Source organism: Apodemus sylvaticus, chromosome 1 (genome assembly GCF_947179515.1).
Source record: "Apodemus sylvaticus chromosome 1, mApoSyl1.1, whole genome shotgun sequence".
Lineage (NCBI taxonomy): Eukaryota > Metazoa > Chordata > Mammalia > Rodentia > Muridae > Apodemus > Apodemus sylvaticus.
The window spans coordinates 189,713,424-189,771,420 of NC_067472.1; the positions used below are offsets into that span (position 1 = coordinate 189,713,424).

The window sequence follows — 57,997 nt, forward strand, 5'->3', positions numbered from 1 at the left end:
CATGCATGAGTGGGTGTCATGTGTGTGCATGAATGTGTGTATGAGTATATATGGCATGTATATATGTGCATGTATGAACATGTGTGAGAGTGTTTACATGTGTGCACATGTGCATGTGTGTGTACGTGTGTGAGTGTATGTGTGCGAGAATGTGTATTTAATGTTTTATAGCAAGAAGATATTCACAAATTGCTTACATAATTAAAATTATATAAACCTTTCATTAAAATCACACGCTGGGAAGAGGAGAACCAGCAAGGCCAGTTTAAGCAGAGCCACCCTGTCCCTCGTCACACCCGCCTCGTCTACAATACGCCCTGCCTGCTCTTGAAATCTGTTCCTCATGTGTGGACCTCAAAACTCAAAGCTTGGGAAAACACAGGAGAGACACACTGTCATTCTTTCTTTCTCTGTGACTTCAGACAATTTCTCCCTCCCTCTGTTTCTGTCTCTCTTCAATTTTTTTGTTTATCTTTGTTGTTGTTGTTGATTGAGACAAGGTCTCACTATGTTACCTAGTGACCTAGTTAGGGCCTTGAACTCCTAGCAATCCTCAGCTTCAGTCTTCCAAAATTCTGAGATAGTTCGTATGCACAAACACGTATGCATTGTTTATCTAGTTAACTGGTTTTCTTTTGTGGAGCTGGGCATGAAACACCAAGTCTTACACAAGACAGGGGCTCTACCACTGAGCCACGCCCCAGCCCCTCACTGGGGGATTCTAGGCAGGGGCTCTACCACTGAGCCACGCCCCCAGCCCCTCTCTGGGGGATTCTAGGCAGGGGCTCTACCACTGAGCCACGCCCCAGCCCCTCACTGGGGGATTCTAGGCAGGGGCTCTACCACTGAGCCACGCCCCCAGCCCCTCACTGGGGGATTCTAGGCGGGGCTCTACCACTGAGCCACGCCCCCAGTCCCTCACTGGGGGATTCTAGGCGGGGCTCCACCCCTGAGCTACATCTTCAGCCTATATTCTAGGCAAGCACTCAGCCAGCTAAGCCACATCCTACCCTGAACATTTCTGACTCAGGAGCTTGGCACGCAAATCCCCCTCTCCCCCCCCACCCCCCCGCCGTGTGTTTCGGGGACAGGCAATGTGTGTGTTGTCTGGGAGATACAAGCAGAGAAAACGACCCAGCACAGCAGACTGGACCCAACAGTAGCTGTCCGTGCTCCTCTGCTGCAGAATTGGCACGCTGAGGCTCACGCTGGCGCCTGGAAGCCCATGTGATTCCACAGCGGAGACAGTGGGCACGCAGAGGTGAAGTCACCTGCCCGGTTCACCTAGGCAGTAAAAACAGGATGCAAACTGCCTGCCCAGCTTCCTCTTGATGCAATGCGAGCCTAGGACAGACACGGATTTCAGCATAAATGCAACCCCCGCCCTGCCCACTGGGAAGTTTAGCCTGCCATTCATCACGGCAATTAGGATTACAGTTCACTGACAACTGCATCTATCTTAATGATGGGGCCTATGTGGGTGGGGCCTAGGGAAAAATAACCTGCCTGTGAGGGCCAGGGAAATGTCCAAAACTACCAAAAACAAACCCCTTCCAAAGGGAATGGTTGGACAGAGAGACCGGGGAGGGGTGAAGGGCATGTCTGACCTTTGCGGAGGACCTGAGTGCGGGTCCCAGCTTCCACACTGGCTCACGGACACCTGTGACTCCATTTCCAGGGCGCTCTGACGCACATTCTCATACATGCACGTATACACAAAGTTACAATAAGTCTTTAAAAAATTAGCAGAAATGTTAGTCGTGGTGGCTCAGGCCTTTATTTCCAGCAACTCAGGAGGCAGAGGGAGGATAATCTGCCAGTTCCAGGCCAGCCTGATCTACAAAGGGTGTGGAGGACAGCCAGAGTTACACAGAGAAACCCCGTCTTAAATAAACAAACAAACATGCAAAGAATTCTTGGTTTTTTTTTGTTTCGTTTTGTTGGTATTTTGGGGTTTTTGGTTTAGTTGGTTTTTGGTTTTTGGTTTTTGGATTTTTTTTTGTTTGGTTGATTGGTTTGGTTTTTCGAGACAAGGTTTCTCTGTGTTGCCCTGGCTGTCATGGAACTCACTGTGTAGACCAGGCTGGCCTCGAACTCAGAAATCTGCCTGCCTCTGCCTCCCAAGTGCTGGGATTCGCCTCTGCTGCCACCGCCACCGCCACCGCCATCGCCACTGCCACCTGGCTCAAAGAATTCTTATATATCTCTCAGAACTTAAAAGTCTGAGCCAGAAGGGTCTTTATAGGAAGACTATCTAAAAATAAGCTATCATATGCCCTATATATATTCAGTTCCCTAATAATATATATTTTTTATTCTGAACAGTCTGAAAGTGATTGACACATTGCCCCTTTCGCCCGGAATACACTTCAGTGTGTCTCTTAAATGCACACAGTGCACACATAGAAACTCTTACCTGAACACGAATGAACGTGTGTCAGTTCTTGAGGGTTTTCCAGCATGCATTTCCTTATTTTACTTGTATGAATGTTCTGCATGCCTCGCGCATGCAGAGGTTGAGAGGACATCAGATCCCTGAACCTGGAGTAATGGCTGTTTGTGAGCCACCATGTGGGGGCTGGGATCGAACCTGTGTCCTCTCCGCAAGAGCAGCCAGGGCTCTTAAGCACTGAGCCATCTCTGCAGCCCCTCTGCTGGGATTTTTTTAATCTGAATTTTGTTTATGGTAATATTGTGTGTGTGATGCATATGAATTCAGGCCCCAGCCCCTTCCCACAACATTTTTTTGCAAGTGTTTCAGTCAGCTCTACTACGGATCATCCACCCTTCCTGAACAGCTGGGTCTTGTCGGCCGTGTCCCCGTGCTTACAGTCAGGATCTGCATGTCTTTTCTGCCCTGTGCAACCCACGTGGTGTCTGTCTGTCTGTCCCGTGGCTCTGCACGCCCTTGATTACTTGGTTCAGGTGGCTGTGGTCGTGTTTTTCCTCTGAAATCACTATTTCCATCTATGTTGTGTACAAGCATCTACAGACCATCTAAATGGAGCCCGTGGGTGCATCCTGTGCCTGCGGTGTGGGCATCAGTTAATGGTTTTCTACTGGACTGGTGGTTGTTCTGATGAGGGTTATTTCCATCATGGTTTTTTGGTTGGTTGGTTTGGTTTGGTTTTCGAGACAGGGTTTCTCTGTGTAGCCCTGGCTGTCCTGGAGCTCCTGATGTAGACCAGGCTGGCTTTGAACTCACAGAGATCTGCCTGTCTCTACCTCCTGAGTGCTGAGATTAAAGGTGTGGGCCAGCACTGCCTGGCCAGATATTTCCAAAAGCAACTTGGGAAGGAAAAGGTCTGTTTCAGTTTACTGCCCTCACAGAGGGATGTCAAATCAGGAACTCGAGTCAGGCCCCAAAGCAGAGGAACGCCACTCACTGGCTCACGCCTGTGGCTCGTGCATCTTCCTCATTACACAACCAGGACTCCCTGCCCAAGGGTGGCACTGCACACGGTGGCTTAAATCCTCCCACTCAGCCTGCAGGTCCACAGGCCAATCTGAGGGAGGTAATCCCTTAATTGATGCTCCCTTTTCCCTAGTGACTCTAGCTTGTGTCGGGATGACAAAACTTAGCACTGCATGTGTGTGTGTGTGTGTGTGTGTGTGTGTGTGTGTGTGTGTGTGTGGTCAGTGTAAATGCATGCACATGTTTGTGTTCATGTGGGTGTGGGCACATGAACGTGTACGTGAGTTATGGTAGCCAGGGCTCAACTTGAACTGCCTTCTTCAATCATCTCCCATTTTGTTTTGGTTTTGTGTGTGTGGGGGGGGATTGTTTTGGGTTTTTGTTGTTTGTTGTTGTTGTTGTTGTTTTTACTTTTGTTTTGAGACAGGGTTTTTCTGTATCGCCCTGGCTGTCCTGGAAGTTGCTCCATAGACCAGGCTGGCCTTGAACTCAGGGATCCTCCTGCCTCTGCCTCCCACTTTGAGACATGATCTCTCACTGAACATGGCTAGACCAGCCAGTAAGGTCAGGAAATCGACCTGTCCCTACCTCCCCTCTTACAGGGCACACCACAGTAAGCTTTTACCTGGGTCCTGGGGATCCAAACTTAAGCCTCATGCACCAACTAAACCATCTCCCAGCCCCTGCTCTTCCGGTTTTTGAGACACGCACCTTTGTCACCTGGGCCGGCCTTGGATTTTCAGTCTTTCTGCTCAGACTCTCAAGAGCTGAGTCTATCAGGTATTATGTCCATGCCTGCCTGGATATGTCATCTGTTTTCGTTAGTTGACTTTTGATCACGAGAAATAACTTCCTGCCAGGTGGTGGTGCACACCTTCAATCCCAGCACTCAGGAGGCAAAGGCAGGGAGATCTCTGAGGTCGAGGCCAGCATGGTCTACAGAGCCAGTTCCAGGACAGCCAGGGCCACACACACACACACACACACACACACACACAAACCCAAAATAAATAAGGAAGGGATTTTCTTTTTCATTTGTTGTAGGGTCTCATTGTAGCCCAGGCTAACCTCCAACTCACTATGAGGCCAAGGATGACCTGAAATGCCCTGATGTTTCTGCCTTCTCCTCCCAAGTGCATCACAGGTATGAAACAACTCACCCAGTTTAATGGTGTGCTGGGGTTCGAAGCCAAGCCTTCATGTGTCCTAAGGCGAGTGTCCTATTGAGTCACCTCCCTTGCCAATGTCTTTTCATCTCATCCATTCATCCACTTACTCATTTATAGACAGGGTCTTACTGAGTCCAAGTCGGCCTTGAATGCCTGATCCTCCTGCCCCCTCCTCACCGGTGTGCACCACCCCCAGTGCCCTAACCCTGAGAGGACATCGATGGAGAGAAACTTGAGGGAGGAGAGGTTTACTTGGCTTGTACATCCACACTACAGTCTATCATCAGGGGAAGCCCAGACAGGAGCCTGGAGGCAGGAGCTGAAGCAGAGACCGCCCAGGAGTCCTGCTGCCGTCTCCTGCTCTCTGTGGCTTTCCCAACTCTCCTGCTTATCAATCCCAGGCCCATCTGCCTGGGGATACCACTGCCACTGGACCCTCCGGTCTGAACCAGCAATCACGAAAACATCCCACAGACATGCTCACGGGCCAAGCCGATGGCGGCCGGGCCTGAGCTGAGAGTCCCTCTCCATCCATCTAGATTGACACGAACTGTGACGCCCTGATTATTTCCTTATTTATATCAGCGTTGGCGCCTATTTCCTTCCGTACAAACCCATGTCTTTCCCGATGGGTTCTTGCTAGTTTGGTGGATTATGGGTCTTTGCTAAAGTTTTTTATTTTGATCTTCCATTTGTCCTAGATTTGGTCACAGGGATCCTCTCCAAGATACCTCGCCTTGGTGTTCGGCACCCATCCCTGAGTGTTCCCTAATATTCTGTGTGTGGGTCTGTGTGTCTGTATGTGTGTGTGTGTGTAGGTCTGTGGGGGTGTCTCTCGGTATGTGCGTGTGTGTAGGTCTGTGTGTGTGTGTATGTGTGTGTGTGTGTGTAGGTCTGTGTGTGTGTGTATGTGTGTGTGTATGTGTGTAGGTTTGTGGGGGTGTCTCTCGGTGTGTGTGTGTGTGTGTGTGTGTGTGTAGGTCTGTGTGTGTGTGTGTGTGTGCATGTGTGTAGGTCTGTGGGGGTGTCTCTCGGTGTGTGTGTGTGTATGTGTGTAGGTCTGTGGGGGTGTCTCTCGGTGTGTGTATGTGTATGTGTGTAGGTCTGTAGGGGTGTCTCTCTGTGTGTGTGTGTAGGTCTGTGTGTGTGTGTGTGTATGTGTGTAGGTCTGTGGGGGTGTCTCTCAGTGTGTGTGTGTGTGTGTAGGTCTGTGTGTGTGTGTGTGTGTGTGTAGGTCTGTGTGTGTGTGTATGTGTGTGTGTATGTGTGTAGGTCTGTGGGGGTGTCTCTGTGGGGGGGTCTGTGTGTGTGTGTGTGTGTATGTGTGTAGGTCTGTGGGGGGTCTGTGTGTGTGTATGTGTGTAGGTCTGTGGGGGTGTCTCTGTGGGTGTGTGTGTGTGTGTGTGTGTGGTGTGTCAGGCACTGTCCACCTTTATTTTTTAAGATTTATTTTTAAGTGTATTGAGTGTTTCATCTGCCTCTGTGCACTGAGCCCATGCAGTACCTGAAGAGGCCAGAAGAGAGCGCGACTAGAGCTGGTGTTGTTGAAGGTTCTCACCGGCACAGCTGGGTCCTCAAGAGCAGCATGTGCTCTTAACCCTTGAGTGGTCCCTGCAGACCCCCACCTTGCTTTTTGAGATAGGATCTGTCATTATCCGGGACTTCTCGGCTGCCTGTCTGTCGGTCTGTCTCCTAGAACTTCTCTCTCTACCCCTTACAGCTGGGATTATAACAATGTATCACTGCATCCAGCTTCTTCTCCCGCCAAACCTCTTATGTCTTTACTTTCTAGATCACCTCTTTTCAAAATGAAGCTAAAGTGGGGTGCAGACCTGTAACCCCAGCACTTCAGAGACTGAGTTCAAGGCTAGTAGAAGATGCGTGGTAAAGTTCTGTCTCAAAGTTCAAGGCTTCCCTGGTTTATGAATCAATTTCAGGCCAGCCAGGGCTACACAATGAGACCCTCTTTCAATACAAAAAAAAAAAAAGAGCCAAATATAAATAAATAACATTTAGGCAAAGAGGGACAGAATGTTCTACATTTTCCTGATGATACCTGGCAGGACAGGATTTGAATTCAGGCAGGATTTGAATTCTATGATTTAGAATCAGAAGTTTCTATTCTCAACCTGTGTCTCGTGACCCCCTTCGGGGTGGGGGGGTTTCGTAGGGGTCACATATCAGAGATTCTGCATGTTAGATATTTACATTACAGTTCATAACAGTAGCAAAATTACAGTTATGGCGTAGCAATGAAATAATCTACAGTTAGGGGTCACCACAACACAGGAATTGGATTAAAGTGTTGAGACCCACTGGTTTAGACAGCATTTCGTGATGTAACCCATGCTGGTCTGGAACTCTCTATGTAGCTCAGGTCCCAGACTCTCAGCCATCCTGCTCAGCCTCCTGAATGCTGGGCTCACAGGCTGGCAGACCGTGTGCGGTTCAGATCCACACTTTAACCGCCGCCCACACGCCTTCCTAACAATACGAGGACTGAGGCTGTGCGGGTGGTCAGTGGTCCTACTTCCCTCCTGTTCACGCGCAGTTTCCTTGTAACATGTATTTACTTATTTTGTCTGTATGGCACACAAGTGGGGGTCGGAGGACAAGTGAGTATTTTCCCCACCATGTGGGCTTCACAGAAGAACTGAAATTCTTAGGCTTGGTAACAAGAACCTGTTACCCAACAATCCATCACAACAGCTTGTTTGGTTTTTTTGTTGTTGTTGTTTGTTGCTGTCTAACCTTGGCTGTCCTAGAGCTCACTACATAAGAATAGGCTGCCCTTAGCTCCGTTTTGAAAAACACACACACAAAAAAAAACCTTGATAATGAAAGATGAAAGAGATTTATATAAACTCACTATACAAAGTAACTAAATCTTTATTGACGCCTTCCTGTGCCAGACAGAACTCATAGAGGGGCCAGAGGCGAGACCATGTCCTGGAGTTGTTCGGAGTCTCCAGGCGACCAGATTTCCGCACAGACTGCCGCTGGGCTAGCACAGCGCGCAGAGGTCATCTTTCAGTCTGGTCAGGAAAACAGGAAGAGGAGCCTGCTGTGGACTCTCCGGGCCTCTCTCAGCCAATAGATTTCTCTTCCCTCTGTCCTGGTCACCATCAGGGGGAATGCTATGGCCGCATTAAAAAACCAGGGCCACCCCAGCGGAGTATTTACAACAGTATAGACTGTTTCCGGAAGCTGCAAACTGGTTGGAACTGGGACAGCTGCAGGATGGGGGCGGAGCCAGTCCAGTCAAGTGGGAAATGGAAAGAGGTGGTACCACGGGGCCAGGGAAACAAGGTGAGATGGACGTTTCTAGATGAGACGTTCACAGCAACGCGCCAGCAACCACAGTCAACAGAACTGCTGACAACCAGGACCCCAGAGCGCCAGAGCCTCCGTTAGCTGGGATTTGGGCCCCACCTTTTCCCGGATAGGTCCCCATATTGCTACGGTCTTGGTGCTCCACAGCACCTCCAGTCATCCGAGACCCCTCCTCCTGTATGACTTCGAGTTCGGCTTCCTGTGGAGGAGAAGTGTGGCTGGCTTGGGCGGTGGTGGGCTTGATGGTAGAGGTGGTCGCGGTTGGGGCTGGTGGAGAGGTCATGCCGGAGGAGTTCTGGGCCCGAGTGGATGGGGCTGGGGTGGTTGGAGGGGGCAGCAGGACTAGGGGTGGGATTCGAGGGGAGAAATAGGTCTTGTTGCGAAGGTCAGAGTTACAGCGGGAGCCCTGACAGCAGGAGCCGCTGAGTGTGAATCCTGGACCCGTCACCCCATCCCGGGTGCAGGTCTCGTCCTGGACGCAGCCTCGGACAGGTAAGGACACGGTCACATTGGCTGCAAGAGGGAGACACAGAAAGGTCTGTCACTGGATAAATCGGCGTTGGCACAGCCCAGATAAAGTCTAGTTACTTCTGGAATAAGACAGGAGCAGTGAACCCCCGAGATGAGACAGAAGGCTGTGCACTCATGTGTCCGAGCACCTTAACTCTGGCCCCGCTTTCTGCAAAGCATTGTGCTGCTGGCACCCGCTCACGATGGACTGTATCCCCGCAAAATGCTTTGAGAAGCGTGGAATCCAAGCTCCAGATTTGTCTTGGAACAGAGGCATTAACAGAGATGCATCCGTGAGCAAAACTCGAACATAACCCTGCCTTTGCCTCTCTCAGCTCCCTGTTAAACTTAGTCTTAGAAGCTCCTGAGAAACACCTGGTACTAGAAAAAATTGAAAAAGCTTCACCTGCCACGGAGTGAGTACCAGCCAGCCCCTCGCTAGGGGACTCTAGGCAGAGGCTCTACCACTGAGCCACGCCCCCAGCCCCTTACTGGGGGATTCTAGGCAGGGGCGCTACCACTGGGCCACGCCCCCAGCCCCTTACTGGGGGATTCTAGGCAGGGGCGCTACCACTGAGCCACGCCCCCAGCCCCTTACTGGGGGATTCTAGGCAGGGGCGCTACCACTGAGCCACACCCCCAGCCCCTTATTGGGGGATTCTAGGCAGGGGCTCTACCACTGAGTCACGCCCCCAGCCCCTCCCTGGGGGATTCTAGGCAGGGCTCTACACTGAGCCACGCCCCTAGCTCCTCCCTGGGGGATTCTAGGCAGGGCTCTACCACTGAACCTATGTCTCCAGCTCTGAACTACACTCTATAATATTGTGGAACAAGTAGGACACCTGAATTTTCAAGGCTCAAACCGGATTTCCCAAGTCACACAGGGAAAAAGCTTATAAATTTTAACCCAAGTCTTAGTTCATGGTCTTCCATTGTGTATCCTGCAGTCTTCTACAAGCATGTTTCTCTCTCTCTCTCTCTCTCTCTCTCTCTCTCTCTCTCTCTCTCTCTCTCTCTCTCTCTCTCTCTCTGCAAGTACACTAGTCCATAGCGGTAGTCTACAGCCTACATTTCCCATGATGCTGTAGAACAAGACAAGTTAAAAGCAGTCCCCAGTGTTTGGAGTTGGGGGAGGGCAGAAGGGTGAGCCTTTAGATGAAGCGCTTCCCGCAGGACAGCTATCACAACTCCTACAGGTCTCAAGCTCCTTCAGAGGGCTGGCTCACCTGCCGTCAAAGTGACGTTACCATCGAAGCAGCCCTTGTAGACACGGCCACTGGCGTTGTAGCAGTCCACGACCGGCGGCATGGTGCCCTGGCATTTCTCGCGGCTCAGCCCCACACAGCTGTAGCACTCTGCGCCGTTAGGCTTATATGCACTCTCATTGCCTGCAGAGGGTGTACAGAAACAGAAAAGGAAGAGTCAAGAGGGTGCGAAGGTCTACTTTGGAAGCTAGGGCAGAAAGATCGCAGGTCCAAGGCCAGCCTGTTCTGCAGAGCAATCCAGACAAACACAGCTCAAGGAGCCAGCTGTACCTGTGACTCCACCCCTTAACTCCTAGCCCCACCCCCAAGATGGAGCTGAAGCGCATACAACATTGACTTCTGCAGTCTTCAACCCCGCCACCTCCGCAGCCCTGCCTCGGCTTGCAGTAGCCTTAGCTCCCAGCCCTAGTGTGGCTCCGCCCGCGACCGACCTGCAGGGTTGAGGCCTCGTAAAGTGAGGTTGAGTTTGGCGTTGCATCGGTCCTCGCCGCACTGCTGTAGCTGAAAGAAGGCCAGGAGCCCGTGCAGGTCCAGTCCGCGGTCGTTCTTGCCGGGGATTCCGGAACCGCAGCCCCGCACCGCCACAGAGAATTGCCCGTGGACTGCGGAGGAGAACGGGTGGGGTCAGAACAGGCGGGGCCGGTGGGCGGAGCTTTGAATGAACAATACTCCTGGATGGCCAGGCCGGGGTCAGCAGACGGGGACCCCCAAAGAGAGCAGATCTCTGGTAGAGAGCTACAGGTGGAGGGAGGGCGACGTGGGCGAAGAGAAGAGCTTCAAAGCATACAGTCCAAGGAGAACAGGATGATTGACAAACAGCCTGGAGAGCGGGGCTCAAACTGAAGCCTCAATGACTACGCCAAAAGGGGGAGGAGCCTCAGAAAGTAGTTTCAGAAGGAGCCAATGAAAAGACTGGGAGAAAAGAGGTTTAAAAGAAAGGCTAGGAGACAAACGTGGTGGTACAAGCCTGCGACCCCAGCTCCTGGGGAGACTGAAGCAGGTGGGGTCTGGAGCTCCAGTTTAGCTTGTACTGCAGAAAGAGATCCTGCCGCCCCCAAAGGCTACCAGGTGACCCAGGAGGCTGAGGCAGGAGACTCACGACCACAAGGGACTGCCCGAACTTCATAGTGAGTTCAAGGGCCGAACTGAACAATTGAGCGAGACCCTGTTTAAAAATACAAACTTAAAGGGGGCTGAGGTGTGGGGTGGTATCCAGCATGTGTGTCCTGGGCCTGAGTTCAGACCACAACTTCTTCACACGGATGCATAGAGAGGAGGCCCTGTATCTGACTTGGGGGAAGTCGGGATTCCTGAGTAAGGGGTCTGGAAACTTAGAGGCTTTCAGGATAGATGGAGTCTGACTAGGAACCTCGGTGATCCCTTTCAAAGGACTCGTCCCACTAAATAATAATCTGTGTTGGTGGGCAAGCTTTCCTGTAGGGACTGAGGGAAAGTGGTAAAGGTCTCCGTCCTGTACAGGTTGCCAACCCCACCCCCCGACTTCGCCCCGGCTCCCCGTCTTCTGTCTGTCTACCTGCCTAAGCCCAAAGAAAGAAGGGCGCGTCTGTGCTTCGGGGTCTCAGCGAGGGCTGAAAGGGAAAGGCGTGGCCAGGACCTGAAAGGTCTCTAAGGAGACGGAGCCACACTGGAGGAGTCGGGAAAGGGCAGTCAGGGACCACCGGGTGGGTAGCACTTACTGGTCTCCACCGCCCCCACGGCCTCGGTACAGACGTCCACTCCAGGACCGCATTTGACTGTCTTCATCCTGTGCGGAGAGCATCCGTCATCCGCCTTCTGTACGCAGCTGTAACACTCCAGGGCTTGTGTTCCTGCGGGTGAGGGCGGGGCAGAACCCAGAGGTCTTCGTTAAAGCCTTCTCCCCGCAAAGACAACACCATTCCCAGAGGCCGCTGTCCCGGGGTGCACCCAGAATAGCAGTAGAAACCCTCCCACAAGTTTCGGGGTGCAGGACACACTGACCTTTTTCCTTCTACCCCTGCGCCTGCACTGGGAGCTTTTCCCTTTCCTAGCTGCCTATGCCCGAGGAAGGGGATCCCAGCCCCAATCCCAGGGTGGGGAAGGGGTGCCTCTCTCAGATGCCTGATCAGTGTGGGAGAACTTCCTTACAGCCCCTCTGCCCAGGGCAGGCGCAGCTGAACTGTCTTTGGCTGTGTTCAACTTTTCTTAAAGGACTTTCTGGGAAGAGCTGGGGAATTCTCTTCCATGGGGCCCCGACTCTGCCTTCCTGGCAACACACCCACCTTCACACAGCAGTAGCGGTAGCAGCAGCAGCCATCTGGTGGTCCACATCACTGGTTGTGTATCTCCTCTCTTGGCAGCATCCATAGCTGCGTCCTGCTCTCTCCGCGTCCCCCCTGGGTGTGCCACCTTCCAACCCGGGCCCTCTTACCTGAGCCTCAGATGAGTAACCTACCCCCAGGCAACCCTGGCCTTGCCCAACCAGGCCAACTCAGCGTCCGCTGTGGGGCGGGCCCGCCTCTAGGTGCGTCACCCAGTGAGAGCGGGCCCCTGCCCTGTGCCCTTGCCAAGGAGGGAAAGGGCGGGCGGGAGTAGAGGTTCCCTCCAGTCCCCTGGATAAAAGTATGTGTGGGTTTCAGACACAGGGAGTACTAGGGTTCAAAGAGAGACAGGGGCATTCAGAGTCTGCTAGGGTCCTGAACTAATGCGATACACCTGCCTGCCTTCGCCTGGGATTGGAGACCCCTGAGGCAGAACCTCCATGTGTCTTCGCAGAGCTCCCAGTCTGATGGCACATACAGATATTAATTAAATAATTGGGGAAACTGTTATTTACAAGTCAGGCGTGGTGACTCATGCCTGTAATCACAGCACTCACGGGGCTGAGGCAGGAGGATGGCCGTGAGTTTGAGGCACGGTGATTCCAGGCCTCACTGAACTGCAGAGAGAGATCTTATCTCAAGAAGCCAAAACAAACAAGTCAGTTATAATTTACAAGCGATTAAGGCTCTGGAGGGATATGCATAAGAGCTGCAAGCAGAGTTGGAATGGAGAACTGAGTAGACTTTTCAATATGGCTAAGCTGCGAAGTAATAGCAGGTATCTATGGAAATGTGATGAAAAAGGTATATAGAATCAAAATACATTGCATACGTGGCTGAAGGTCTCAATGAATAAAAATTGAAAACAAGTCTTGAACACCTATTGTGCCCTGGGTTCTGCAATAAGTCCCTTAAATTAAAAAAAAAAAGTGACTGGAGAGCTAGGATAGTGCCCTAGGAGTCAGCAGAGGGGCTGGGGGCGTGGCTCAGTGGTAGAGCCCCGCCTAGAATCCCCCAGTGAGGGGCTGGGGGCGTGGCTCAGTGGTAGAGCCCCGCCTAGAATCCCCCAGTGAGGGGCTGGGGGCGTGGCTCAGTGGTAGAGCCCCTGCCGAGAATCCCACAAGGAGAGATCAAATAGTACTTAAGGTTTAGTGGTAGAGCATTCAACTAGCATGAATGAAGCCCCAGGTTCCATCCCCAATATCATCTCACTAAATTAAATAGAGAGAAAGAAAGAAAGAAAGAAAGAAAGAAAGAAAGAAAGAAAGAAAGAAAGAAAGAAAGAAAGAAAGAAAGAAAGAAAGAAAGAAAGGAAGGAAGGAAGGAAGGAAGGAAGGAAGGAAGGAAGGAAGGAAGAAAGAAAGAAAAGAGGGAGGGAGAGAGGAAAGGAGGGAGAGAGGGAGGGAAGGAAGGAAGAAAACAAATGGAAAAACCAAGAGTGGTCCCTTCACCCCATGCACCATTGTGCGGCAGTGGAAAGGCTCAGTGGGTGGTCTATACAGCTACATAGCCAGATCCTTAAAACAGAGACTCAAAGAGACCAGCAGTCAGGCATCGCACAGTGTGACTTTGCTTTGTTCATATGGAGCTCTGAAACAAACCAAACTAGCCCACAGAAAGAGGCTGATTTAGAAAATGAACAAAGGTTCCGTCAGAGAGAGTCTTGATCCAGAGGGTCAGTCTTCTATCTCCATCTAGGAGGGTGGCCTCTGTGCGCCTGTGATGTACAGGATTGTTGAGCTGCATACTTAGGAACCTCGCTGGATGTATGTTATTCTTCAAAAAAAAAACCTCGAGGGAGCTGAGTTGAGGGGCCTGGTGGCACAATCCTATAGTCTTGGCACGTAGGAGACAGAGACAGGACGGAAGTTTGACCTGAGTCTGGGCCGCATAGAGAGACTGTCTCGAGGGGACGGGGTGAGGTGGTTCGGAGTGTAAAAACACTTGCTCCAAACCCCGGGACCTGAGTTGGATCCCTGGGACCCACATCATCGTAGAAAGAGAAAAGCAAAAATTCCTTCCTAAAAGGTATCTTCTGCCTTCCACATATCTGCAGCACAACATATCCTCTAACTAGTGAGTAAATAAATGTAATGAGACGGAATCGCAGCCCCTATACAAGGAGCCTGTAGACAAACCAGAGTAATAAGGACAAGAACGGGGAGGAGCGCAGGGGTGGGAAGGAAGGGAGGGCTAGGCACAACGGCTCATGCTTAAAATCCCAGACTCAGGAAGTCTGACAGTAGGATTGCGTTGAGTTTGAAGCCAGCCTGGGCTACATAGTGACACCGTATTTCAGACTCCTCTCCAGGCTTGACAAAGGACCCAAGAAGACTGGAGCCACAGGGCAGTTTTCCAAATTAAAAAGGAAAGTTTGATAGCTTGCCTGTCATGGACAAAGCCCAACTTCTATCCCCAGAGCTGGGAAAAAAAGGAAAGAAAAGAAAAAAAGAAAAAAAAAACGAATACAACGGAGGTGGAGGCAGGAGGATATAAAGTTTATCCTCAGTCCCACAGGAAATTTGAGGCCAGCCTGGGCTATGTGAGATCCTGTCTGGGGCGTCGGGGAGCAGAGAGAAAGATCAAGGAACTGTCAGGAATTGTCCCTGTTAACGTAGGAGCCATGCGGTTTGTAGTGGACATAAATGATCTCACAGCACCGTGACCGAGGTCAGGGTCACTTGTGTATGTATGCAAAAGCAAGACCACCATACGGCTGTACACAGGAACAAGCAAGATCATTACACCAGTCGTGATGTGACTCTGCAAGCCCACATTCCGGGGAACACGAGCAGCCGCTCAGGTTATTGTGTTACTATAAGTTACGGCTTAAGCCTAGCTTCGCTCTTCCTGATGCGTAAATCAGATTCATGAAGACTCCAACTCTGTCCTTGTTCTGTGACAGGATCCAGTGCAGAGCAAATCCTCGCTTCCTGGAACTGCTGCCCAAACCACCACACAGTATCTCTACAAATTTATCTTTCTAGCCAGGACTGGCGATCCAGCCTGGAATCCCAGCACATGGTAAATGCAGAGTTCAAGGCCTTCATAAGCTATAAAGCAAGTTCTGGGTCAGCCTGTGCTACATGAGACACTGGAGCGAGAGAGAAAAAAATAATCCAAAACATTTTTAAGAGGAAGAACTAGCAGGGATTACTGATGAATCAAATGGAAGGGAAGCCTAAAGGTGTGGCTCAGCTTCAAGTAGCTCAGCAGTACACCGCTTGCTAGAATCCAGTGAGAGGCTGGGGGCGTGGCTCAGTGGTAGAGCCCCGCCTAGAATCCCCAGTGAGGGGGCTGGGGGCGTGGCTCAGTGGTAGAGCCCCGCCTAGAATCGCACAATGAGGGGCTGGGGGCGTGGCTCAGTGGTAGAGCCCCTGCCTAGAATCCCCTAGTGAGGGGATGGGGCGTGGCTCAGTGGTAGAGCCCCGCCTAGAATCCCCAATGAGGGGCTGGGGGTGTGGCTTAGCGGTAGCTCTCTTGCTTAGTTTTCATGAGTTCCAGGGTTCAATCTTCAGTACATAAAAGGGGGAGTGAAAGCAGGAGGTTTCTAAGTCCATTTTCTGATCTTTCTTGTTATAAATCTCATCCTCTAACAATAATGACAACATGACACGAATGGTAATCATACCCAAGAATCAAGCATTTGCTTTGTGCCAGAAACTATATTCTCTTCAGCGCTCTCCTAAGGTGAGGAACGCGCCTGTTGTCACGGAACACTGGCTCTGTGCTGAGCACTCCTTAGGCCACACCAGCTCTGCAAAGGGAAGAAGGAGCCCATTTCACAGAAGAGGAAATCCAGGCTGGGAGAGGCTTGGGAGGGGCAGAAGTGGGATGTGAGCTCAGATGTCGCCAAAGGCCTTTAATGTCGCCTGTCACTCTCAGAGTCTCTTCTGGGAGCGCGTTGTTGTTTTGTTTATTTGGTTGCCATGTTTTATTCTGTTCTATTTTTTCATTTTTTTTGTGTGTGTGGTGCAAGTTGTTTTGTTTTGTTTGTTGACAATACTGAGAATGAAACCCAGGGTCTCACACATACTTGGCAAATGCTTTACCCTGAAGGTACATCACCAGATCTTTTCATACCTGTTTGTGTGTGTGTCTGGGTGTGTGTGTATGTGTGTGGGCACGTATATGTGTGTGCATTTATGTTTGTGTATGTGTGTATGTGCCTGTATGTGTAAATGTATTTGTATATGTGTGTTTATGTATATGTGTAGTGTGCATGTATGTGTATGTATGTGCATGTATGTGTACATGCATGTGTGTACGTGCCTGTATGTGTGTATGTGTGTGTATGTATATGTATGTATGTGTATGTGTATGTGTGTACATATATGTGTGTACATGTGTGTACGTATGTGTATGTGTGTGCGTGTATGTGTGTACGTGTGTGTACATGTGTGTGTACATATGCATATGTATATGTGTGTGCACACGCACATGAAGATGCATGCACACACCTGTCTGCAGGTGGTCACGCCCATGCTCATACTGGGATGTCAGAGGGCATGTCCCCTGTCCTGCTCCACATCACTGTCCACCGTATTCCTTTTAGACAAGAGTCTCTTGCCAAATCTAGAATGAGGCTGGCGGCCAGCAAGCCCCAACAATCCTCCTCCTCCTCCTACCTCCCCAACCTGAGGCTCCCGATGTGTGTGGGAATCACCTGGCCCTGTGCCTCCATGTCCTTCATGTGTTTAATGGAGACCTTAATGGTAGACTTACCTCCGAGGCTGCTCTGGGACCAACGTCAGATGTACAGTTCTCAGGGCTGCAAACGACTTAGCTTTCATAACTTAAATAGACTGTGATAGTGCTGGCTAATATTTACACTGATTATTGACAGTCCCTAGGTCTTTGGCTCTGGCTGTCTCTGAGGCAGGATGTTGTGGCATGATGCAGGCCCATAATCCCAGCACTCAAGACTGAAGCAAGAGGATCACATGTTCAAGGCCAGCCTGGGCTACAGAGTGGTGGACCTTCCAGATAGATTAGTGGGTAGAAGCCACCAAGCCTGACAACCTGAGCTTGGTCCCCAGGACCCACACTGTGGGAGAGAACACATTGTCCTCTGATCTCCACATGTGCCTAGATGTACACACAGTAATAAACAGCGTACACGTTGTGAGAGAGAGAGAGAGAGAATATACCAGTCCTTTTATAAGCAGCCTGTTCAGAGGAGAGGAGCACAGTAGCCATTTCTCAGAGGGGGAAACTGAGCCCCAGAGAGAAAGCTACTGTTCTCCACAGGCCAGTGGAGGGGCAGTCAGCTGGCCAGACTGGCCACACACACACACACACACACACACACACACCACGTACACACATACACCTACACATACATGCACACTACACATGTACACAGATTGATAGGAAAGAGCAGCTGTGTTCAGGAGATCTCTGCCACCTGGCCCCCACCCTAGCACCCCTGTTCCCAGCAATGACAAGCACCTCAGTCACCTAGGTGGGGTCACCTGTCATCCAGGGAAGACTCAGAGAGGGAAAGTGACTGATTCTTGTGATGTCAAAACTGGCTCCCGCCGTGCTGCCTCCACCTCAGAACCCCAACCCTTCATCTCTGTGTGACCCTGAATTCTTGTTCTCCTCTCCGAGACTACAAGGTACCGTTTAAAAGGGTTTTGCTTTGTTTTTGTTTGTTTTAAACAGGGTCCTCCTTTGTAGCCATGCTGACCCTGGCCTTCACTATGTAGACCAAGCTGGCCTCGAACTCACAGAGATCTGCCTTGGCTCTGCCTTCCGAGGGCTGGGATTAAAGAGATGTGCTGTCAAACCTGGCTCAAAGTGTCCTTTTTATTGTAAAGGGAGAGAGTAGGACAATGAGCAAGGTGTGGGGTCTGGAACTGGAAAGACTGAAGTTAATCTTTCTGCGTGACTCCAGATAACTTTCTCTCCCTCTCTGGAGGGCTCCTTTTGTCAAGTAGGTCTGCACACCTATTTGAGAGAGTTAGAAGTGTTAGTGGGCAGCCAGCGGTGATACTGCTGCTGTGTTTTAGACTCAGGAGGCCCCACAGGCCCCAGGAGCGTGGGAGAGTTTCAGGGGAGGAACCCTGACTGGTCAGACCAGAAGAGCGAGCATCTTGGGAGGGAGTGGGACCCAGGGTGGGGAGTCTGCTCCTGCTCAGGCCTGCCTGAATTTGGGCTGCTGACCTGAGCTGGGCCAGGCCCCAGGGAGCAGGAGGCTGTTTGGTTGATTTGCATATGTATTTGTTTATTTGCATGTTATTTAAGCGCTGGTTTTCTGGCAATCTTCACTTTTGCCGTGTTGGAGATGGAACTCAGAGCCTGGCGCCTGCTAGGGCCAGTGTGAACTACTCCCTTGACTCCTCACTCACTGAAATTGCCGGATTCTCCTCACTAACCTAGGATCCAGAGAGGGGCTCCCACACAAACAGAGGCCTCCTCGGAGGCAGCCATGACATGACGCAAGCCTTGCTGTGCCCGGGGCCTTGTCTGGTGTGGGTTTCTGGTCCTCCGGGCCAAGCATGCCCACTCCATTTGACTTACAAAACACAAATTCAAATCTAAATTAAGAACGGAGTCTAAAGGTTGGCAGGAGCTCTTCTGAACAAGATCCGTGGGCGATTCTGCCCACCAGACTTCTTAAAGATGGCTGCTTCGCAGGCCTCTGATCCTGCCTGGGACCAGCTGAGGGGGCACCCCAGCCGATCCCTGAAGGATGAAGAGAGGCCACAGCCCAAGCGTTTTCTAATGGCCTCATTCCCAGCACCCTCAGAATCACTTCCCCACACACTGACTCAAGCATCAAATGCAGTTCAATACCACGTAGTATTCACGGGCACACTAGCGATGAGACAGCCTAGGAGATCTGCTGCCAGGGATGACCCAGGGCAGCCGAGGCCAGGATAGAACAGTCAGATTGCAATAAGGGTGGGCAAACTGAACTATGTGACTCAGACAACCAGGGAGGGCTTCCTGGAAGAGGGAACCTGCCTCAGGTAAATTAGGAACCGGAGATGGGCTAAGTACCTAAACAAATTGAATAAGCAATGACCCAGAGGTCACAAAGACCTCTCTCCCTTCAGTCTAACTCTCCCGGCATGACAGGTATCACTGGGAACCACAGGGCATGATGGGAAGGCTCAAAAGGAAGTGCCTGGGTCATCTGGGAATTGGGATGGGAGGCTTTCGGGTGGGGCCACTGAACTAAAACCTTACAAAGGGAAGAGGGCAGAGGGGAAACCCTAAGGAAAATTCAGGAAGGAGGACGCACAGAAGTTTCTAGAGCCTGCTCAAAGCTGGGCAGGCTCAAAAATGCATAGAGGCAGATAAATCTACATGCTAAAAACCTCAAGTCACAGAAGATCAAGGCCTCGCGTCTGCCCATCTCTTCTCCTATCCAAGCATGACCTTAGGGGTTGCAAGTCTCTACCGTGAGTCCTGCCCAGGGACAGAGGGGCCCCAGGATGTCAACGCTGGAATCCACACCAGCAACCCTGTTTTTTTCACCATGTTTAATTCGATATCAGAGGAGCACTAATAAATACTTCCTTCCGCCCCTATAATCTTCCTCCTGCCCCCAAGCGGGGCCCCAGGGCCTGGCGATGCCACCAGCAGGCAGCCCAGACCTCCACGGCTCAGGCCAGCTGAGCTGGAGCGGCTGCAGAGACCCCAGGAGAAGGCCAAAGGGGCGGGGCCGAGAGCTTCCTGGAGTGGGCGGGGCCTCGGAGGCCGGAAGGTGCGTCTAGGGACGCCGTTCGCGGGGACCGCCTTCTCAGGGGGCGTGGCCGCTCAGGGGGTCAGGAGGCGTGGTTTTCGTCCGCAGCTGTCACGATGACGTCCATCCAGATCCTCATGGCTTCAGGGCTGGGGGCCACCATATAGAAAAGGCGTTCGTAGGTCTTGACACAGAAGGTCAGGCGGGGGCTGGGGCTCTGGAATAAGCAAGGGGAAAGGGTGGTTGGATCAATGTCTACGATTGTCTTCCTAAGGGGGGCTAGAATGCCTGCTCCCTTTTCTTTCTTTTTTCGAGACAAGGTTTCACTGGCCGGCCTAGAACGCGTCCAAGCTGGCCTCGAACTCAGATATCTGTCTCTGCGACCTCAATGTGGGGATAATTGTGTGTGCCACCTTACCCGGCTTTTTAATTTTCGTTTTTACCACACCTCTTTTTTTGAAAGTGGGTTTGGCTTTGTGGCTCAGGCTCCTGAGGACTGAGATGACACCATTCCCAGCTGGAGTCCATATACCAACCACCAAATGGGTAAACCTCTTCTTATAGCCATTATGGTTTTAGTCCCAAGGGAAGGGACTAAAATATATCCGTTTTGGTTTGGTTTTTGTTTTGGAAGAAAAACCAAGACAAGATTTTTTTTTTTTAAATCAGCTGGAATTCCTTCCAATTTGGCCTTTAAAACCCCACAGCCTATATATATATGTGTGTGTGTATGCATAACATTCATACACATAATATAAAATAAATCTATAAGATGTATTTTAAAACAAACAGTTGAGTGGCGGTGGTGCACACCTTTAGTCCAAGCACACAGCACACGGGAGACAGAGGCAGGGAGATCTCTGTGAGTTCGAGGCCAGCCTAGGCTACAGAGTTAGTTCCAGGACATCCAGGGCCACACAGAGAAACCATGACTCAAAAACAAACAAACAAACAAATAAAATAATAGAAAAGGAAAGGGTAAAAGAAAACTGAGCCATGGTTGTCTCCTTTCCAAAGAGGATTTTAAGTATCTCCTTTATAATCCGGGCCTCCACCTTGAGACCCTCCTGCCCTTGCCTCCTGAGTGCCGGGCTTACAAGGATGTGCTAAACCAGAATCTGACACCACCACCCAGCCCCCTCTCGGGGATCTCCATGGAACCCTGATCCTTCTGGAACTCAGTGTGTTTCCAGGCCGGGTTCACACTCAGAGATCCGCTGCTGCCTCTGCCTTCCTGGTGCTGAGGTTACAGCTGTGTGTCTGTATGCCCACTGCACACGGTGCTGGGCCTTGAACTCAGGGCTCTGTGCATACTGGACAAGCTCTCTACGGACCAGACAGAGTGTACCAGGCAGCCCCAGGCTCTGAGCTTTAGGTTACGCTCCAGGGGTTGGAAAATCAAGGTTGGACCGCGAGTGTAGCAAGAGTGGCTTTTCCCAAGGTGACCTAGAGGTAGGCTGAGGCTGAGGTTTGGCCATGGGCACTGAGCAGGGGGTCACCTTGAAGGCACAGCGTAAGTGGTCATAGTACACTTCCTCGATGGCTTGGAAATAGATGACGCCTTTGAGCTTGGACTCTTCCTTGTCTGGTGGGAAGAAAGAGGAAACAGATCTAATTAGAGACAGACGTGTGTGTGTGTGTGTGTGTGTGTGTGTGTGTACACCCGCGCGCGCGCGTGGGTTGTGTGTGTCATTGGGCTCTAGTATAGATTACAACAATGTGATAACCCCAAGGCTGGAGGGAGGTGGCTGTCTATGCTAGACGTGAGACAGACAGGTCTAGACCACATAAGCCTGGGGACAGGTCCAGGGACAAAAGTCCTGGAGCACCTGGATCCCTCTAGGAAGAAAGGATGGTCTGGGCTCTGGGTGTCCGAGCGGGTGGGACACGGTCACACGGGATTCTGGGTGGCTTAGGGAGGACAAGGTTGGGCGTTGTGTTATGGGTCCTCGTGCAGCAGGAAAGTGGGGGCGTGTACACACGTGTGTGTGTGTGTGTGGGCGGGGGGGGGGGGGCTCTTGATTTTCCAACCCCTGGATTGGAAATCCTCCCAGTTTACCCGCATAGTAAGCCAGACGGCGCGCCTGCCGGTCAAAGCAAAACCAGCGTTTCCTCCACGTTTTGATGCGGCCGCCCATCTTCACCAGGGGTCCGCGACAGCAGCTCCCGGACACCCGCAAGTGGGGGCAGCTTTCCGGATTGTGGCCCCAGCGTTCCAGGTGCTGTGGGAGGTCCAGCACGGGTGGGTCTGGAGGGCAAGGTGGCGGCGGGGGCGGGGCCTGCAGAGCACAGAGAAGGGGTCATTGAGCAAACAGAGGGACTGCAGCCTAGACAGCTCCACGCAGCCTTTGCAAAGATACACCCACCATCGTGAAGCCACGCGTGGGTGGCCCACGGGGGAGGCTGAGGCTGGGCTGTCATGATTTCGAGGGCTAGAGACGCTGATGAGAGCCGGAAAACAGAGAATGCGCGCGCGCCTGCCATCCCAGCACTAGGAAAGTAGAAGTAGGAGGATCAGAAGTTCAAGGTTATCCTCCGCTCCACAGTGAGTCCAAAGCCAGCCTGGGCTACAAAGAGCATCTCAAAGGCCTGACCAAAACAAAGAAAAAGTCTCCATTTGACAGTTCGTGAGGCAGGACTGGGACCCTGAACCTTACCCTCCCAAGTGAGCCGCTTCCGTGGACTCTGTCCACCTGAGAGCCCCAGTTCCCTATAGTGAGCATGGGGTGCCTCAGTACCCCCACCCCCAGGGGGACGCGAATCTCAGAGACAAGCCTGTGCTCACGAGTGCGGCGGGGACACAGGACATACTCCACAGGGGCTGTTTAATAAATGATGTTAGGGGCTCTGCATTTTTAATGAGGACAAGTTTGTTCAGAGCAACCCTGAGGGATACAACACCCTTCCTGCTCCCTGGCTCTACTGAGTCGGGAGGGGCGGGGGGGGGGGCGGGTCTCCCATAGCCCATGCTGCCTCTGTAGTGGAAGACAATCTTTGAATTTCTGATCTTCCTGCCTCTACCTCCCAAGTGCTGGGATTACAGACATAACCGCCCACAACTGGTTTATGTAGTGGGGGGGTGGGGGGGGAGATAGAACTCAAGCCTTAGCACCACATCTCCTGAGTCTTTCTATAATTAAATTTTTTAAACTGCCACAAATGTTTACTCTTTGTCTATAAATAACAGCTGAAACAGTTACCGGCACACAGTCAGGAAGAAAAAGACATGAGGAGAAAGCCTTGGGATCGTAGCTCAGGGTGCAGCTTGTGATTAACACACAGGGCTCCAAAGCAAGCCAAACGCACAGAATGCAAGAACAGCGGGATGGGGAGATCGCACAGCTGAGAAAAGGCACTGCCACCACCTCGACGGTGTGAGTTCGATCCCTGGGACCCGCGCAGTGGATGGAAGTTGAGACGTGAGGTCCACAAGCCTTCTGACCTCCACATGCGCACTGTGGCACCTGCTCGTCTGCCTAACTACTGCACAGGACTTCCATAAATAAATGAACAGTTCAAAAAAAATGGAGTGGGAGAGATGGCTCAGTGGTTAAGAGCACTGACTGCTCTTCCAGAGGTCCTGAGTTCAAATCCCAGCAACCACATGGTGGCTCACGACCATCTGTAATGGGATCTGATGCCCTCTTCTGGTGCGTCTGAAGACAGCGACACTGTGCTCACATTCATAAAATAAAAAAAAAAAATCTTTAAAAAAAATGGAGTCAGTTACCTAAGCAAAGACCATGCACGCAGGAGTGAAACCCGAGTAGGAACGGAGCCAGTGGACGTCTCTTCAAGGGTCGAGCAGGACCCTTTTGGTTGGAGGAGATGGTGGCGTATAATAAAAGCCAAGAGGCAAAAGCACCCAGAAGGGACAGAGGGTACTAACCATGATGGCAGGAACTGCAGGGCCTGTGGAACTTTCTCGGTTTCTTCTCATCCCTTCCTGTGGATTCATGAGGGAGAATCAAGCAGGATCCCAGCCCATAAATCAGAGAAATGTCTGAACAAGGGGGCTGGGGCTGACCTCTGTAGATACAGGGGTCTGAGGGAAGAGGGCAGGAGCCTGGAACCTTAGTCTGAGGGAGGAGGGCTGGGTCTGGAGCCTTAGTCTGAGGGAGGAGGGCTGAGGTTGGAGCCCTGGGTCTGAGGGAGGAGGGCTGGGGCCTAGAGCCCTAGTCTGAGGGAGGAGGGCTGGGGCCTGGAGCCCTGGGTCTGAGGGAGGAGGGCTGGGGCCTGGAGCCCTGGGTCTGAGGGAGGAGGGCTGGGGCCTGGAGCCTTAGTCTGAGGGAGGAGGGCTGAGGTTGGAGCCCTGGGTCTGAGGGAGGAGGGCTGGGGCCTAGAGCCCTAGTCTGAGGGAGGAGGGCTGGGGCCTGGAGCCCTGGGTCTGAGGGAGGAGGGCTGGGGCCTGGAGCCCTGGGTCTGAGGGAGGAGGGCTGGGGCCTGGAGCCCTGGGTCTGAGGGAGGAGGGCTGGGTCTAGACATGCGCATGTAAAGGAATGGGGTCCCACGCCCCTTTCTAAGGAGCCGGGCCTGCGGTCTCACCCTGGCCTTGAGCAGCCGTTCCCTCTCGGCCACAGCCTGCTGCAGGAGTCGCTCCATGTGTGCGATGTCTGGGTGAAGCACCGAGTGTCTAGGTGGACAAAGCGGAGATAATGATGGTTACGTGGGCTCCTCCCCTCCCCTCCCATCGCCCCACCCCGCCCCGCCCTTCCTCCCCCCACCTCCCTCTCCCGCCTCACCTATTCCCAGGGCCACAGTTGAGCAGCTGATAGAGAGGGTGCCTCCCAGGGGTCCCCACGGCCTCCAGAGGTCCTGAGGGAGAGGGCACAGGGTGTGGAGGCCAGATGTTTCCGCCCTCATCCCTATTTCCCCAGCCAACACCCAAGCAATTTTCCATCCTCTGCTCAGGATGGCTGGGGGGGGGGGGGGCAGGAAGGGACAGGAGTGTCCTCACCTGTACAGTGAAGGGACAAAGGTCGGGAGGGTCCCCTCTGGCTGGCCCTGTCTCCCCTCCTCCGGGGCAGGCTTCCTGTCCTCTGGAGACCAATAGACCCCTGAAAACACACAGAGAAGGGCTGTGTTTGTACGGTCAGCTGCCCCAGAGGTGCTTAGGACAATGGCTTCGCGGGCAGCTGTGCGCTCTGGGGGGGTTGAGTGGATGGAGAAGGCTCCAACGCTATCAGTCACCCCCGTGAGTGCATTCGTGATCGGATGACATCCCTTGGAGGCGGTGCAAACTACAGGACTGGCCCTGTCTGGCGAACGCCGGGAAAGAGTTCGCCACAAGCAAGCGAACCAGACACCCATCCGTGTAGGAGGTCAGCATCCAGCAAGACGGCTCAAGCCCGGGGCGCCGAGTCCGATGCTGCCTGAGTTCAAGGCCTGTGCAGCAGCAGCAGCAGCAGCAGCAGCAGCAGCGGCAGCAGCAGCAGCAGCAGCGGCAGCAGCAGCAGCAGCGGCAGCAGCAGCAGCAGCGGCAGCAGCAGCAGCGGAGGATCGACTGACGAGTCCCACGGGCTGTTCGCTGATGTTCGGGGTATGCCTAATCATTCATTCCACCCCCACCCGCCACCCCAGTCAATAAATCAACAAATGTGAGAAAGAAAATCAGGTGTTGTGGCCGCTAGAGAGGCAGAAACAGATGGGTCCCTGGATATTACTGGCCTAGCCTGATCTGTAAACCTCAGAACCCAGTGGGAAACCCTGCCTCAAAAAACAGGGTTGGGAAGGGCCTGAAGAGATGGGTCAGAATTTAAGAGCACTTGCTGTTCCTGCAAACACCTAAGTTTAGTTCCCAGCATCCAGGACTCGCAGCTCACAACCATGAGCAACTCCACTTTCAGGGGATCGAGCGCCCTCTTCTGGTCGCTGTGGGTACTGCACTCATGTGCACGCATCCATTTAGGGGTCAGGGTCTCCGAGTAGACCAGGCTGGCCTCAGACTCACAGACATCCACCTGCCTGTCTCTGGAGTGCTGGGATTAAAGGTGTGCACCACTATGCCTGGCTACAAATCAAACAAGGTAGACAACTCCTCAGGCACATTAGCAGAGGTTACCTCTGGCATCCGTAGGTGCATCTTCCCACACATACCAGCAAGAGATGGGGTCCCTCTGTAGAGGGAGGTTTCTTGGGGGTATCTCCTGAGCAGATTTATCTCCCCCCTCCGCTCCCCACTCTTGTGCTCTCTGCTTCCTGGCTGACAGGAGGTGAGCAGCCCCCCTCCCGCTCTGTCACGCCCTTCTACTCTAATACTGTATTTCAGCTCACCACAGACTCAGCATACGTGGAGACCCGTGCACGTGTGGATGCCAGAGGTTACAGACCCCCAGTATCACATATAATGGAGCATGGTGGTTCACAACTCTAATCCTAGCACTGAGAAGCAATTCAGTACGGTTGAGGCTAGCCTGGGCTACATGAGAGCCTGTCTCAAAAAATTTTAAGTGGCCAATATGTGTTAAGAAGTTTATTATCTACCCAATTTCATATAGCTGGCCGTGGCTCTGTATCCCCAGCCCCAATACACCGGGGACAGAAACTGCCAAAACAAGACAGCATGCTGGCAGGGGATGGCCTCCCACTGCAGATTAAGAGTCATTTAGAGCCGGGCGGTGGTGGTGCATGCCTGTAATCCCAGAACTTGGGAGGCAGAGGCAGGCAGATTTCTGAGTTCGAGGCCAGTCTGGTCTACAGAGTGAGTTCCAGGACAGCCAGGGCTACACAGAGAAACCCTGTCTCGAAAAAAACCACCACCAACAACAACAAAAGAGTCATTTAGAGCGCTGGAGAGATGGCTCAGCAGTTAAGAGCACTAGCTGCTCTTCCAGAGGTCCTGAGTTCAAATCCCAGCAACCAGATGATGGCTCACAACCATCTATAATGGGATCTGACGCCCTCTTCTGACCTGCAGATGTACATGCAGATAGAGCTCTCCTATATATAAAATAAATACATTTTTAAAAATAAATAAATACAATCTTCTGAGTTCCTTTTTAAAAAAAAACAGAACTATCTGGAGATTATTTGTTTTTTTTTAATTTTTTAAATTTATTTACTTACTTATCCATTCAGAGATAGGATCTTGTTGTGTAGCCTAGGCTGGCCCTAAATTTAGTGGTAGCCTCAAATTCACAATCTTCCCTCCACTTCCTAAGTGCTGGAGTTACAGGAGCCTGTCACCTCCCCTGGCTTTTGTTTTATTATTTTGAGACAGCATCTCTCTATGTAGCCAAGGCTGGCCTAGGTCTCTGAGTGCTGGGATTACAAGCATGCACCACTAAATGCATGAAATGCATGAAATGCATGAAAGATGTTTTCCAGTATACGGGAGGAGTGCAAACAGGACACGAGCCTGGGCTACAGAGTGAGACCCTCACGAATAAAGGGCTGGAGAGATGACTCAGTAGTTACAGAACTGGCTGCTCTCCCAGAGGACCCAGGTTCAAGTCTCAGCACCCACACGGTGGCGGACAGTTCCAGTTCCAGGGGCTACGCCTCCCTCTTCTGGCTACCGCAGGTACTGCAGGCATGGATAGCACACGCGGAAACAGGCAGACCGCTCACGCACGTGAAATAAGATAAACCAGTCTAAGATCTAACCTTAGCCATTTCGACTGCTAGAGGAAAAGACTCGGGATATAGGCATAGACAAGAACTTTCTGAAAAGGATTCAAACGGCACAGGGAATAAATCCGAGGACGGAGAAACAGGGTTTTGTAGAATTAAAAAGCCTTTGTACGGCAGACAAGAACAGCAGAGTGAAGAGGCAGCCACAGAACAGGGGCCATCGCTCCAGGGGTGCGGATGGGCAGTGTCTCGATTCTACAGTGCAGGCTTTAGAATACACACACACAGACACAGACAGACACACACACACAGACACACAGACACAGACACACACACACCACCACCACCACCACCACCACCAAGGAAACCCAGTTCTGCCAATACGCTCTTCCACAGGGCCTGGGTTTGATGTTTGATCCCCATCACCCACATGGTGGCTCACAACCCTCTGTAACTCCAGTTCTAGGTGATTTGATGCCCTCTTCCAGGCTCTGAAGACATCAGACACACGTGTATGTATGTATGTGTATTATGTGTGTGTGTGTGTGTGTGTATACATATACTGAGGCAGAGTGCCGGACCAGGAGGGATAGGGAGAGAAGACCTCATTAAAGTAGCCTGTTGGTCACTCTTAAATTTCACTCTTAGGTTACAGGCTCCCATCTTGCACGGTGATACGCAAAAAGATTAATAATAAGGATAAATTCGAGTCATCTAATCTAATATCTGGTGAGCACGTTTCCCCATCCATCCTCCCATCCGCTCATCCCGAGGCAGAGAGTACCAGCGAAGGTTCCTGACCGACTTCTGCTGCCAGCCCCGCCCTCCCCAGTGTGCGCATGCGCAAGCAGAGCCTCTCCCCCCCCTCCCCCCCCCCCCCCGCACCTGCAGGGAGCTGTGCACCGAGAAGAGGCAGGAAGAGGTGGAGCTGGCGGCAGCACGCGCAGTGGGGTCCTGCAGCACCAGCAGCTGACGGTCGGTCTTCTGTGTGAACAGCAGCTAGGAAGAGAGAGCAAGGGTTACAGAAGGTCGGGAGGGCTGGGGTGGGGCTAGAGAGGTGGCGGAGTGGTTAAGAGCACTGACTGCTCGTCCAGAGGACCCGGGTTTGATTCTCGGCACCCATGTGGAGGCTCACGACCATCTGTAACTCCAGGCCCAGGGGATCCAGAGCCCTCTTCTGGCCTCTTTGGGCACTGGGCATGCATGTGGTGCACAGACATACATGCAGACAAATCACACGTGTCCGCACAGTAGGGACTTGGTTTCAGGACGGACACACACACACACAGCAATGACAGTTCACAGATGCTCTAGCACCAGACTGTAGGGGCTTGGTTTAAGGACAGACACACGCACACGCACACACACACACACAAACACGCACAACACTGACAATTCACAGATGCTCTAGCACCAGACTGCCAGTGCCATTTCTTAGATGGAAAAGCAGAGATCGAATCCCAAAGAGAGTCAGAATACAGTCCCCAGGGCTCAGTCTCCCAGCAGAGCCAGGGGCACTGGCGCTGAGAGCCAGTTTTTTGGCTGGTGCTTCAATCCTCACGGCCACGCCCTCGCTCCACCCTGCTCTTGAGGGAGGAGACCTAGGGTCTAGACTCCTTATTCTGAGGTCTAAGGGAGGGTCTGGGGGAGAAAAGCTTGGCCTAGACTCAAGTCTGAGGGAGGAGGGGCCAGAAGCTCGCACCCCAGGGGAGCCGGGAGTAAGGAGGAGGCTGTGCCCGGTCTGAGGGAGGAGGGCCAGGAACCCCTACCTTGGTGAGCGCTTGGTCGGGCTCAGGGAAGTCCCCACCACACGTTCCCTGCAGGCAATTGAGCTCGAACAGCCGACTCCGTTCCTAGGAGAGAGGGAGGGAGGGAGGGGTGTGTCAATAGGGCCACACCCACAGAGCACCTGACTTTGGGAACTACCCGCGTGCCCGGGGCTGGGAGGTGGGGGCTGGGGCAGGTCTTGGGGAGAAGCGCACCTGTGTCAGAGCCTGAACCGCCTCCTCCTTCTTCCGGCTCAGTCCCCAGCTCTCCGCAGCCATCTGCTCCCCTAGAGACCTGAGCTGTTCCTCCAAGACCTGGATGCGGCGCTGCAGGGGACCCCATTCTGGTCATTCGCTTGTCTGCCAGGGGTTTCGGGGATACCCTCCCGCTGTGCCCTGTATCCCCAGCCCCAGCTCAGATATCTCAGGAACTGGGGAGGGAGAGCTGTCACTAAGCCCCCTGGGAACGCTGTCGGTTTTTTGGAGGCCAAGGCTGGAAGACATCTAGGGTTGGTGACAGAGGCCAAGGGAGACAACGCAGAAACTCATCAAGATCAGAGAGAAGGGCTCGGAAGTTAAGAGTGCCTTGCAGCGGACCCAAGTTCAGTTCCCAGCACCCACAACAGGCTACTACTCCAGCTCCAAGGGATCTTGTGGTCTACATGGGCGCACACACACACATACACACACACACACTTGCATACAGCCTCATACAAACATAGTTAAAGTAAATAAAAATAAACCTTAAGACAGGAGTAGCGGCGCACGCTTTTAATTCCAGCATGTGAGAGGCAGAGACGGGCAGACCAGAGGCCAGCCCGGTCTACAATAGTCCAGAATAGCCAAGGCTACCAAGAGAAATGCTGTCTCAAACAAACAAAACAAAAACAATAATAATAATAATAATAATAATAATCTGCTTCAGATATGAGGCCAGCCTGGGCTACATAGTGAGTCCTAGGCCAGCCTTGGCTACAGAGTCCCTATCTCAGCATCAAAAGGGACTGGGGATGTGGCACGGACATCAGAGCGCCTGCCTAGGAAGCTTGAAGTCTTGGGTTCCGCCCTCAGCAAAGACTGGGTGTGGTGGAGCACATCTGCGGTCGCAGCACTCCAGGGGCTGAGGCAGGAGGATTATAAATTCAAAGTCATCTTTAGTTACATAAAAGCGACAGACTGCGATGAATGAGTGGCTGGGGCTAGCGAGAGGGCTCAGAAGGTGAAGGTGTTTGCTGCCACACCTCACGACATGAGTTCGATCCCAGGGGATACAGTGGAAGGATGGAGTCCTTCCAGGAATACGGTGACACGCATGCTCCGACACATGCATAAATAAATGAACGAATTTAAAAGTAAAAAATAAAATCCCAGCGCTTCCCTTTATGAACGAAGTGGGAAAGACAGCGTGAGCACCTCGGCCTTCGCTGAGGTAAGAAAATCAACAGATTCTGCTGTGAGGAGTCTGTGGGCCACGGATGTTATCACCGTGTCCCCACCGCGAGGACGCAGTGACCGTCGTCCCAGGACCATCATGGAAGGGGAAAGGGAGGGATGGAGAAGGAGGCGGGGCCGGGCTGGGAAACTCACCCTGTGCTGGGCCACACTGGCCTGAAGTTCCCGGACCTTGTTGGCGTCCGGAGCTGGGACCTCGGGGCTTTCCCGGTCCTCGTCCACGCGACTCTCGCGCTCCAGCTGCTGGAACTCCAGATCCTCGTAGGTGCGTTGGGCTGCATCCAGCTGCTCTCTGATCTGAGGGGTGGGGACACAGGGCACTGGAGACTGGATCCCTAGACCTGGGGAAGGAGGAGCTGGTGGGCTTGACCCAGGCCCCTAGATCTGAGGGAGGAGACAGGTCAGGACCTCTGGGTCAGAAGAAGGGCCTGGACTCATTGACCCAAGGGAGGAGGGCTGGGGCCTAGAACCTCACATCTGAGGGAGGAGGGCTGGGGCCTAGAACCTCACATCTGAGGGAGGAGGGCTGAGGCCTAGAACCCCACCTCTGAGGAAACAGGACTAGAGCCTAGAACCCCACATCGGAGGGAGGAGGTCTGGGGCCTAGACTCTTGGGTTTGAGGAAAGAAATCTGAGCCAAGACTCTTGAGTCCTACTGGAAGACAGACATGGAATCCATTTCTAAGCAGGCCCAAAGAGCCTCACCTCCTGTACCCCTTGCGAGAGCCGCTCTCTCTGGTCCTCTGGCTGTGAATCCAGCTGTCCCTGGGCCTCCCTAAGTCTCTGGCGAAGACTCTCCACATGATCCCGCTCCTGGCTCAGCTGCCTCTGCTCCTGAGAAGACAAGCAGGCTGTGGGCCTGGACACAGGCCAGGGAACAACCCAACCAAGGCCCAGGGCCCTGCTGGGGCGTCGCTCCTCACAGCAGGACCCCAGGTCTGCTTTATGGTCCTGCCCCAGAGGACTTACCAAGGAAACAGTGTAAGAAACAAGAGACAGCCAGAGAAGGTGGAATATGCCAACAACCCAGCACTAGGTAGGTGGAGACAGGAGAATGGCAAGTTCAAGGCTAACCTGGGTCATAGAGCCAGACATACAGAGGGAGGAAGGGCGGGAGGGAGGAGGGGCTGGGGCAGGGAACAGAGAGAGGGACAAAAGGAGGGACAAATGAAGGCAGAGTGTAAAACACAGTCATGCTGTGTGAAAATGGAGAGATAAGGTAGGCCAGCCTCAGGCCCCACCCTCCTGCAGAGCACAAAGCTGTTTCAGCGGGGGACTGTGAGGCCCTGAGACAAGACGTGCACGCAACACGGGAACTGCAGCATGGACTCCATTTCTTCCCTGCTCTTTATTATCATTATTATTATTGTTGGTGTTGCTATTATTATTATTGATTTGTTTAGGCTTTTTGCAGCCTAGTGGATTGAATCATATATATGACATACTGTGAACCACGCCCCAGCCCCTCCCTGGGGGATTCTAGGCAGGGGCTCTACCACTGAGCCACGCCCCAAGACCACGAGTATCTGATGTAGTAGTTGGGGATGACTTGGAGAATGTAGTGTGTACAGTTCATGTTTGGTTTGGTCAAATGTGGAGTCATGGAAAGACCCATGTTCGGGACTTTCAGCAATGAAGGTGCAAGTCTGAGCTGAGCCTTGGAAGTGGGACTGGAAAAGAAATAAGGAGAGAAGACAGGAAGGAGGGAGCATGGCGAGTATTGGTCTGAAACGGGAGGGTAGGGGCAGGCAAGTCAAGGGGCAGGATTATGGTCTGGCACTAGAAGGGACACGGAGATCACACTGGAGAAGAGGGATTTCCAGGAGGGTTCTAGATATGGTAGGTAACAGGTAACATAGACTGAGGGAAAACAGTTGAACCATAGGTCTAATGTAGAAAGACTGGTGCTGGGACGATGTGTCTGAGGGAGGAGAGCCTTGAACCCCTGAGTCTGAGGGAGGAGAGCTGAGGCCCAGAGCCCTAGGTCTCAGGGAAGAGAGGCTGGTGCAGGGCCCATGGGTCTGAGGGAAAAGGGTGGGGCTAGGATCCCGGAGTTGAAGGAGGAAATTCAGAGCCTGGAGCCCTAGGCCTGGGGCAGGAAAGGCTCAGGGCTCAGATTTCTAGGTCTGAGAGAGAAAAAAATGACTAGAACCCAGAATCCTAGACTAACAGAGCTAGACCTCAAGAGAAATCAGGGGTCAGGCAGTGGTGGTGCATGCGTGTAATCCCAGCACTTGGGAGGCAGAGGCAGGTGGATTTCTGAGTTCAAGGCCAGCCTGGTCTACAGAGTGAGTTCCAGGACAGCCAGGGCTACACAGAGAAACCCTATCTCGAAAAAACCAAATCCAAGAGAGAGAGAGAGAGAGAGAGAGAGAGAGAGAGAGAGAGAGAAAGAAATCAGGGCTCAGGGTGATGGGGGCATAGCTCCTGGACAGACAGACATAGCCGACAATGTCAACAGAGCTGTAGCGTTGACGTTTTCAGACCAGCCCAAGTTGTGACCTGGAGGAATGTCAACATCTTTAGATAAAAGAGTCTTAAGATCAGAGTGACTCACTGAGGTCTGGACTCAGAGCTCATGTCCCTTAGACACAGTGGGAAGGCAGAAAGCACGCTGCAATCTCACCCCGCCTCTACCCCAAGCAGGCGACCATGTGCTCCCAGAGAGCAGAGGGGGTGCTCACCGGCCCCACACACACAATGCTCAGCCACATCCTGGCGACCAACTGAAGACTCGGACCCTGGCCAGGAGTCATCACTCAGCCCTGCAATTCCAGGACTTGGGCAGTGAAGACCTCGGGACCAGGAGTTCAAAGCCATCCTTAAACACAACAAGATCAGCACAAGTCTAGGCTACAGACCCTGGGCAGGGTGGAGGAGGAAGAGGAGGACGGAGAGGAAGAGGAGGCGGCACCAGCTGCTTTTGCTATAAGGATAACACATAAATTTGGCTGGGCCTAGTGCTGTCTGAAATCCCAGGACTTGGGAGATGAAAGCAGGAAAAAAAAAGGCATTCAAGGTCATCCTTAGCTACATAGTAAGTTCAAGGCCAGCCAGGGCTATCTGAGATACTATCTCAAAAATAAAACACAGGACAGAGTAAGGGCGTGCACAGCTGCTCTTGCAAAGGAGCTGAGTTTGCTTCTAGCAGCCAGGACAAGCAGCAGACCTGTAACTCCAGCCTCAGGTCAGAGACCACTCACATGCTTGTTACACACACACACACACACTAAACAAATAAATAATAAATCTTTTTTCAAGGCCTTAAGATGCTGGGCGGTGGTGGCACATGCCTTTAATCCTGGCACTTGGGAGGCAGAGGTAAAATGATTTCTCTGTGTTCTACAAAGTGGAAAGCCAGGGCTATATAGAGAAACCCTGCCTTAAAAACAAACAAACAAACAAAGCAAAGCAAAAAACTGTCTCAAGAGGCAGAAGCAGGTGAATCTAACGGTTTGAGTCTAGCCTGGTCTATAGCAAGTTCCAGGCCAGCCAGGGCTACATAGTAAGACACCAGCTGGAAAACACAAAACAGCTGGGCAGTGGTGGCACACGCCTTTAATCCCAGCACTTGGGAGGCAGAGGCAGGTGGATTTCTGAGTTCAAGGCCAGCCTGGTCTACAGAGTGAGTTCCAAGACAGCCAGGCTACACAGAGAAACCCTGTCTCGAAAATACACACAAAAAAAGAAAATACAAAACAAAACCGTGAAATATCACCCAGAAGACCTAGTTTCTTCAACAAGCAATAAGCAAGCAGACAGGTAGGGGAGGCCCACTGGGCCCATTAGAGAGAAAACAAGACTTGAGATAACCAATCAGGACACGGCAGCCCGGTGCACGCCGGTAACCCCAGCACTCCGGAGGCTGAGACAAGAGAATCATGGGTTCGAGGCTAGTCGGGGCTGCTTAGGGAAACCAAGTCTCAAATAACACACACACACACACACACACACACACACACACACACACACTAAAGCTCTCATTTTTCTGTGGTACCTGCTAAAACATATACAGGTAAAATGACTTCCACTATGAGCATTTAAAACTTGAAACAAGGTGTGGCTCAGTGGTTCCCCCAGGTAGGGGCTGGGGGCGTGGCTCAGGCTTTCACGTTTGATTTAGATTCTTAGTATCCAGGGATATTGAGAGGAACTGGGAAGAACTGGGTAAGATGAAAGAAGGTTATTAAATGAATCGCTACTAAAGCTGAGGAGCACAAGACACCACCCCAACTGACTACTCAATTTGTAAGGGTTTGAAATGTTTCCTAGTACACCATTAATCTGTGAAATTATAGGGGCAGGCCAGAAAGAGACCTCAGCAGCCAGGCATCCAAATCAGGCCTGGGAAAGAGGAGGAGGAAAATGAGGAACAGGAACCCAATCTCTCTGAAGAACAAGGACGACCATTAGGTCCGACCAGGGGATGTTCCAGCCCGGAAGACGAAGTCGGGAAGAAAGGAAACCGATGATGGAGTCGCCGGGCACACCAACCTGTTCGCGCTGTTCCTGGCTGCTCTGCTGGGCTTCCTCGCGCTGGCCCAGCAGCTCCCGCAGCCGCTCCTCCTCCCGGCGAATGGCCACTCGTTCCCCAGCCAGCTCACCCCGGAGCAGGGCCACCTCCACCTCCATCTGCGAGAAATCAAAGCAAGAATGTGGGTGCAGCCGATGGACCGGGTGTCTTGGCTTGCAGGTTCCTTCACGGGTTGATTTCCCAAGAGCTCCCCATCCTCACCTCGATCCTCAATTCCTTCTTCTGGCGCTGTAACTCCTTCACCCGCTGCTCCATCAGAGCCACGCGAGTCAGGGCCTCCAGCTGCTGTCCCCGCAGCCGCCGCGCCGCCCCCCGCAGCTCTTCCCCGGGAGGCAGGCATGGGGAAGGTGTGGCTGGAATCTGCGCGGCAGGCGTAGCCTCGGGCTGAAATTAAAGAAGGTGTGATGAGAAAACCAAGTGTCGCCCCCCCCCCCTACAGTCACCAAACTGGTCCGGTCCCACCCCAACAGTGCCTCTGGGGGTCACGAGCTGCCCGGTTCAACCACTTCCATTGGGGTCCGAACGGACGAGCGTGAAGTGGGGAAGGCAGCAGGTTCTGAACCCGTACAAAGCCACCACGCCCCGAAGCTGAACTGGAGAGCAGCGTCTTCCTTTCCTATCTTCCCTTTCTTCCTATGTCTTTCTTTTCTTTTTCTTTCTTCATTCCTTCCTTTCTTCCCTTCTTTCTTTTTTGTACCTGAATACCAGTGGAAATCAGAGGATTCTTGCCTTACATCAATGAGGGTCCCGGGGATCGAACCCATCAGATTTGACTGCAAGTGTCTTTGTACCGGATGAGCTCACCTGTCCCTGAGTCTCAGCCTCTTGGCATGTCTCAGAGAACCTGCATCTCTCTCCCCCCCACACACGCACCTCTGATCTCAGACTCTTCTATCTCAGCATTTCTTTTTGTTTCTCTTCTGGGTCTGTGTGTCTGTCTTCCTTGCGTCTCTCTTTTAGGTCCAGGTCTCTGTGTCTGTCTGTCATTCCTAGTGTCTGTTTCCACCCCGGGTCTCTCTGGCTTCAAATCCAACTTGGTCTGCTGGGTGTTTCTGCCTGTCCGTGGGTATCTCTCCTTGACTCTGGGTCTCTGTCTAGTCTCTCTCCTTATGTTCTTCTGTGTCGTCTTGGGTGTCTGTCTGTCCGTCTGGACATCCCCCCCCCCCGCCCCCCGGTGGTGCAGCGGGGCTGATCCCTCACCTCTTCGCGGCAGCTCTCGGTGCTGCTACCTTCTTCCACTTCTTCCTCTTCCTCGGCCTGCCGCCCAGCTCCCTGGCAGCTTGGAAGCTCCGCTGGGACCTCGGGTTCCTTGCGCTCCTGGGGATCCTCGGGGTGCCCCTGAGGCTGCGCGGCCCCTTGAGGCTGCACCTCGACGGCACTTTCCGGAACCTGCGGCGACGAAGAGCCCTCCTCTAGGGTGCTGGGTGTCCCCATGGCCGCTTCGGATTCCTGTGGGTGGGCGTGGTCAGGGCTCAGGGGCGGGGTCTGGTGTTTATGGGCGTGGCCTGCAGCGCCGTGAGCGTGCCCAGGGGGCGGAACCCGAAGGTTCAGAGACCAGCTCTGAGCATTCCGAGGGCGAGCATTTCCTGGGGACCTGCTCGCGATTGGGGCGAGGTTGTCGGCTCCGAAGGTGACACACACACACCTAGAGGTGGGAACAGAATTTGAGTCCGGGGTTCCAGCGCTCCCCGAGCTGGGGCGTCGGACACTGAGCCTTCCCTTTGCCCCATGTGTCATCCCTGAACCCCTTCTGCAGCCCTCCTCAGTTTCCCGGATTGCCTCCAAGGGACCCCATCTCCTTCACCCACTCGGGACTAGCCGGGCCTCCTCCCTGGAGCGCCACAGTTGGGTCCTGACCCACCTGTAAGACAGCAGCGTCCAAGCCTCCTCCTCACCTCAGGATCCAGAACTCGGGGCTCGCACTGCCCACCTCTCCGGATATACCTGGGGCCCCAACGCCTCTGTTCCTTCCCGGGAGGCGATCCCCCGTAAGTCGCCAGCCTCCTTCCTCCGTGGCTCTGCGCTGAGCACTGCTGCGGCTAAACAGGTGGCTGGAAGGAGGGAGGAGAGAGAGGCCGCCCCGTCCCCCTCCCCAGCAGCCCGGAAGTGGAGGGGGGGACAACAGGTCCGACAGCTCTCCTGGGAGGAGGGAGCCAGCAGCCTGCCCCGCCCGCAGCCCAGGCACCCAGCCATCCCGGCCCCTCCAGCCCCACCCAGCGAGAGCCCAGCGCCCGGTCCTCCCACTCAGCCTCCCGTGCCCCCATTCCCGTGGCCCTGGAGGGCCGGGCTTCTTAACCACATGCACACAGCAGCCTCCCTAAGGCCGAGACCCAGGAAATCCTCAAAGGAAGATAGGAATGATGATGGGGGCCTCTCCCCTCTAATAAGCCCTTTGGAAGGGCCCTGACCGGTTTAGGGAGCCGGACAAGGGGAGGGGGTACCCCGGGCTGAGTCAGCGATCTGCCCAGAGACAGAGTGTGCCCCACACGCACACAGTTTACTACGGGGTGGGGCTCAGAGGTTAAAGGTCACCCAGCCAGACCCTTTCCTCTCTGGGCAGAAACAGGAAAATATCTGGTATGCAAAACCCGACTGTTAGACGTCAGGAACTGTGAAAACATTTGACACACCTCAGTGTCATCCCACACCACAGCCCAAAACAAAAAAGAGATCAACCGTCTCCATTTTACAGTTGTGGGAACTGAGGCGGAGGCAATAATCACACCCAGGATCTACAACCGTTCTAAATGACTTTTATTTTTTTATTTATTATTATTTGTGTATGTGAAAGAGAGAGCAGGCACATGAGTAGCGCCCACCATGTCCGGAGGTCATAGGACAACGTTGGGAAGTTTTGCCTTCCACCATGGGATTCAGACGTGGAGATTCAGTCATCTTGTTAGCCGAGCTTTTACACTCTCGGGCCTTCTCCATAAGCCTCATCTGTTACTGCCTGCGTTGTCTCTGGAAATCTGTATTCATAACTGTTTGCCTAGCCAGGAGAGACAACAGCAGCGACAGGGGCGGGGGAGTTGGTCACGTGAGCAGGGAGCTAGGGGTCAGACATCTGGAGTTATCAGTCTGTTGAAACATCCCGTTTTTCCATTCTGCTGATCGGGAAGCTGAGGGGTGGAGAGGGGCCTGGGACTCCCAGCGGAGGGGCTCACACAGCATCATGTGCTGCCTTGCAAGGTTGTGAGAACACCTCCCCTGCGTCGATGTGTGCACCCGCCAACTGCTTCCAGCGCCCTGACCCCCGGCTCCCTTAGATCCCCATTCCTGCCCCCGTCACCCTGACCACTGCTAGCTCTGTCTCCTCCTCCCTTTTTACATGACTGTCTGTCTAGCCTAAATGTATGTCTGTGCATGCCTGGTACCCATGGAGGCCAGAATACCCATGGAACTGGAGTTACAGACCTTTATGAGCTGCCATACGGGTGCCGGGAACTGAACCCAGGTCCTCTGCAAGAGCAGCCAGTGCTCTTAACCACCGAGCCATCTCTACACACACACACACACACACACACACCACACGCAAGAGTAACCAGTGCTCTTAACCACCGAGCGATCTCTACACACACACACACACACACACTTTCTTTTTGTTCGCTTTATCTATCTAGCATCTATTTATTAATAGCCCAGGGTAGCCTCTAACTCATGCAGTTGAGACTAACCTTGAACTTCCAAACATCCTGCCTCCTGCTGGCCAGTGCGGGGATAACAGGGCACCTCCGGCCTGCTTTATGCAGGACAGAGAGGATGGAACACAGGACTTTATACATGCTAGGTGGGTGCTCTACCAACGTCTACCCCTGGCTTTTTGAGAAGCCAGGGCTGAGTCTCAGCATTCATCTAGAAACATAATTCCTTCCCACCAAGAAAGCGAGCAGAACTCAGGTTCGTGGCAAAAACCGAAGTAAACTTTATTTAAGAAGCTCAAGTAGCTGGTGGGAGTAGGGGTAGGAGAGGAGAGAGGCTCTGGGATGACACCCCTCCCCTCACCCCACCTAGTGCATTCGTGACGGATATGCGCGGCTGGCTGGGACCAATCAGGAAGGTGGAGTCTGGACCCCACAGCGCATATTTGCAGGAACAGCGATGTCTGAAAAGAAGAAACCTTAAATGATTCTAAGGACCCAGGGATGCCTCCTGTCCCTCCGACACCCAGAAAAGCTCAGGGCTCCTACGAGGGATGATAGTTCTAGCCCTAAGTCCTCCTCCCTCAAACCCAGGGCTCCAGCACCCAGCCTTCTCAAAGCAAGGAGTTCAGAGCCCTCCTCTCTCAGGTTCACAGATTCATACCCCAACCAATTTTCCTCAGACCCTGGGTAACTCACCTATCTGCTGTGGCTTTGGCAAGTTCAGGTTGTCCATGACCTTGATAAACTCCTCACAGCTGAGGGTAAGCCGCGGGTTCAGAGTCCGTTCCTCTTCCACAGTAGAAACTGTGAGCCCTGTCCGAGCAAAGCACAAAGTGGAGGGGAAGGAAAGTAACTAGGGGCCCATTGACTTGGGCCGCTAAGAACTACATTTCCCAGGAGGCCTAGGGGTTGTCTCCCTAGTCTGGGACTAAGTGGCTCTTTCCTGAATAGCCCCAAGAAGCGGTCCCTCCTCTCTTTGGGCACTATGGGAAATGTAGTTCCCGTAGTTGCCTGTGCATCTCTGGGGATGTCCCAGAAAAACCAATGCCCTGCAGATGTGTCTTATTGTTTCTACATCCACACAGCACGCCCAAGCACATAATCTTTTCAGCCACAGGAATTTCTGGGTTCTGTAGCCTCTGTGCCTCGTGAGAACGACAGGCAGAGGGAATTTTCCCTGTGTTAAGTGACAGTAGCCTGTCATGGCCTCGGGCGAGCCCTCACCGTGGTAATCGTGAGCCGGGTAGATTAGACAGTTGCCTGGAAGCGTGAAGATCTTCTCGTGCACAGAGTGGTACAAAGTCTTAGCACAACCTGAGGTAAGAAAACATACAGGTCAGTGGATCAAAGAGATAAGAGGCGCTCCCTGATCCCCGTTCCCAGAGAAGGACGGGAGGATGGAGGTACTAGGGCTAAACGCAATCTCTCATCTCCTGCCAAGCATTCCCACGTGTCTTGGAGACACAGAAGGGGAAGGGCATTGTAGGAGGTGGGGCAACATATATGAAGATCTGGGAAGTGGTAATAAACCCATCTGGGTAAGCTGTGATTCAGTAAGGTCTGGCTGAGAGCCTGAAGTACCAGGTTGTGGCATCCTCGCTGGGGAGGTGAAGAAAGGGCTCTGGGCCAGGAAGGGGGGCTAAAGGTTAAGACTCAAGGCACGAGGACCAGGAGAAGGAGACGCCAGGGTTTGGATATGAAGTTCTGGGTCCTGGGGCTGAAGGAATGCGTCAGGAGTAAAAGTCCCTATGCAAGCCTAGGGACTGAGTTCAGATCCCCAGCGCCCGTGGCAGGGTGTGGCCTATGCCCAGGGCCAGGGTCCTCGAGACCATGTCCCACGGAAACAAGGTGAAGCTACAGAGGAAGGTTCCTAACATCTGCCGCGGGCCTCCTCTCACACCCCAGCCACACGCTGTGCACACACACAACACGAGCATACGTGAAGAATGTCGGAGTCCTCGGTTCAGACGGGTAGGTAAGAAGGGGAGATTGGGAGGAACCCTTCAATCTAAGTGCTGCCTAAAGCTGAACCCCAAAAAGTTACGCTGTCCCCTAACAATTAAGCAATGTACAGTAACAACCTTCATGTACGTTCCTGTGAGTGTGTGTGTGTGTATGTGTGTGTGTAAGTGTGTGTGTGAGTGTGTGTGTGTATGTGTGTGTGAGTATGTGTGTGTGTAAGTGTGTGTGTGTGTGTGTGTGTGTTCATGCACATGTTTTAAGTTATCCAAAATGACCTTATACTCTTGATCCTCCTGCCTTCACCTCCTGAGCTGGGTAAAGACAGTTATGCCCAGCTGATGAAGTATGAGGATTGAGGCCTGGGCTTCCTGTATGCTACATAACGACTCTACCCACTGAGCTATACAGCCCCAGCTGCACATTCATTCATTCTTGTGGCTGCCCCCCCCCCCCTTTTGAAACAAAGTCTCTCTACAGAACTGACTGTCCTGGAACTCACAATGTAGACCAGGCTAGCCTTGAACACATAGACATCATCCTATCATGTGGCTGCTTAGTAACACTCTCACACACACACACACACCAGTACACGGCGATCTTGGGCTGGATAAAGAAGTGGGTCACCTTGCTGGAAGTCTGTCCGTCCACACCCTCGGATCAGGAGGGCATCTCCAGTGAAGGCCATGCTCTGGTCATTCAGGACAAAGGTGACACAGCCTGGGGTGTGGCCAGGGCTGGCCCGAGTCTCCAAAGCCTGACAGGAATACAGTGCACAGACAGAGTTACCAGCAAGCCTCACTGATCCCCCGAAGCCCCATCCACCCCAGGGACACCTGGACAAAGGAATACAGGGACTGTTTTGCTTAAAGTTAGTCTGAGGACTAGACAGAGTACAAATCCATCAAATGCAGGCAGAGGCAGAACTCAGATTCAAGGGTTAGCCTGAGCCATAGACAAGACCTGTCTTGCAGCGGTGGGGGTGTCAAGCTGAAATCTTCCTTCCTTCCTTCCTTCCTTCCTTCCTTCCTTCCCTCCCTTCCTTCCTCCCTCCCTCCCTCCTTTCCTTCCCTCCCTCTCTTTGAGACAGAATCTCCTATATTCAGAGTGAACTCATGCTTGTTATGAAATCAATGACCTTAACCTTCCGGTCCTCCTGCCTCTATCCCAAGCTCTGCGGTTACGGGCCTGCTCCACCAGGCTCTATTTATACAACGCTAGGGATGGAATCCACGCTCGGTGTGCGCTAGCCAAGCATTTTGGCAGCTAACCGAGCCATGTCCCCAGCCCAGCCTGACGTTCTGAAGAGCAAAAATAATCACAAACGCGTTCCGCAGAGAAGGGGGCCAGGTAGCCAGCGACGCGCAGTTGTAACAGGAATCGCGCACGTGACACAAAGAGCGCTGGCATCTCCACGAGAACATAGGAAAATAAACACCAAGCTGGGGGAATAACCCAGCAGGCTGTGCATGCACAGACTCTGGGTTGGCTCATCAGCACCACAAGAAAACAAGAACTAAATTAGCATCCCAAGTGGTACAGCTGGGCGGGCTGGTGAAGGCTCAGCAGGTAAAGGTGCCTCCTGCCGAGGCTGGAGGGGCCTAAGTTCTATCCCTAGGAGGGCTCCCAAAAATTATCCTGACCTTCATGCATGTGCCATGGTATGTGCATGCATGCACACACAGGCAAATCAATAAAATTAAGTTATACTGCTAAAAAGAAGCTTAATGGTATTTCAAAAATACTTTTTTTTTTTTTTTTTTGGTTTTTTGAGACAGGGTTTCTCTGTGTAGCCCCGGCTGTCCTGGAACTCACTCTGTAGACCAGGCTGGCCTCAAACTCAGAAATCCGCCTGCCTCTGACCCCTAAGTGCTGGGTGCTGGAATTAAAGGTGTGCGCCACCACCGCCTGGCTCAAAAATACTTATTGATGCCCCCTCAAAAAAATGCTTAATATTCAGTAGGTGCAATTTGCTTACATATAAAGCCTACAGTGTGATCCCTGTGCTAGACACGGTAGCACACACCTGCAATCCAGTACTAGAAAAGCTGAGGCAGAAGGATTGCAATCTTGAAACTAGTCTAAACTGTGAAGTTCCAGGCTCCTTGAGCTACAGAGTGAGACCCAGACTCAAAAAAGTGAAGATCTTGGTAATATTAAAAGTTACTAACAAATGTATAGTAAAAAATAATCTACAGTAACCTATAGTAAATATAATAGTATTGTGTCATGTAATGTGTAATAGTAAAATGCATGGAAAATAATAATAAATGTATAGTTTTGTTTTTGTTGGTGGTGTTTTGAGACAAGATCTTCCCATGTAGTACAGGCTGTCCTTGAATATACAGATCTTCCTGCCTCAGCCTCTCAAGTGCTGGAACTACAGGCGTCTGCCAGCCTCTGCTGTGTAACGGGAGGAGACAGTTATTGTGGCTAATGGTTTCCAAGGGTCTCAGCCCATCACAGTGGCAAAAGCGTAGCAGAGTCACTGAGGCTGGAGCACGTAGCAGAGACTCCTGGTACCACACGGAGCGTGAAGCCCTGACCTCGCTTCCTGGCACAAACGCCCTGTCATGATGATCTGCCCCAGCACAGGGCCACGGCCAGCTCTCCATAGGCTGGAACTTGGAAATGTTGAGATAGAATAAACCTTTCTTCTTTTTTAAATCATTTAGAGTTACATTTTATTTACTGTATGTGTGTGTGTGTGTGTGTGTGTGTGTGCGCCGTGGCTTGTGTTGGTCAGATGACAACCTGCTGCAGTTGGTTCTCTGCAGGTTACCATGGGTAAAAAAGCCTAATCATCAGCCTGAGCAGCAAGCCCCCCTAGCTACTGAGCCATCCCGCCGGCCCACCTCTACCCTTTGTTTATGGCCGGAGCTGGAGAAATGGAAGAAGAGAGAGGTGCTCACCACTCTTGCACGGGACCAGAGTTTGGTTCCAGCACCCGCGTCAATCAGTTCACAACCTCCTATAACTCGAGTTCCAGGGGAACTCACACCCTCTTCTGGCCTCCAAGGATACCAAATTCCTGTACATCCCTGTACATAAGTACGTATATAAGTACGTACACACAAACACACACGCCCACTCACACAAATACATACTTGCACACTCAAACACACACACACACATAAAAATCACACTGGCATGTACACTAAACACACACTCACACACAAGCTCACATACAGACTCATACACACACAAAGAAACACACTCTCAGACACATTAAACACAGACACACACTCACACACAAACACACAAAACCACATACTCATATATACACAAATACACACTCAGAGAATGCTTTCACACTCAAACACATATACACACACAAAGAAATACATTCTCACACATAAATATACACACCACAACACATATACTAAACATACACACACACACAAATACTCACTCACCTATACACAAATACACATTCACATTTACACATGCAAACACGTGTGTGCACATGCACATACACACAAAGAAACACTCTCTCACACACTCTAAAGACACACACACACATGTATATACACACAATTAAAAATAAAATAAACATCTTAAAAAGCTATTTATCGGGCTGGACAGATGGCTCAGCGGTTAAGAGCACTGACTGCTCTTCCGAAGGTCCTGAGTTCAAATCCCAGCAACCACATGGTGGCTCGCAACCATCTTTAATGAGATCTGACGCCCTCTTCTGGGGTGTCTGAAGACAGCTACAGTGTACTTACATATAATAAATAAATAAATCTTAAAAAAAAAAAGCTATTTATCATAGTCATTTTGTCTCAGTGACAGAAAACTAACAGTCAAAGAAATCAACATAGAGAAACTGTAATAAAACTTGGGCAAACAAGCCCAGCTTGGTGGCACGGGCCCCTTTACTATATGTGGCTTTTGAGCCAGCCTGGGCTATACGAGCTTTGTCTTTGAATAAAACAAGATAAAATAACTTCTGAATAGGGTGGGGAATAAAATATGGGAAATGTACAAAATTTATGTAATGTACAAAATGTACAAAAATTATACAAAAATAATTATTAACAAAATTAAAAAAATAACTTCTGAAAATTAAAAACAAACATAAAAATCTACAAAGGAGGGCCAGCAAGATGGTTGAGTGAGGAAAGGGGCTGCCCAACCTGCGTTTATCTCAGGACCCCGCGTGCGGAAAGGAAAACCAGCTCCTCCTACAAGATGTCCTGTGATCTCCACACAGGAGTTGTACCATATGCATCCCTCGCCCCTCTCCACACACATACACACACAAAAATAAATGTACAAGCCCTTTTTGATATCTAGAAGCCCCGTGGGCTGCAGGGCCGCTGGAATCCGACTAATAATACTGTCAGAATCATGCCGGTCTCCGGAAAAGCGTTTGGAGACTTTTCTTCTTTCACCACGCACTGAAACACTTTGAATAGTTCTGGCATGGCTAGTTTCAGTAAGAATTGAGTGACTCTCTCGTGTGCCTTATGCGGTTTATTTCCTTTTTTTCATTCTTTACAAATATTGTGTACAAGCTGGGCGGTGGTGGCGCACGCCTGTAATCCCAGCACTCTGGGAGGCAGAAGCAGGCGGATTTCTGAGTTCGAGGCCAGCCTGGTCTACAGAGTGGGTTCCAGGACAGCCAGGGCTACACAGAGAAACCCTGTCTCGAAAACAAAACAAACAAACAAACAAAAAAACAAATATTGTGTATAGAGATGGGTGCTGAGAATTAAATGCAGAGCACTGAATATTCTAGGCAGGGGTTCTACCGCTGAGCCATGCCCCCAGCCCCTGACTGGGGGATTCGAGGTGTCTCTGTCACTTAGACACACCTCAGCCCCTCACTGGAGAACTTGAGGCAGGGGCTCTAGCACTGAGCTGTGTCTTCAGTCCCTCTTTTTAACTTGTATGGTTTTCTTTTTACAGGGTCTCTCAGTAACTGCCCAGGCAGGTCTTGAGCTTGCAATCTTCTGACTCAGCACCCAGAGCTGGGATTACAGGCCCTTTGCATCTTTTTTTTAAAAAAAAGATTTATTTATTATTATATGTGAGTACACTGTAGCTGTCTTCAGACACTCCAGAAGAGGGCATCAGATCCCATTACAGATGGCTGTGAGCCACCATGTGGTTGCTGGGAATTGAACTCAGGACCTTTGGGAGAGCAGTCAGTGCTCTTAACCATTTTGGTTTTTTGGATTTGGTTTTTTCAAGACAGGGTTTCTCTGTGTAGCCCTGACTGTCCTGGAATTCACTCCGTAGACCAGGCTGGCCTCGAACTCAGGAATCTGCCTGCCTCTGCCTCCCAGAGTGCTGGGATTACAGGTGTGCCCCACCACCACCTGGCTTCCATTTGCATCTCTTAAGATGCTCCCAGGACCATCAAGACCAGCCGTTCCTATCACTTCCCGAGGTTTCTTGGATCCCTTTCAGATATTGTCCCTCCACTGGTCCCTAGACAGGTCCTAGCTTGCTTCTCATTGCTATAGGTGGCTTTGTAATTCATCTGTTCTAGAATTTTATGCAAATGATCAAAATAGTCATAAACAAAACAAAATTGCTGGAAGCAGATAGTCTAAATTCTAATCTCAGATCTATCTGCTCTTTGGGCCTATCTGCTTATTTGCAAATTATAGATAAGTATTGCCCCAGCCCCAAGATATGCTAAGAACTGCTTTGTGCATATAAAGTACTTAGAAAAAAACCTTAGTATACCTTTGGTTCTTTACAGTAAAAATATGAAGGGACTGGAGCCGGGCGGTGGTGGAGCACACCTGTAATCCCAGCACTCTGGGAGGCAGAGGCAGGGGGATTTCTGAGTTCCAGGCCAGCCTGGTCTACAGAGTGAGTTCCAAGAAAGCCAGGGCTATACAGAGAAACCCTGTCTCAAAAGACCAAAACCAAACAAACAAACAAAAAGGGCCTGGAGCAAGTACTGTCCTCCCAGAGGACCCCACTCAGCCCCCAGCACTCACAGGTTGGCTCACAAATATCTGTAACACCGCGCACACACATGCTGCCAATACATACAGGCAAACACTCATATATAGGCACACACACACACACACACACATATTTCGGTTTTTTTTTAAAGACAGGGCTTCTCTGAGTACCCCTGGCTGTCTTAGAACTCACTCTGTAAACTAGGCTGTCCCCACCTGCAATGTGAGATCATGATTCATTAAAAAAAAAAAAGGCAATATGGTGCATTTATAATAATAAGGCTGAGAACCTAGCCCCGTGGTAGAGCACTGCCTACAGTGAATGAGACCCTAGTTCACTCCTCATGTGTGTGTGTGTGTGTGGGGGGGGGGAACAGTCTCTCCTCTTTGCGAAGCTTGCTGACTGATGAATCGCCTCAGCTGCAGAATATTCCGGAAGCCTCCTGCCGGCCTAGCAACAGCTGGCCAGAGGCAGCCTGATCCATCCTGCCATCAACAATGCCTCTTTCTTTCCAGTGCATAAAACACAGGACTTTATCTCCACCCACAGCCTCCTGTCGTAGACTCCCAGACGGCCGCGCAGCTCGCGTAGCCTGCACTGCCGCCTAGTGGTCCGCAAGCTCCGGGCTCCAGGTCCTGCGGCTCCTTCCTCCAATCTCATGCCCTAAGTGGGTGGTGTCGGCGCCCTCTGCTGTTCCTACGTCTTGGGAGCTTAAACCCCAAATCTCATTTTTTCATAGTAAATAGCTCTCCATCACCTTTCCTTTATTTTGTGAAAGAAAAAAGTATTTGAGATAGATCAGAGGTTAAGAATCCTTGCATGAGACCCAAGTTCGGTTCTCAGCACTCACATGAAGGCTGACATCTGTCTTTAATTCCAGTTCAAGAGGATCCCATACCGTTTTCGGGCCTCTGCAGGTACCAGGCTAATGTACTTACATACACGCAGGCAAACCATGCAGACACATGAAACAAAAATAAAACCTCTGAACGAGAGAGAGAAACAGAGAGAGAGAAAGACAGACAGACAGAGACAAGGCATATAATCTGAATTCAGTCCCTGGTATCAACACTGTGTGTGGGAGGGGCAGTCCCAAAAGCTAACTGCCTCCATATATGCACCCTGCACATAGACATAACAAATAAATCATGTAATTTTCCATTAAAAGGGCTAATGAAAGGTGCATGCCTTTAATCCTAGCGTTTGAGAGTCAGTCAGATGCAAGCTCTGAATTCAAAGCTAGCCTGGCCTATATAGAGAGCTCTACGGCAGCCAGGGCTACACAGAAAAACCCTGTCTTAAGAAGGCAAAAAACAAAACAAAGTAGATAAAAAAGGCTTAATGAATATGACAACATAAAAGAGGACCAGGGATGGAGATCTGAGGTACAGTGCTTTCTGTAGGATCCACCAGAGAGGGGCTGGGGGCGTGGCTCAGTGGTAGAGCCCCTGCCTAGAATCCCCCAGTGAGGGGCTGGGGGTGTGGCTCAGGGGTAGAGCCCCTGCCTAGAATCCCCCAGTGAGGGGCTGGGGGTGTGGCTCAGGGGTAGAGCCCCTGCCTAGAATCCCCCAGTGAGGGGCTGGGGGCGTGGCTCAGGGGTAGAGCCCCTGCCTAGAACCCCCCAGTGAGAGGGCTGGGGGCGTGGCGGAGTGGGAGAACCCCTGCCTAGAATCCTCCAGTGAGGGGGCTGGGGGCGTGGCTCAGGGGTAGAGCCCCTGCCTAGAATCCCCCAGTGAAGGGGCGTGGCTTTGTGGTAGGAAGCACGCCTAGCGTGTTCAGGGGCCTGGGTTCCATTCCCCAGCACGGCAAGAGAAAAATAGCATCTGGAAGATTTGCTAAGGTTAAATGAATGTCCTCGCTGTGACTCAGCAATGCGATTCCTCGGAACTGAGGTCAACGTCTGCCAAGGGACTTGTGCAAACAAGAATAGCAATACCAACATCCTTCACAGTTGTGAAAACTGAGGATAACCATCCAAAGGAGCACGAATATGTAACCCGGCGGGTTCACATCAGGGGTTGGTCAAATCCGACCCACCACCTCTATTTAAGCCCTAGGTTCCAAGCGTCAGTGTTTACACTTTCTCTTGGCAGGAACTGACCATGGGTATGCACACCTGTGATCCCCGCCCTGCGGGGGCGATGGCAGGTTGATTAGATCAGGAAATTCAAGGTCCTCTTCAGCAACATGGCAAGCCAAAGCCAGCCTGCTCTAAGGAGACCCTGTTAGCAGAGGAACGGGGGCGGGGATTTTAGCCAATTGTGTTAGCGCAGACCTAAGAGGCTGAGACGAGAGGATCTCGGGGTCTCGTTGCAGGTGCACCAGGGCCACACTAGGGGGCGGCACACTGAGAGACTCACATCTTAGGAGCTCCTGGGCTCACAGCCAGGCTTTTACTGCTCCATTTGTGTCAAATGTTTTCACACCACTGAGCCACCAGCACACACGTGGCCCGTAAAGATTACACTTCCAGCCAGTGGTGCATGCCTTTAATCCGCATTCGGAAGACAGGCAGGCGGAGCTCTGTGAGTTCGAGGCCAGGGTGAGTTCCAAGACAGTCAAGGCTACAAAGAGAAACCCTGTCACAAACAAAACAAAACAAAACCACAAAACCAAACAGACACAAAAAAAACCCAAAAAGATTGGATTTACTACTTATTCTTTTACAGAAGTTGGCCAGGCCTGACTCTCTAACCCTCTAACCGTGAGGAAGAATTACAACTCAGAAGGCAATGCAGGGGAATCTGTGAATTTGAGGCCAGCCTAATCTACACAGTGAGCTCCAGGCTGACCAGGGCTACAGAGTTATCCAATCTCAACCCAACAACAAAAAAATGACAACAACAGACATCAAACAGAAGAAATGAAACTCGATTTGGGCCGGGCGGGCACACACTCTGTATGTTTCTTGTCTTTGTTTTCTTTGGAGACAGGGATTCACTCTGTAGCCCAAGCTAGCTAGTAGCCCAGGCTAGCCACAAAATCAAAAGCTTTGTGCAGAAAGCTTGAGCGCTATGATTAGGGTCAAGGGAAGCTCTCTATGATGGCGTATGTCTAAGCGGTCCCTGGGAAAGAGGGATCCGTGGGCAGGAAGAACAGAGTGTCCTGCGGGTGACGGGGTGCTCTGTGCAGGGATACAGGAGGAAGGAACCTAAGGGTAAACCAGTAGGAACACAGCAAGCTGCACGAGTACACTGTGCGCACACTCCCTCGGTTTTTGTACCATATAAAGTTTTGTTTTGTTTAAGGGGTTAAAGCAATCCCCTGTCTTTGTTGTTGTTGTTGTTTTGGTTTTGTTTGCTTGTTTGTTTTTCAAGACAGGGTTTCTCTGTGTAGCCCTAGCTGTCCCGGAACTCACTCTGTAGACCAGGCTGGCCTCCAACTCAGAAATCCGCCTGCCTCTGCCTCCCAAGTGCTAGGGTTACAGGCATGCGCCACCACTGCCCAGCAGCAGTCCCCTGTCTTATATCTAATGTCTTTAGTGCATTTTACTATTATTAAGGGATGTGCATGCCTTAGCCCAACTGTGGCGGTCAGAGGACAACCTGGGAGTTCAGCTCAGGTTGACCTTGCGTTCATTATTAGCCAAGGATGACCCAGAAATCCTGATCCCCCTGCCTCCACCTCCCAAGTGCTGGGACTACAGGCCATGCACCACTCCCAGCTGAAATTCATCTTTGTTTTCCTGGTTTTGGTTGGTTTGTTTGTTTTGGAGAGAAGTTTTCTCTGTGTAGCCCAGGCTGGCCTCTAACTCCGAGATCCGCCTGCCTCTGCCTCCTAAATGCTGGGATTAAAAGTATGCACCACCACCTGATTATAATTGAATTTATAAAGGGGGCAGGAAACCCAAGAGTGAAGAAAAGCAGGCCCATAAATCTGTAAAGAATTTACACCACGACAGTGCACGCTAACAAACACTGGCACTAAGAGGCCTTGACGCCACCGTGCAGTACTGGGACCGTCACAGGAATGGTGGGACTGCAACTTTATTCCACAGAAACCTGTTCAAGAACACACACAGCAGCACAAGCCGTAACAGTCGCAAAGTGGAAGCCGTTCAACCCCGTGAGTGAGGAAGTGAGGCGGTTGGTCCCTTGGCTCCAGGAGGCTGTTGAGTAAGGAAGGGAAATGAGACAGCTGTGGGGGCTGGGCCACGGGCAGACCCTGACGGCGCACGGAGGAAAAAGGAAGTCAGCCTAAAGACTGCAGGCTGTGTGCTTCCATGTCTGTGAAACGTGCAGACAGGCAAATCCAGACAGACAGAATGGACAATGAAAGTGAATAAATGTGACTTAAAGACTGGGGCTGGAGAGACAGATGGCTCAGTGGTTAGAGCACTGGCTCCTAACCATCTGAAACGGGATCTGACCGCCATCTTCTGGTGTGTTTGAAGACAGTATGTAAGAACTCACATACAATAAATACATAAATAAATCTTTTTTCAAAAGTGATTTAAAGGCCGGGCAGTGGTGGCGCACGCCTGTAATCCCAGCACTCTGGGAGGCAGAGGCAGGTGGATTTCTGAGTTCGAGGCCAACCTGGTCTACAGAGTGAGTTCCAGGACAACCAGGGGCTATACAGAGAAACCCTGTCTCGGAAAAAAAAAACAAATCCAAAAAAAAAAACCAAAAAAAAAAAAAGTGACTTAAAGACCAAGAATACCCTAGTGGCTACTAGGGAGGCTGGGGCAAGAGGATCAGAAGACTGGCTGGTGTACTGAGACCCTCTCTCAAAATAAAAAGAGCTGGAAGAATAATAGTTCAGTGGGACAGCTGGTGCCTGGGATCCCTGAGTAGAGTTCTTTTTTTTTTTTTTTTTTCTTTTTTGTTTTCTGAGACAGGGTTTCTCTGTGTAGCCCTGGCTGTCCTGGAACTCACTCTGTAGACCAGGCTGGCCTCAAACTCAGAAATCTACCTGCCTCTGCCTCCTAAGTGCTGGGATTACAGGTGTGCGCCACCACCGCCCAGCTAGAATTCTTGCCTAGCATGAATCAGCCCCTTGGTTTTATTCCCAGTCCTGGGAGGAAAGGTAGCCTCGCGACTGCGTGTTTCAGTCCTACCTAGGTGACACTACCAATTGAAGGGTTGAGGCACGGGAATCAGGAGCTCAAGGCCAGCCTGGGCTACATAGCAAAATATAAAAAGAAAGAAGGAAGGGAAGCGAGAGATTACCTACGGCTGGGAGGGAGGACCGGGGAGACGGAGGGTGGTGACTTGTCAGGGGTAATAAGGATGCCCTGAAACGACTTGAAATGACGGACACAACATTCTAGAACACGCCACGGCTCGCTGACCTACATACAGCTGTCCAGTGGATGGGTTGGGCCATTCATATTTGGATTATGGCAATAAGATGCAGTAAAGAAGAGATAAGCATGGAGGCCAAACACAGCTACGCCCTTCCACACGGCCTCTGAAGGAATCATCGCTGTGTCCGGAGAAGAACCTCTATTTGTTTATCGTCTTGTTTTGTTTTGAGAGGGATCTCACATAGACCAGGCTGGTTGTGAATCCTCCTGACTCTGACTGAATTAAAAGCGTGTACAAGCATGCCGGCTTTTTCTTTTCTTTTCTTTAAAACTTTTTGGTACAGGGTCACAGATGCTGGGGGTGACCTTGAAACCCTGGCTTTCCTCTCTACCTTCCGAGTACTAGGATTACATCTCACCTGTCATAAGGCTCCTTATTGTTGTTGCTGTGCTAAGATTTTATTTTATTCTTACTGTGTAGCCCAGATTGTCCTGGAACTCTCTATGTAGATCGGGCCGGCCTAGAACTCACAGAGATCCACCTGCCTCAGCATCTGCCTCCCGAGAGCTGGGGTTAAAGGCGAGTGCCTATATGACCAACTCGCTTTTTAAGATTTTTAAACAGTCACTGATTTCCGTGTATGCCTGTGTATCTTTGTGTATCTGTGCAAACGCATGTGTGTGCTAGCAGAGACCAGCCAGGACACCGGGACCTCCTGGAGTTGACAGTACAGTCAATTGTGAGCAGCCTGACATGGGGGCTGGGCACCCAACTTGGGTCTTCTGGGAGGACAGCAACTCGTCCTAACTGCTAAGCCATCCGGCTAGCCACGCCTGCGACAGTGGATCTCAACCTGTGGGTCACGACGCCTTGGAGGGTGAAATAAGCCTTTTATAAGATGGTCCCCTAAGACCATCAGAAAACGCAGATCTTTCCATTACGATTCATAGCCGTAGGGAAATTAGTTATGAAGTAGCAACGAAAACGGTTTTATGGCTAGGGGTCGCCACGGCACGAGGAACCGTATGAAAGGGTCGCAGTACTGGGGAGGCTGAGAAGCGCTGGCTCAGGGCTTCCTGCTCACACGAGCCCAGATCCTTCCGACCTTTCACACCCCTCCCAACATCCAGAGACTCTCGTTACTCTCTAACTACGTCAGCAAGGCTGACACAGATGAGCTGTGTCCCTCACCCACTTCCAAATATTTACAGGGCTGAAATCAAAGTCTCCTAACAGCAGCTACACCCTCTCAACCCAATACACAGGCCTCCTCTCCGCTAACCGCCTCCAAATAAACCGTCCCACTCCACAAGACCAACAACCTAAAGGCAGGGACCTCGCTCTGTCACCAGACTTTCTGTCCCCTCCATCAGCCAAAGACAGCTTTGGCAGTTCTGATCACCTGTTTCCTCCCTCTGGGTACAATTCCCCCAACCTCTGTCCAGAACACCCTGGGCACAAAGTTGGCTGGAAACCTGCTGATTAAGCCTGAAGCAGGGAGAGGAGGAGAACCTTCACCCCTCTCCTGGGTGAGGCCATGGGGTTGTGGCTTCAAGGCCAGCATTTAGGGAGGAACCCACAAATACGTGCCTAGCCCCGAATTTATACCACCACACGACAGTGAAGGCCACCTTAACTGCTAGTCCCAAGGACCTCAGGAGACTCATCCAGACCTGTTGCTGAATGACACAGGACGTTCCTTCTTCACCAAAGGGCTAGGTAGGTGCCTCCCTCAGCTCCAGACTCAGAATGCCCAACCCGGAGCAAATTTTATGGAAATGACCAGGCAAGAACCTGGCCATCACTGTTGACTTAGGGGGACTGGCCAGAGCCACGCCTGCCTACAGCCTCTTGCCCTAGTGCTCCGCCTGGGTTTATGGTACTTTCCAGAGAACAGAGCTGAGGAGTCTCAGCCTAAATCCACCAACCCTTCTTCCACAGGGCCCAGCAGCCCATCCCCCACCCCACCCCACCCCCAGTACCCTCTTCTCTTCAAAGTCTAAGGAACTCGGGCCAACACCATCTTCTCTAAGACCCAAGACCCGACTCACAAAGCGTCCAAAGCGGATGAAATCACCTTCCCCGATATGCAAATCAGCCTGGGCTCCGCTGAGGCGGGAGATGACGGACTGGCAGCCGGGGAGCAGGGACCGGAGAACCCCTGAGCCTGTGATGTGGTCCGCGTGGCAGTGGGTATTCACTAGGCGAGGAGAGGGCATCGGAAACGGAGTATTTCAGCATCGAGCTTTCAGACCCAAGGAGGCAGACCCTGAGGTCCGGACTTCAGCCCTCCTCCCTCATCCAGGGTCTAGCCTCCAGCCCTCCTCCTCCCCCAGACTCAGGCCTCCGGCCCCTGATTTCCTAGAGCGCTCTCTCCGTGGCCCCGCCTCTCTCACGCCCAAGTTTGGTCCTGGGCTTACCGGCATAGAGCAGCCTCAGCCCCAGCTCCTTAATCAACTGAGCATCCCGGTGCGCTGTCTCCAGAACGGGGTCGATCAGGACGGCCTCTCGTGACTCCCGGTCACCCAGCAGGTAGGTGTAGGTGCAACTCTTGGGTTCAAACATCTGCGAGGGGTAGGACACCAGGGAAAGTTCCGGGACCTGACTCCCAAGCCTGGGGGACACAAGAATCCAGGCCTCCCCTCCAACCTCTTCCTAGAATCCTGAAGCTACAACCCTACCTCTTTGCCCAAGGATCAGGAATCAGGGGGTCCCCCAGATCCCTCCAGCAGAATCAAGAAACTCCATCTTCAAACAAGCTTCTCTGGTAATGGGCCCCAAACCCGCACCCCAAACCCAGAGTCCCCCTGACTACTTTCTGTTAAAGGACCGGGACCCCTTGTTTAACAACAGTCAGGTATGAAGGACACCCCAGACCTCCTTAAAGGACAGAAGAGTCCTGCCCCTCCCGCCGCCCCGGGCTCGGGGTCCCTTAGTCCGTTCGCTTCTCCGCACCTGCCGCAGGAGGACCGGGGCTCCGGATGCGCTTTGCTGGCTCAGTCGCCGCCCGGCGACCCTGACGGCCGCGCTCGCCATCGCCCCAGAGCCCACTCCGCACTGAGCCCAGCAGCCGCCCCGCCAGAGCCCTACGCACCGGGGCTGACCCGGGAGGGCGGGCCGGGGCGGGGCCTGCCTTAAAGGAACCGCAGTTCACACGACCCAGGAAGACCGCGAGCAAGGGTTGCAGGGAGACCCTGAAACCGACAGGAAAGGGATCAGAGACTCAAGGCATTCGGAAATACTGTTGTAGAAACAGAGAGAAGTAGAACGCCCCCAGACACTTAGAGCCATGGGACGTTTCCCAGGAAAACACGTGTTTGACTAGTCATCCTGCGAAAGAAAAATAATAATAATAATAAATTCAAGATCACTAGTATTTTGAAGAATTCTTGGGCAAGGTTCTCACCACAAAGCTATGGCTGTCCTGGAAATCATCCTGTAGACCAAGGTGGTCTCGAACTCAGAGATCCACCTACTTCTGCCTCTGTAGTGCTGAGATTAAAGGCGCGTGTGCACACACCATGCCCGGCTGAGACAGAATCTTATCATATAGCCCAGATTGGCTACAAAATCCGGGCTATCCTAAGTCTTCCAAGGACAACGACAATAAATATTTAAGATTGTTATCTGTATTCTTTGGAATTATGTCTGTGTCTGGTGTGTGCAGGCGAGAGCACGTGACAGTGAAGGGCGAAGGTATTGGACCTCCCTGGAGCTGGATGACAGAGGTTGTGTAGGCTCAGTGTCTGTCGGTGCTGGGAACGGAACTTGGGTCCGCTACGAAAAGCAGTTCATGCTCTCCAGTTCGTGCGCGCGCACATGTGCGTGTGCATGTGCGTGTGTGTGTGTGTGTGTGTGTGTGTGTGTGTGTGTGTGTGTTCTTTTTTGAAAGGACATATATGTGCAGTTTATCTGTGCAGAGTCAGTTTCCACCGTCTGCTTTTACAGGGATTCCAGGAAGTTGACTTGCCTGCAATGGTTGCTTAGCAACAGAGCCTTCCTAGCTCCTCTCCTCACAAGAGTTATTTAAGCACCTTTGTCAGAAATATTTTTGTTTTTTTCTTCTTTCTCCTCCTTTTGTTGATTGCACATTCTCTCTGTCTCTCTCTCTCTCTCACACACACACACACATGCATGCACCCCATGCACACACACAACCCCTACACATACATTCATACACACCCACATATACACACACATACCACACACATACACCATATATACACACACCACACATACACAACACATACACACACACCACACACATACACATCTTCCCTTGTGTGTGAGGGTAGCACCATACCTGGCTTAATGATTTTTTCTTTTGTTTTGTTTTTATTTAGTTTTTTTGTTTTGCTTTTTCCCTAGGACGAACCCTCCCACAGAATCTGCTTACACATGTGCGCATACTTTGTGTTATATGTTTCAAGTTCAACATGAGCCTCATTTGTTGTATTTGGGGTTAAAGACTCTAAAAATGTACAGATCACTTATGTCAAGGATGCAGTTAGCTGGGTGTTGGGATGCATGGGTGTCAGGATGCATGGGTGTCAGGATGCATGATGTCAGGATGCATGGGTGCTGAGATACATGGGTGTCAGGATGCATGGATGTCAGGATGCATGGGTGCTGGGATGCATGGGTGTCAGGATGCTGGGTGTCAGGATGCATGGGTATCAGAATGCATGGGTGTCGGGATGCATGGATGTCAGGATGCATGGGTGCTGGGATGCATGGGTGTCAGGATGCTGGGTGTCAGGATGCATGGGTGTCAGAATGCATAAGTGTCAGGATGATGGGTGCTGGGATGCATGGGTGTCAGGATGATGGGTGCTGGGATGCATGGGTGTCAAGATGCATGGGTGTTGGGATGCATGGGTGTCAAGATGCATGGGTGTTGGGATGCATGCTTATGATCCCAGTACTCCATAGGCCCAGGCAAGAGGTTGGCTACAAGCTGGGGCAAGCCTGGAGTACATCATCAGGCCGGTTATGCCCACTGTCCTAGTTGAGGTTACTGCAGCTGCAATGAAATACCAGGACGAAAGCAACTTGGGAAGGCAAGGGTTTATTTGGTTTATACTTCCACACCACTGTTCATCTTTGAAGGAAGTCAGCCAGGAACTCACAAAGAGGAGGAACCTGGAGGCAGGAGCTGCTACAGACACGGAGGGCGTCTCTTACTGGCTTGTTTCCCATGGCTTACTCAGCCTGCTTTCCTATAGAACTGTGGCCCACCTGCCCAGGGATGGCCCTGCCTATGGTGGTCTAGGCTTTTCCACATCGATCTTAGTTAAGAAAATGGAGAGATGGCTCAGTGGTTTAAGAGTACTGACTGCTCTTCCAGAGGAGCCTGGTTTAATTCCCAGCATCCTCATGGCGGCTCACAACCGTCACTAACTCCAGGTACAGAGGCGCCTACGCTCTCACACAGATATACTCGCAGGCAAAACAGCAAGGCACGTGAAATTAAAAAAAAAAAAAAAGTCCTTCAGGCTTGCCCAGATCTTCTGGAGGCATTTCCCTCCTCTTTGATGACTCTAGATTGTGTCAAGTTGGCATAAAACTAGCCAGCACTCCTACCCACCAAACTGTCTCACAAACAAAGAAAGTCAGATCTAGTAAACTCCGTTATCTTAGCACACAGACTCTCAAGCATTTCACTCCTGGAACCCTGTCGATAGGGGTGACACTCCCAGGCTACGGGTGAAGGGTGTGGCTCAGCCCGAGAGCCCTGTGGAACATGCAGAAGGCCCCGGTTCCCATCCCCAGCACAAGGAGGGGAAACCCAAACCCCTCCATTCTAGGGGACCAAGTCACACTGCACGTTGTCACAGAGAAGCAGCCCTGGGGCTTAATCTACTTTCTGAGGTTCTGAGGCCGGCAGCCGCCATCCACCATTCTCGGATCTCTAGAGCTCTCACCCTGCAAACTCTGCCAGGGTGACTCACAACAAGGCCTGCTCTATAAACATGGCCGCTCTGAGGCAAGGCTGAGGGGAAGGATTTGATTGTAGATATGAGGGAGAGAACAGCCAGAGGCATCTGCGAGAGTTCCTAACAGGGAGAGAAAGCGGCTGACTCGACAGGGCCAGCAGAGTGGACCCAGGGTGGGAGTCGGGGTGTTAGAGCGAAGGGGGAAAGGCTGTGAACTGGAGTCGGTTAGGGGAGGGGCAGGGTGGGAGGGGCTGAGAGGAACCCCCGGG

At 51.9% G+C, this 57,997-nt stretch overlaps 3 protein-coding genes across 4 annotated transcripts; all 3 read right to left on the reverse strand.

Moving 5' to 3' along the window:
* Nucleotides 1–7,449: 7,449 nt before the first annotated feature.
* Lypd3 (LY6/PLAUR domain containing 3) lies at nt 7,450–12,038 on the reverse strand. The gene is made up of 5 exons (XM_052157768.1): nt 11,954–12,038; nt 11,390–11,521; nt 10,124–10,294; nt 9,654–9,815; nt 7,450–8,430 (listed from the first exon to the last, which is right to left on the reverse strand). Exons 1-5 carry the CDS (start codon nt 12,036–12,038, stop codon nt 7,922–7,924), a joined length of 1,059 nt encoding a protein of 352 aa, XP_052013728.1. The 3' UTR covers nt 7,450–7,921.
* A 7,432-nt stretch (nt 12,039–19,470) lies between these two features.
* On the reverse strand, nt 19,471–37,499 carry Phldb3 (pleckstrin homology like domain family B member 3). 2 transcript variants are annotated; one of them, XM_052169339.1, is made up of 16 exons: nt 36,874–37,499; nt 36,213–36,657; nt 35,214–35,396; nt 34,973–35,110; nt 31,184–31,312; nt 30,614–30,775; nt 29,243–29,353; nt 29,030–29,113; nt 28,146–28,259; nt 24,646–24,745; nt 24,431–24,503; nt 24,234–24,321; nt 23,578–23,634; nt 21,748–21,967; nt 21,188–21,273; nt 19,471–19,905 (listed from the first exon to the last, which is right to left on the reverse strand). In XM_052169339.1, exons 2-16 carry the CDS (start codon nt 36,444–36,446, stop codon nt 19,771–19,773), a joined length of 1,914 nt encoding a protein of 637 aa, XP_052025299.1. In that variant the 5' UTR covers nt 36,447–36,657; nt 36,874–37,499; the 3' UTR covers nt 19,471–19,770. The 2 variants fall into 2 exon arrangements, with proteins under 2 accessions (XP_052025299.1, XP_052025290.1); XM_052169330.1 differs by having other exon boundaries at nt 36,908–37,298.
* A 1,414-nt stretch (nt 37,500–38,913) lies between these two features.
* On the reverse strand, nt 38,914–54,906 carry Ethe1 (ETHE1 persulfide dioxygenase). The gene is made up of 7 exons (XM_052169353.1): nt 54,748–54,906; nt 54,213–54,357; nt 53,844–53,992; nt 41,243–41,372; nt 39,881–39,970; nt 39,353–39,469; nt 38,914–39,117 (listed from the first exon to the last, which is right to left on the reverse strand). The coding sequence occupies exons 1-7, from the start codon at nt 54,826–54,828 to the stop codon at nt 39,065–39,067; spliced, it is 765 nt and encodes a 254-aa protein (XP_052025313.1). The 5' UTR covers nt 54,829–54,906; the 3' UTR covers nt 38,914–39,064.
* Nucleotides 54,907–57,997: the final 3,091 nt, after the last annotated feature.

Coding starts and splice junctions, on each gene's coding strand:
- Lypd3 (XM_052157768.1), bottom strand. CDS start 12,038: ATGGATGCTGCCAAGAGAGGAGATACACAACCAGTGATGTGGACCACC. Junction 11,522..11,953: donor ACCGCTACTGCTGTGTGAAG/GTGGGTGTGTTG, acceptor CCTCACCCGCAG/GAACACAAGCCCTGGAGTGT. Junction 8,431..9,653: donor TAACGTCACTTTGACGGCAG/GTGAGCCAGCCC, acceptor TCCCTCTTGCAG/CCAATGTGACCGTGTCCTTA.
- Phldb3 (XM_052169339.1), bottom strand. CDS start 36,446: ATGGGGACACCCAGCACCCTAGAGGAGGGCTCTTCGTCGCCGCAGGTT. Junction 35,397..36,212: donor CCGAGAGCTGCCGCGAAGAG/GTGAGGGATCAG, acceptor CTTTAATTTCAG/CCCGAGGCTACGCCTGCCGC. Junction 35,111..35,213: donor AGAAGGAATTGAGGATCGAG/GTGAGGATGGGG, acceptor GATTTCTCGCAG/ATGGAGGTGGAGGTGGCCCT.
- Ethe1 (XM_052169353.1), bottom strand. CDS start 54,828: ATGGCGAGCGCGGCCGTCAGGGTCGCCGGGCGGCGACTGAGCCAGCAA. Junction 41,373..53,843: donor TCATCCGCTTTGGACGCTTT/GTGAGTCGGGTC, acceptor TATTCCTGTCAG/GCTTTGGAGACTCGGGCCAG. Junction 39,118..39,352: donor GCCAAAGCCACAGCAGATAG/GTGAGTTACCCA, acceptor TCTTCTTTTCAG/ACATCGCTGTTCCTGCAAAT.